Consider the following 72,089-nt stretch of genomic DNA (forward strand, 5'->3'; position numbering starts at 1 on the left):
GTAGCAGTACATGTGCAGACGCTCCGCCCCCGTAGCTTTTCCTTCATTGCCAAGAAATATTGTCCGCGAGTATACCAGACACCTAAGTCAAGGATTATGACCGCCTCCAGAATTCCTTCTTCAAGCATTCCACCGGAGAATGGAAAATTCATTTATGTGCCGCAGAAGATGGTTCGAACGTTGATTGTGCTCAAAATGAGAAATAAGAATAGAGAGAGAGAGAGAGAGAGAGAGAGAGAGAGAGAGAGAGAGAGAGAGAGAGAGAAGGAATATAGGAAAGGTAGAGAGGTTAACTAGACTATACGTCCAGTTTGCTACCCTACACATGGGGAGGGCAATACGGGAGTAACAGAGAGAGAGAGAGAGATTTCACATCACAAACACAGTGTCGAGTTTCACAGGCGGTCGCTCAACGATGTTGCTTGCAAGTACTGCAGGAGGGCTCGTGTGGCTTTCTGGGCCGATGTGCTGTGCGACCAGGCTCCCAAGATATTTCCTTCATTAAAGGGCCGATGATCGAGTCTACTCAAGGCACACTGAAGAGTCCGGCGATCTTCATCAAATTGGGGACAGTGGCAAATAAGAATAAACACCGCTTACATATACAGGGACAGCTATAGCTTCATCGTCTTTGTGTGTCTTGCTCCAAGGCACGAACTGCAGGAACGAACTGTCCACTCCGGCAGACAACCTTGCGAAAAGGCCAGCTCAACCCTGCTCCCTTCCACGACCACGGAAGCTTCCGATAGTTTGGATGCTTCGTTGTTTGTCAGCGGATTTGGCCGGCGTCCTAAACCGGAGCTGTCTGACGAGGCTCCCACTCGCATGACGCTTCTTCGAACAGCCTCTGCTGACGTCTGTCTTCGTTCTTGCGCTGTTGCGTTCTTTGTGCTTCTATCTTTGTCGTGTTGTTTGCGCAGCCCAGGCGTTGATGTTTATTGAGGAGCCGCACATAACTCTTTCAGGAGCGGTGCTGTATTCCCCGTCGACTGTCTTTTTTTTTTCATTCTAAAGTACACCATCTTGCTCGATCCTTATTATTCCTCTTTTCTTTTTTTTCGCGTTCGTCAAAGCTTAGCGGAAGAGATCCTTCTTCGAGCTGCTACCAATTTTACGTAAGGGACAGAGGTATAGGACATATACGTATATATATTTTAACCGTAATAAGGCGTCTTCGTTAGGGGTGACGTGAGAAACTGTCGACTGTCCATTTCTCCAACCTCTGTAGTTTAGCAAGCGGCTTAAGCGTTGTTATCTTGAAATCGAAACTGCGGATCCGATGTCCTTGACGCTGTTGTACGGAAGTTCAATACAAATATTCTTTTGTGCCGAGTTATCAGTTGACATTTGAGCACCACAGATTTCTCATATCCTAGATAATATATTATTAGCCCTCCATTACAATTCACCGCCGTTTGCCATTGTTTTTCTTGTACTAGGATGCTCACGTGCCGTAGATAACAAGTGCACAGTGACCTTCGTTTGCACGATAACGTAAGCAAAACATTTATGAACGGGTTGAAGCACATGATAAGCAAAAAAAAAATATATACAGCTCAATCTACTCTCGTAAACGCAAGGTGCTGTGCTTCAATGCCTAATTAACCTTGAAACGTCAAATTTCTTTTCTTCAGACATAACTCACGATGAAAGGTCGCCTCTCACAGCAAGCATTATGCATCCTGCACCAAGCCCCTCACTCACCAGAAAACCAAATCACGCTCGTCTGTATTCCAGCACATGCCGGCGACGTTCATCCGCAAGCTCACCAACCTCAACGAGGTCGCAGACTCCGTGGCACGAGGCCTAGTCAACCATGCTGGAGACAGCGCAGGTGTACCCGCGGAACGCGATCGCCTCACCAGCTACAACGACGTCACGAAAACATTTTATCTCGAAAGAAGAACCTTTCCCACCCCCCATCACACGCTAAACAGCGCACAGGCATCCGCCCTCAGTTTGTTACAAACAAGCACGTACCCGTCACTGTATCGATACCACAAAATATACCCAGACACTTATCCTAACCCCAGTTGTAAGATTTGTAAGACCCAAGTAACTTCGTTCCCGGATATGCTGTGGGAATGTATACCCCAATACCCGTTCATTAACACCGAGACCCTCTCGTCGAGATCGCAGGCCGCCCTGCGCAGCTCCCACCTCGACGACCAACTTTGTGCTAACCAGCAAGCCCACGAGGCGGTGAAGAGGCAAGGCCTCGACGTCCCCACGTGGGAGGCCTAGGCCCAGCCAACTAGACTGCTGGTTTTAATAAATGTTTATTCCTCCTCCTCCTCAGACATAACTGCTACGCAGGCGTTAACTTTCTGTGTTGTGTTGTTAATTGTAATCGCCCTAACGACAGAATCAATCAATCAATCAATCAATCAATCAATCAATCATTCAATCAATCAATCAATCAATCAATCAATCAATCAATCAATCAATCAATCAATCAATCAATCAATCAATCAATCAATCAATCAATCAATCAATCAGGTAACTCATTAATGCCTTGCAAATTAATGCAGCAATAATCTATTCAGTAGCAGCTGGACCAGTATTCTTCAGGGGTGGTCCCTGCAGAGACACTGGCTCATAAGTGTACCGCCATATATAAGTTTATACATAGAAACAGAAAATAGACATCACTGTCACATATCTTTTGTTTCCAGTGAAGTTGCTTGTCTCTGTTTGATTACCTTATCAACGTTATCACGTTTTCATTTTCACTTCGACGTCATTCTTGTAGCTTCCTTGAGCGATGACATCCGCATCGTTATCATGTCATGCATGACTGAATCGTATCGTTGCGCGATCCGTTATTGATATAGAAGACACGACGGTCTCCAACGTATAGGAGCTGATTATGAAACTCGTAACCGTACAAAGCGACGGCCATCTACCGCGCTTGCTACTTTCACTTTTACTGACTTGGTGGTCGCGGCGCTAGACGTTTGTTATGGTAACCTGATACCCAAATATAAACATTGTCCGTTTACCCGATGATATGCAGAGTGGTGTACAACCACAATCTTTGGGAGACCTTCGGGTAATGAGCAGAAGCAAGGCTGAATAACGTGAGAGATGTGACAGTCGCGGAACACCGGGAGGATTACTCTCTCTTCGTTTACGGTTCTTCCAAGGCGGACTCGACTAACAAGGCCACTGGCGAAATAACTAACGAAAAGCAGTGTGGCTGCCCGTGATTAAGTTAGTTCGCTCCTGGCTGATGTATGCAGAACGCAGTGACACGAACCCACTAACCTACGAAAGCAACAAGAGTTCAAAGACACCTTCCCTGTGCTGTCCAATGTGGTTTACCCAGAACTAACCCACTTTCCCAAGTGCACATGCGCTCTCTAAAACAGCCACGCATACAGGAAGATTTATTATTTACTCACAAACCACTTCAGCCTGAGGCAAATTTTTATACAACCTTCACCACGAAAAATATGATAGACCGGTTGTTACGAGACGTACCTGAATAATCAGCGAAATCTTTCCTATATATACTTTAAGAGGGGCATTATTCATGTTACATTAAGAGCATTATTTCTGCATCCCACATTGTATGAGAAGATAGATAGATAGATAGATAGATAGATAGATAGATAGATAGATAGATAGATAGATAGATAGATAGATAGATAGATAGATAGATAGATAGATAGATAGATAGATAGATAGATAGATAGATAGATAGATAGATAGATAGATAGATAGATAGATAGATAGATAGATAGATAGATAGATAGATAGATAGATAGATAGATAGATAGATAGATAGATAGATAGATAGATCATGACGAGGTTAGATAAATGAATACCAGTGTTGAAAGACGTAAAGCCTGCGCTGTCGTTCAAGTAAGGCACTTTATTCTCTAGGGCGCAGCGGCCGCATTCCATGGCACATGCGACGCCACCTCTGGATTCGCACGGAGAAAGCTCACAGAGCCGCGTGGCGCATGTCTCCGGTGAACGTGATCACCAGATCCTCCAGAAGGGCTTGCGGGTAGGCTGGGCCCGCACGCACTTGGGCAGCTCTGTCTTGCCCAGCGGCAGACTGATGAGCGTCACGTCTTCGCTCAGATGGAGCGGCTCGTCGCTTTTAGGCGCCAGCTTGCTTGCCAGCACGGCGAATTGAGTCGCTGCACAAGGAACACAGATACATAAGAAATGAATCATAGATAAAGAAGCGCTCGTGTATGTAGCTAAAACTTGGATTATAACGAAGAAAGTCGCAGTTTCGCTCTGAAGTCGAAGCACTGACAGGGATAGAAATGCATCTGACAGCATTGAAAGGTTAGTAGTTTTTATCGGTCCTGCATATACCATTAAAAATCAGCAAACCCTTCATATCGCGGACACTTCGAGGTCATAGGAGGCTCAAATTATTAAGGTGGTACGGGGATATCGCACCTGAAACACCTATAGGAGGCACTGTCACCCAGCCAACTCAACTGCGCCTCCAGATAATCAGAGGTTAGTGCGTTCGAATCCGGCAGATGATTAAGAGATTGCCGCTGGAGGGTCCTGACTTGTATCTCATCACCGCACACTTATTATTTATTTTTATCGAAAAGGTCCGAAAGGAGGATAAACAGGAACCTGCCGTGCGATGTGTCTTGTATGAAGAAATAAACAGAAAATTACGAGCTGCGCAAAGCGAGTAACAGCCGCTGTAATTGTTAGAGTGCCATTATAAGTTCGAATGGAAGAGAACCGCACGAAAGCAATACGACATTGCTGTTTAGAGAAATTGAAATGAAAATGACAGCATGCGTGGACCTTGGAAGAGATGTCGCTAAGCTTGTATGATCTTTGCTGACATCCTTTTCATACGCATGATGACAACCGTAACGTCGGAAAAAATAACCGGCATCGTCAACATGCACAGACGTCATTTTCATATATACAGCTGAGAACAACAAACGAGGGTAGGTATATTCTATACTTACGCTGTTCCAGGAAGGCACACTTGCAGGAACTCATGATGGTGAACTTGACGGCGTCCGTGGGCTCTCCCTCGTGATCAGACGTGATCTGTTGCTTCACGTGCAGCTTGCCCGAGCGACACTGGCGCTTCTCGTCTGCAACGAGCGCAGCTCGGAAAAGTTAGGCGACAACCATTCTTCAGTGATTCATTCACCTTCACCAATGCACCAACATGCACGGTCATTTGATTTTATCCGCATTCATACTCACATCCGCACTCAGTCACTATAGCAACACTAACTCAGCTAACAGCAAGGAGTCATGTTTTGAGACATGTGCCATGTAGAAATTGGTCAGAAGAAATTAGGAAGTGGCTTTGTATAAGTCAGCTTAAGTTAAATGTAAAATATTAGGATATTTGAACATCTCGATGATGAACGCACAACCGTCACTGCTCCGACCGATACCTTGCGCATGTCATGGGTTTTTGAAGCAGCTGTATTTTTCGCTGCGCATTCAAACCTGAGCTGCCGGGTGTTGGTAAGCGCGGAAAAACCGCAGTAGAAACAGATTTAGAAATACTGACGGCGTTGCAATGGCGCGCTGTTCGGCTGTGCTTCATTCTTCGAAGAAATGCACTGGTTCTTCGATATTACTGATGCCCCCCAACATTCTCAAAATTGAAAGCACTTACAAAATCAATACAACCATACATGTATTTACCGAGGGGTTTCGTACCTTCTATAAATACTCAAAACGCTACCTGGGCAAAAACAAAATATACAGCTTTTGTAGCACTTCAAAAGTAACAGGAAAACTTGGGAGAAACTACTGTGTATGACATTATACGCTCATCTAACATGTGCCGTGAAGCAAATAGCTGAAAGCAAATTCGCGGAACAATTCACTGGTTCAGAGGTAAAATACAAAACATGCTTTCATTTCAGTCAGGGGTGTTTTACAAAGACACAGTAAAGTGGTCGAACTTTTCAGAGCGCTCGAAGAAGAACAAGCTTCCCGCATCCTCACCTGCATGACCAACGGTTCGGTCTGTTTGAGGGAATTGGTACCGTGCCTTGGCTGTAAGAAGCAAGAAAAAGCAACTGCATTATGTAACCAGCAGAAAAAAAGAAAGAAAAGAAAGTGATTGTTTCTATCTAATGTCTTCGAGCTGACGCAAGAAACGCCGACACAAGACACGTGTGAACAGATCTGTAAGCGACGTGCATGTGATAAGTAATTTACGTTGCACATGGTGTGCAATCTATAACAAGGCCAACAGTGGAATTAAATCTAGAAATTGGGCAGAACAGCGCGTTGTTCGCGGTCAGTTTTTACATGCATCGACATAGTGAGCTGCTGATTACACATATCATAAACGTTCTCACGCACTTTTTAAATTGTTTGTCAATTCAGGTGATACCAGAGAGCACTCAGTGTCCGTAATTTCCTTTTCCATCATTGGTACGTTCGTTGATTGATCGTTGAAGACGCAGCACTAGTGATAAGCGGACGGCCGAGGTATCAACATGTACGGCTTTTTGAGTGAAGAGTTGCCGTTTTAGCTGAAACCCTGTAGTGCGCCAGAACAGACCCTTCAAATGAATGTGCAAGTAGGGCGCGCCGCTGTGAGTCAGCCCACCGGCGGCGAGTTATCTGACCTTAGAAGTGTTGTCGCGTTGCACTCAGAGTGGACAGCACCCAAGTCCCGTCTATGTATATCAGATAAAGATATATGCCTCAAGTGCTGCCGGTTTTCCGCAGCTCATGACGACAAAGCAAATCGGTTCTTTTTTTCTTTTTACTTTTGCAGCATTTTCGCGCTACTTTGGTAAACACATGCACATCGACAAAAAATGCAGCGTCATCAAGACTGCGGGGAAACGGCGCCGGAACTGGGGGAACGAACGAATTGTGGCTAGCCGGGTAAACACTACTGGCTAGCCAGGTAAACAATACAGGGTAAACACTGGTAGACACTGGTGAACACCGGCTCGACAAGTTTCCGGTGCGTCTTCGGAACATTCTGTCAGTCTTCACGTCGGGGTAATAAGTCTTCCCTTTTCTTTACTTGTATTTTTGCTTATCCTAAGGCTGACCAGCTGGCTAGAACGCGTGAATACAAGTAAACTTCACTGACAATATATATATATATATATATATATATATATATATATATATATATATATATATATATATATATATATATATATATATATATTATATATATATATATATATATATATATATATATATATATATCTTCTTCTGGTTGACAGGTGCACGACTTGGTGGAGCTGCACTTAATCATAACGAAGACACAGTACCAAAAGTGCGGATAGTTAGGTTTGTTGGTTGTACTTCAATGAAGAGCGCAAGCGTGCGTCTTCTGTATGTCCTGTCGTTTCTTACGCTGTTCCTTGAAGAAGACACTGTAGCTTGATGTATCCAAAGCTAAATATCTACATCATAAGCTTCTGCGAGTGTGGGTACAAGGCCTCCAGGAACACACTGTTGCCACCATCTTGACAGCATCACAAATGTGTTAAGTGCAGCGTAGGTGACAAAGCACTTCAGTGTTTATGACCAGCCGTACAGCAGACGAGCAGGACTGTGACTCCACAGTGGTAACATACACACAATTCCGATGGCCGTGCATTGTATTTCGGCAGTTGCTAGTTGTGTAGATTTCATTTTTAAGCTCATCGCGAATGCTCTGCAACAGAAAATGTGGCAGAGATCACGGCGGTGATGGATCAATCATGAACGAAACTATTTCTTTCGTAGGCTGCAGAAGATGAGGCACATTCTGCGACCTGTGGACCGCTCACTGTAGTTTTTCTTGGCTATTGCGAGTGTTGCACTATGTACCGAATTCCTGTGTTCAAAAGTCCGCGAAAATAGAGCCAGAAGCAGGTGTTTCCAACTTGTACGCCAATTCGTCCTGAGTCTGAGTGAGTCCGACTGAATCGACTCATCAGCGGGTTTGCCGACCTGTGCTTGCAACTGTTGTAATCCAAGCAAGGCAGAGGTTCAGGGGCAGATGGAAGCTTAAAGAGATGAAGAATCCTTGAAGATGGGATGTCGCCGGAGCCAGAATTTTGACAAGTGCAACGTCTTCTTCAAGGCAGTTGCTGTCTTCAAAAAGGCAAGGCCACCTGTCGAAACGTTGGCCCACCCCGTGTTCAAGGATTGTTCATCTTTGCAACTGTTGTGTTGCACGGCAAGCCCGAGTCTTCAATAAATGCTAAGATCGTCAACGTGTCTTTATAGGAATCGCCACAGTAAGCGGAATCGGAACTCGCACAAACAGGTGTGCGACGCAACGGAGGTACCTATCATCATCATCATCATCATCATCATCATCATCATCATCATCATCATCATCATCATCATCATCATCATCATCATCATCATCATCATCATCATCATCATCATCATCAGCGGTGTTGTGCGTGCGGTCAGTCGAGAAGCGGAGCGAGCACCACGCCTACGCGTGGTGCCCATTCTGCCCCTATATACTCGTACTATTGTTTGTTTGCAACATTTATAACCACCGTAGAGAGCTCTTATCACTTAGACACGCAACCCATACGGAGATTCCTGCCCCTCCTTCTTCACCTTCGTCTTCTTTACTCGCCGGCACTCGTTGCGACAGACGGGTGTAGCTTATCAGCACTCCTTATCCGGCGGTGTCTCATGAAGCCAACGCCCGAGTTTCTTGCTTGCGCTTCACAGCCTAGGCACACACCTGGTGTTAACTACAGACGCTGTCTCGACTCGTGACATTCGAAGCGTCGTGCATGGCTATCACAGTTAACTATAATTTTCGGTGGTGATGGTGGTGGTGGTGTTGCTACAGGCGGTTTTAGCAGGGCCGACCTGACCGGCAATTGCTCTGCCCGTGCTTCTCTTTCCAGTATTTTGTTTACCAAGTGTCATTTAGGCCAGTATCTCACAGATAATTGAAAAGAATAACCGTCACTTCCTTGCGAACCATCCGCGCACCTTCTGGAATCGCTATCTGTTCAGCGCGGCTCTTTCGCCTCGTTTAAGAACAGTCTTTACTTCCTTGGCACTTTATCGCTCCTAATTCAGGGCAGCTCTATTGCTCCGACCTGGCGTGAGCTTTTCTCTTCTTTTTCCTATTTTTGCGAGGTAGACAGGGACTTAGGAGACTTGCGTGCACCCGAATGACGAAGTAGAGCAGAAAAAATTTCGGCACAATTTGCACCACACGATGAATGTTGACGCTAATGCGATTAGGCGATGTGGCGTTGTGCCGCAGTGCCACTGCGGAAACGCGCCATGTATAAAACGTGAAATGCAGCCGCGCTCCTTTTTTCGCGCTTCATCCTAAGGATACGCTGCGCCATCTATAAGCGCCGCGACATGGCAGTGCTGTATTTCTTCGGAACATCACAGGCCGGAGCCACGTGCAGTGACAGGTGACTGACAGATTCAAGAGCAGCATTGGTACTCACTATGGCTGAGTTGCCATTCTTATAGCTCGAGTGACCGCTTAGCAATACAAACAGGGCTACTACAGATGCCACGACCATCCGGCACGACCATCCGGCAACGCAGCTTGGAACAGTGTTACTTTCTATGAAAGCGCTTGTGATGAACAGCTATGTGTTGCTATATACGGAATGATGTGTCAGTTCGTATACTGTGGGCAGAACTAGAAATGTGTGCGTGTGGACGCTTTCTTGCAATGTGAACTCCGGCAAGCGAACTGTACATTACCATGTTATGTTTTTTATCTTACTTCAGTTAGCTATATGTTTTTTTCCTTTAGTTGCTCATTTTTTATTTTGGGTAACCGCATCTTTTTTTCTTTTTTCGCTGCAGTACTTCTAGAAATGGAGTAGCCGAGGTAATATAAACGTTAACCTCTCCACAGCAAGCCAGTTAAAACAGAACAGAACAGAACAACTCAAACTGGAGCTTGCAAAGCAAACACCGTTTCTAGACTTCATTTTCTTCTCATCGTCGCTGCTTGAATTATCCTGCAGGCACACGAGAACGCTAGATAATGTTTGGTTGCCGACAAAAAAAGCACACGAAGGAGAATTGAAAGAACTTACGTTTCACGTCCACGTTAACCTGAGCACTGGATCCATGAGAAACGGCTGTAATTAAAGAAAGAAAAAAGACAGCATTGTAAAAGTTTAGTTTTTTGGGGCATTATTGGTTCAAATTAAAGAAAAAAAATACAGAAAGAAAACTTACTTGAAAGGCTCAGTTTGGGTGCCCACCAAGGCTGTATTGCTGTGAACAGAAAAGTTGGTGCAAGGAAAGCTGTTTTAGTCATTAAAGCTTGACGGAGGTTTGAAGAAAAATATTCCATTTTTTCCCTGAACGATGTGAATTATGTGTTTCTCAAGAATTTCCCGAAACTCGGTTTTCGATATATCGTGATAAGTCAGAGTCTTCACGAAACCGATATGACAGCAATAAGTTTCGAAGTGTTGCGTGCTTAACGTATTTGAACGCTTCATAAATAAATTCGAGGTAGTTATGTGTTTTTAAGATGAGTTGATAGAGCTGATTGACGTTAGCTGAATACTTTTACTGAGGCGTAATAAATTCCTCCGTTCTCAGGTATCCCCTACTAAAAAAAATATCGTATGAAATTCAGCGCTCGCACTCTTATGAATAAGCTGGCACTCTCTACGTTGGCCCTACGACAGCTTCAGCAATTTTTGTTGTTGTTGTTTTAATATTATTTTTTTGCTACGTGGGTCACAAGTTCTCGGTGATCAAACGATCATACGAAAACTTTAAAACATAGAGCGGGTAGAAAAATTCGACTCATGTGTACTCACGAGCACAAATAACAATATTCGTAGAAAAAAAAAGAAAAACGCTCTGAGCCTTTCCAAATTATTATTCCACTTAGAAACCACCGCTTTACAAAGCTGAATAACGCTTACTGCAAACTCACTCTAAAAACGAACAATCAATATGTAGGCACAAGCGTGCCTTCTTCAACTAGTTACGCTAAATGGAGAACCGAGCACAAATACAGTGTTTTTATGTATTATATAAGTGCCTTAAATAAATTAGCGTTAGAGTTATTAGATCACAATATGCAACGAATTATTTAGGAATGCAACAACTAGAACAACACAAAAAAATGATGTACTTACACGCTATAATGCTTTCACTTATTCAATTGCATTAGAAGTTTCAAGCGTTCGATCGAGGAAAACGTTGGAACTACGGACCAAGCCACCCCAAAAAAGCTGCGGGCGTCCATATGATATTTTTGTTGTCCAATATACAGCTACATGCATATGCATACGCACAAGTCCGCATAATATGCGCAAGAAAAACCGGCGTTATCATTCATGCCCCACCCTTTCTACTTAAGGACCTAATATTCCTACTCCAAAAAAGGTAGTAAAAGAGTGTATGCCGTTTAACGTGACCTCTATCTATTTGCACAGTCTGTAAGCAGGCACGGATGAGTTGTTCTTACGCACGCGTTCTTACACATGCCTGCAAGCTTTCTTTAAACTCTGAGTAGTACGGTCTTTATTTATACTAAACGAATTTTAACAGAACTGAGAGTTATTAGATAGCTATTGGTACGAGCGACATATATTGTAATTGTCATTAAATTAAAGTATCATCAGATCAAATTTTGACAAATATTTATAATCTGCTGCGTGTTGAAACCAGCGTTCTTGATTTGGTGCGAGTACATCTCGGGGAAAGCGCAACCACTCACCGGAGTCGTCGGTGCTGGCGGTGAAGGCGTCGTCCGGAATGCTCACGACGGCAGCTGCCGGAGAGAGCGGGAGACAAAATGAAGCGCGCACTTCAAAAAAGCGTGTCTTTCTCGAAGGCACGTTTCACGTCTTAACACGTGCTCGTAACTTCACGGGCTTTAATTGCTACGATAATTGTTTGGTCTCAAGATGCTCACACTGACGTGACACTCCGATGCCTAATGGCTAACCGCACATTCATACCGTGACCGACCACGTATTCACACGTTCGATTTGATTTGATATGTAGGGAAGGGTAAGACAAAGCTCAATTTTTAATCACGATCATCATAAGGCCAACAGACAATGAGAACCAACGAAAGCATGGAAAAATTGCCTAATGCTTCTTTAATAGAATTATGGCATGTTCAAAAAAAAAAGGAGAAAAAAAAAGAAAAGGAAGTGACAGTAGTTTTTTTCTCACGCTTTCATTTTCTTTCTTAATGAGTTGGTTACTTCGATTAAGCAAAATTAGGTAATCCGTTCCATGCCTTCTTTCATTTTTACAGTCTGTTAGGTTCATAACTCATTATGATTGCAGTGTGAATATATGTCACAGCCAATATAGCCCGCCAGAGAGGCATTTTTGCCACGCAAAATTATTGTTTTGCATCGCACTACGGGACTTTCCTGGGTGAGCACCTTGGCGCTTAGTTTCCTCCGCGGTTTACAACTAGAATATCTTCTTGTGAGGCTGACAACGCGCTTACGTGAAGTTTATTGCAGTGTTTATCGCGGTCGACTGACCCGAGGAAATTAGCTGCGCGTTTAAACACGTGTATATTTCATTATTTTCTACTATGAACACAAATAAATGAAAGTGTGAGAGAGAAGGCGCTCCATAGCGATGAAGGTTGCAGTCATACTGACCGTATTCTGACTTGCAGTACTGCGTAGCGATAGCAGCCGGCTCTTCGGAGGCGTTGATGCACACTGGACAAGTGGTCTGGACGTTCTCCGGGCAGGGTTCCGCGTCAGCTGCACACGTGATTAAAAAAAAAAGATTGGCCGCGTATATGCGTGCTTCGCTGCAAATGTCGTCGAAAGACGATAGTCAGAGAGTCTTCTGCCGGCCGTACTACGTGAGTCCTCCTCCTCTATGTTGAATCGCCGCATCTCGCTCATATCGTCGCATTTTCAACGCAGCCTATGAAACACTAGGGTCTTTAGAATGACGTATCTATGTATTTTCTAGTAAAGTAACACACCACCTAATACTTACGTATTGATGTTGCTCCTCAGATATGCATGATATTTGCTTTTTGATCGACAGTGTTCACAAGTATGAAGGCGGCTACCAGTTCAAGATGGCTGGGTGTTCAGCAAGTGCTTAAACTTTGACCGGGTGGCTGAATCGTGAATCGCGTGACAGACAGACAGACAGACAGACAGACAGACAGACAGACAGACAGACAGACAGACAGACAGACAGACAGACAGACAGACAGACAGACAGACAGACAGACAGACAGACCAAAATTTCTGCATTCAAGTATCCCAAGAAAGACTATCGTCCTCAAAAAAAAAAAAAATTGAGCCAACCCTGAGCCTTCACTTAGGTGCGTGATAGCGACATTCGCACCTCGGCCTTCGTGTGCCCTTGTGTATTCCTTGGGTTAATTGCATTTTGTCGCACTGCCGAAGCAGATCTCAGAGGTCACGTTGAAAGAAGTGTGTGGTTGAGATCCGCTCTGCCAGGTGCCGCAACGATCCCAGTCGCTCACAAGAAAACCGTCTGCTTGTTCAATGGACTCAGTCAATTAACTTTCGTTAATTATTCTGGCACTTAATTGGCCGTTATCTTAAGCAAACTTATGCTACGATATTATATGTATCCATTATAACTGTTAACTTGAACCAGAAACATGGATTTCGTACCAGTAACATTCTTTAAAAACACCCTTTCTCAATATTCGGCAAACCGGAAGTACGTGCTCGACCGGAAGTGATTGGAAGAGAAACAAGAGTGCCACTAAGAAGATTATTATAAAATGCACGATATCACCACTGTATTTCCCACCACTTACTGAAAAATTATTATGAAGCTTTTGTTTTAGCAATCGCACTTCATAAAACGCTGCCAGTTTAAAATTCAAGCAAGCGTTTTATTATAGCAGAGAATACGCTCGGGCTCGCAATGCACAATCTCTATATACGTTAGAATAACGTGTATCAAGTTTAGACGTGTAACGCCTTTTTTTCCTCACGAGGCAATGCAATGTCAAGTCGTTTGTCCCTGCACAAGCAACGCAACTGCTTCACCTCAACTATGGTATTAATGCGGTGAAGCCAGATTGACAGGCATAACAGTACTGAAGCTGGTACTGAAGCTGCCAATTTCTACTGCGTTCTAAATAGGAGTCTGTTGATGTTACATAGTCTAGGTAAAGCCCTTTCATTACACCTACTTCCTAGCGGCAGTACACGCACGCACGCACGCACGCACACACACACACACACGCACACACGCACGCACACACGCACACACGCACACACACACACACACACACACACACACACACACACACACACACACACACACACACACACACACACACACACACACACACACACACACACACACACGGGGAAATAAAGTCTTTTAATAAATAAAGTCTTTTAAGTGAAAAACTAAAATCTCTGATTGATCTCCTAGAAATGATTGCTTTCACTTAGGCATGCTATCTCAACTGTCTCGTTGTCTCGTTCGTCCGACGTATTTCGGATCTGCAGTATGCTGCATAGGCATAAGGCTATTCTTAGATACTGGGCTGCGCGGATTCGATACAGGACATAGAGGAGGAGGAAAAGAAAAACGGAAGGACAGGGAAGTTAGCCAGTTCTCAGACCCGCTCAGCACATAGAAAGAACACTGATGCACAGGACAAGCGCTTGTCGCGTGCACCAGTGTTCTCTCTATGTCCTGCGTCGAATCCGCACTATCCAGTATTTAAGGTTATGAACCAAGTAGCCCAGCAACGAATTTTGTTACAAGGCTATTCCGTTACATAGGCAATACGCTTCCATTATTTCTGCATGATTTGTTCATTGTAGAATTGAGCAATTAAAAGTTATATTAATGTACCACTTACTTTCACCGTCCTCCACTGATATCTCGAGTTCCGGCAGCGGCAGTTTGGTCTCCGGGCCAGGATCGCTTCTTGGATTTATGGCGTCGCCTTCGGCAGAGCATGGTGGCAGTACGTGCGTGCCGTAGGGAAGCGGATGCAGCTTGGCTCCTGATCCGAGCTGCAGAACTCCGTCCGAGAGCTTCGACTGCTTGTCGACTACGAGCAGCGCGTAACCAGGCAACTCTGCGGAAGGGCAGAATGAACGGTAGCACCATATAGTCAAAAAGAAACTGGTACCGTGCATCATCGTCAGCTATTTGGATGTGAAGGCTGATGAAGCGGAAGACGACAAAAGGATGACGTTTAGAACTGGCAGCGGTGGTGCGCGAGCGCATCGCCATTTTCTTTTCGCCTTATAGTACTCTACCAAATTGGAGCTTTGACACGTAAAACTCCAACTTAATTTAAACTGTAATTTCCTCGACGTTATCACGTATGATTTCTTTATCTTTCCATGTTTCAAGCCTCCAATATTTTTCATCGCTTCTAAAAAAGCAAAATTTTTCAATTTCACAACTACATTAAAAAAAGTGCTTGTTAATTGTCTTTGAATATCTATTGTGCTCTTTATGCCCCCTTTGGAGTTTTGATCCTCGTGGGAACCAAATATTTCTTCATTACAGCTGATATCGTGGCGGCTGTCGCGTTTTCGGTTTAGTTATAAAAAGAATAAATGCCACTGAAATGAAGCTTGACCAACCGAAGTACGTATTTAGTTCGCTATAACCGATAGTTCCCTATACCAGGGTTTAATATAACGAGGTTCAGCTGCACTACAGTAGTACTACAATGTTGCCTGGTGGAGCCCAACCGTCTGTAATCTTTATCGCGCATACACTTCAATCCTGCAACGTTCTCTACTGAAACTGCTCGATATATAAAGGCGCTCAAACCCTCTTCTACTACCAATACCTTGACTGGGTGGTTCGAGACAACCAACCAGGGATTGGAAGGTAGAGGGCTTCAACCACGGCAACATGTTGGCACACTGGTGGGCCTGTATTCTAGACAGGTTGTCCCTGGTTGTCGTTCCGAGGAACTGGACCGGTATATCGGTGGGACTTGTGAGCATTAGGCCATGGCAGTGAAATGTACAAGTGATATCACTTCCAGGAGGCCACACAGTGGCTACCGCACCATCATACGGCCGTAACCCGGTAACTGTCCGGTCGACGTTTACTGGGAAAGCGGGAGTGGAAGTGGTGGATTTGTAGTCCTACGTTCATGACTGTCATTTCTTTTTTTTTCCTCTCACGATTCCGGAAATCGGGAAGAAACGTCCATGTTTATGCATTGCGCAGGTTATGACATAACACGTTCGCTAACTCATTAGCGAGAAGCGTGTATGCTTAAACCTCACGGGCTGATAGTCTGAGGTGTTTCGCTTAATTAAGTCGGACGTCCACTGCTACAGTTTAGGCAAGGGAGTTCGTGCAAAGCTATCTATTATTGGAAATGTATACCCCTGCTACAATGATGCCCGGCGCATATTTTTAAAGCTTACTGGGAACCAGCATCCGCTAATAGGAGTTTAACATCTTTGTATCGAACATACGCCAGAAATCGTTAAGTTAGTAGATGTGAATGCGTGTGAACTTTGGAGACATCACGTGAAAGAGCAGCTGTGGAGTAAGAGCGAGATGGAGGAAGAGAGGGAGGAAGATACGCACGGCTCTTGAGTTGCTGGCATGGGCACTGCTTGTTCAGGAAGAGCTGCAGGTCGTACGAGTCCGCGACGGGGTCCGAGCCGTGGCTCACGTTGTACAGTGCCTTGACTGTGTACGTCAGGCACGAGTCCGTCAGGCTGTCGGCCTCTGCGTACATTTCGTGAGGTTGTGAAGCACCGCGTTGCACGTCTGTGATCACGGTAAAAAAACATCGTATAGGGGGCCGTTCTATAGCATTTCCCAGGCTATTTGTGGCATTATATATATATATATAGTGTGTGTGTGTGTGTGTGTGTGTGTGTGTGTGTGTGTGTGTGTGTGTGTGTGTGTGTGTGTGTGTGTGTGTGTGTGTGTGTGTGTGTGTGTGTGTGTGTGTGTGTGGTGTGTGTGTGTGTGTGTGTGTGTGTGTGTGTGTGTGTGTGTGTGTGTGTGTGTGTGTGTGTGTGTGTGTGTGTGTGTGTGTGTGTGTGTGTGTGTGTGTGTGTGTGTGTGTGTGTGTGTGTGTGTGTGTGTGTGTGTGTGTGTGTGTGTGTGTGTGTGATGTACCAATATGACCTTTCAAGCCAGCAGGTGAATGAAGGGTTCGTACGTTCTTCTGATTCCTTATTCTTATGTTCTTGGAGCTAACTAGTTCTCTCAAGTTTGTTACGGTGACGACTAATAAGTGCATTCTTTTCATAAAATAACTGCCTCGCGTAAAGCAGTGTGCTAATTTGTATGGAGGAAAGGCTTGTTTTAAATTTTAAAAGTGACCCGTCTGTATTGATTGCTGCATTACGGATGTGACGTAGATTTAGTGATAGACGTTCGCTGATGTGAAATTATTTGTTAATTCTGTGAAAACTGTTACAAAAGCTCAAGCTCTTCTTTCTTACACGTTTTTGTTGGGATGAAAAGCTTTACAAAAGAGGCCTTCTATTAAAGTAACTTTTGCTTACAGATTGATGAAGATCCAAGTAATATTATTTATACACAGACCAAGACAGTTTAGGCAATGCGCGCTATAATTTTCCTAATTTGATTACTTACCTGGTTTGGCTAGCGCGGTTTCGGGGGGCGTTGCATTAACTGTTGGGAGAGACAATCAATATGAGTTATCAGGCGGCGTAAATGGCATTAAACATTCGTGTTTCTTTGCAACACCATAGCATTCAGTATTAAGACCTACCGCGATGCGAGCCGTAGGCTTAAGCGAGTCCGCCAGCTGTCCTATCAGTGCAGGCAGAAACGTACCGAGTCCGTCCATTTGCACGATTACGCTCAGAAGTCGTACATTCGCGCTTGCGTCGTGTTACCTTTCTCCGTCCCGTCCGTTTGCACGCTGTTTTTTTTCCCATAATGCATCACCAACTCGTCCAACTTTCATTCTCGCGTCGTATATTTGGCAAAATTTACTGAACTAAAACAAAAGAGCTTACTAAAGAAAAGAAAAAAAAAAGCCATAAAGGACAGTAGTCAAGAACGCACCTTTGATGACAACACTTAGGTTGGTACTGAAGGCAGTTTCTTCTGAAATATAGCATGGAATGTAAGGTTACGAGGTTTGCGTCTTCGGCGCATTCCGCTCTAATTCATCGTCGCTGACGAACAGTTCGACAAAGATGCACGTGCTCACCGTTCACTTGAATGTCGGGGAGATAAGCTTGTTTCCATGTGAACCGCCCTGTGGGAAAGGAAGGGAGTTAAAAGCACTGTATAAAAAGAAGATAAGAAAAAACGGGAGTAGTTAAAAATAATCAGTGCGGCTTTCGAAAAATACTGAGACATTTCTGCTGGAGTAGCATGTCACTGTCTCTCCCTATATATATTTTTTTCTGTTCAGAACTAACATGAAGAAGGCTACAGTAAGACTGGTAATTTAATTAATTAAATATGCTGATCATCGTATACATGCGTATTTGAAACAATTTACTGTTTTCTCGTGTCATTTCTGTCTTCCTATATGAAAAACAACTGTTACGGAAAAACTTCTCCAGCATTTACAAGGTTATCAAGTAAATAAATATTCTCTTGTAAATCAAGTTCCAAATTTTTAGCTGGGGCAATTGTTTCGCAAGGTGAACCCTTTTAGTTTTGTCGTATCTGTCGGGTCAAGCATTGCTTAACAATTAATACTAATTTCTCTTGATAAGCTTCTAAATCACGCCTGAATTGGTCGCGACGACTATGAAGACAAGCTAGAAGCAAGTAATTAGGCAAGTCTGTAGAGAATAAACGCTCGGCTTCTGTGTTATCCAGCGCAGACACTGCAAATGGAATTGTTACCGTTCTTATAGACAGCCATCTTCTTGTAGTCGAGTCCAATTGCGACGACCGAGGCTGTAAAGAGACGTTAAAAAATGCAGTGACGGTCGTTCAATGACATACTGTCACGCCCGATAAAAGGCCGAAAACACGTTGAAATGTCGTTTGCTCTGGGCTTGTTTTATTGAAATAAAGGCGACGAAAGCGATTTAATCACCGTGTAATTATGCCTGCGACTAGTCTTCACATAATAGTACGAATAGTTATGAGAATTATGACTGTAAGAAGAAGCGATAGAGATTCACCAGATTTAGAACTAATTAGCGAGGGTTAAAGTCCGCAGATTAGCCTAAGGCACGCTGGGACATACAGATACAAAAGAACAGGACATGTTGCTTCATATAGTGAGTCCCGACGTATTGGCTTGCAATTATAAGTTCCGAACACGAACGTGTGACCGTGGTGCAATCTCAGATGGACGGTCACTTAGATGACGAAAATGCACCTTTGAAAAAGTGACGCCGAGAGAGCGCATTAAAATGAAGGTTTCATCGTACAAAATCTTCCCTGCTTGCCTCCATCAGCTAGACGAACGTGAAACGTATGTATGTTACACAGCATACAGCATGGATGATGATTTATTCTTGGAAAGGCAATGAGGATGCTTTTTTAATGCTTTTTTATTGCTAACGTGCACGATGCATCGTGGTTAAGAACGCGAAAGATTAGCAAGCTTAGCATTTCAAACAGAAGGAGAGGTGCATGTAACCATAGAAGACTAACACCAGCCGTGCGCTGGCTCTGGTTTTTTAGGGGCGAAGCTCCTAAAGTCGTGGGTCTGTCCTTCCTCTGTGACCGGTTTGTAACCACCTAGTTGGGGCCCCCTCTAGCTCGTGAGAAGCGCGCGTTCTGGTATGCAGGAGAAGAAGGAGACGACGTTGACGAGTGAGACTCTCGTGCGTGTTGACGTCACTCGTCAACGTCGTCTTCTTCTTCTACTGCATACCAGAACGCGCGCTTCTCACGAGCTAGAGGTGGCCCCGACTAGGTGGTTACAAACCGGTCACAGAGGAAGGACCTCTCTCGCTTCATTTCACGGACCATAAAGCCTTCATAATGAAGGGACCTCGCAATCCAGCTACAATGACAACGAAGAAATGAAAAGAACAAAACGAAGAAACAAAACAACAAAACGAACAAGAACAAAATAAAAGTTGATTTGTATAATATACGCACAGTCTTACGTCTTTTTTAATGATGCAATGGGCTAACTTTCACGGGAGAGCTACGGTTTACCGATGATCTCCCCCTCTCGAGCTGCGCCCACTTATCATCATTCATTCCGTGGATATGGCGTGATTTTTTTTTTTTTCATCTCAAATAACACATCCGCAACATATGTGTACAAAACGTTGAACCTCTATATCTTCTCAAATTCTGCCCCCCCCCCCCCCCCCCCCTTCCCTTTCTCCTTTCTCTATCTTCCAGAGGAGTCCATGTTTCCGCGCGTATCACGTTCTTGGGAATTCGCAAAGACCTTTCTTCGTTAAAAAAAAAAGAAACAACACAATTTTCTGATTCTTCGGCGGCCTCCGCTCTTGTGTTGTGTTCGCTGTCTCTAGTGGACGGTTTTTGTTCTTTCGAACTTTACTCGAAGAGGAACGTTTCGTATATATTATATACACAGGCCCTTTCTTCTTTTTCTTTTTTTCATAAACCCAAACGTGACTGTTCTTTCGCGTAAGCGGGGCGTCTCTCGCAGAATATTGGTATGAGCTAGATGGTAGTAGTTCACAACAGAATAAACTTTCCGGCTCAAAGTGAACGAGGACGAATAACGCACAAAACAACAGGACGGGCGTCAACTTCCAACTAATTTTATGTCACACTTATAACGTGAAATAAAATTAATTGTAAATGGACGCCCGACTAATTTTATTTTTCAAAGTGTGAAATAAAATTATTTAAAAGTTGACGCCCGTCGTGTTTTTCTTTTTGTGTTCTTTGTCCTCGTTCAGTTACGAATCTCTCGCAGTTTGTCCCCGCATCGCACTTACCGTATTCGGACGTGCACAAGTCTGTGGCGAGACTATCTTCACTGACGGCGCTGGCACACTGGGGACACGACTCGTCGAAAGGGTCCGGGCAGCCTGCAGGCCCAGCGTAAGCGGCGTCCGCGTACGCCTGCGGTCCCGGATACCGGTGTCCTCTATTGCACTGCTTAAGGGCCTCCGTGATCGCCTTCAGGGTAGCCTTGCTGGAAGGCAGCAGGACGGTCTTGTCGTCCAGCATCAGCTCCCCGTAGGAACCTCCGTGGGAGTGCCAGCTGTGTCGTTTGCTGAACACGATCACCTTCGCGTACTCTGGTGGGGGATGCCACGTAACGCCAGTCAAGGGAGGGATTGGTGTCACGTGTCGCGATTACAAGATAATAAATACAATAGCAGTAGTGGATTAGGAGTAAACGCGAGAAAGAGGCGTTGTTTAGTATTTACCTTAACTACAACTACCGTCACTTACCTTGAAGGTCCACACTAAACAACAGTGCTGGAATTACACGAGTAAATACGGTATGAAGACCACGCGCAAACGCCACGCTTCGCAAAGACTCACACTCCATTTTTTTTTACTCTAGTTTCTCGTCCTTAGTGACGAGTCATTAAAATACCATGCAGAATCAGTACCACGTGTTCGAATCAACGTTAAGCGAAACTTTGTTGAAGTTACAGGTGCATCCTGTTGTGCGGCTCGAAAACGGCGAGAGGCCCCCGTTTGATCCTAAATGCTCACCTGGATGCATTATTTTCATCCGGAGCAACGATCTCTTAATTTATAATCTTGACTGTTAACGCCTTTCAGTTTCACAGGGAAAGTCGTGGCATCCCACGTTCACATCCTTCCTTTCTTTCCTGCCCTCCTCTTCCTAGGGCCCTTATGTCCTCAATCCCCTTCTCTTATATACAGAGAAGTATGTAGGCGCCTTCATATACACCAGCAGAATTCCCTGTTCTTAATTAAAGAACTTTCTCTCTCTCTGCTTTCCAAAGGCACCACGGAAGCAAGTAGCTTTTTCGACATGCTCACATATGCCGAGATTGAGCGTCAACTTACAGCTTTAACGAGCTTGCGCACGCTGCAGTGCCCTTTTTTCTGTTTTTTTACTCGATATGAGCACTACGTTTCGTGGCACGGCACCACAACTAACGCCAACTCAGACGGAACTGTCAGCTCAGTGTTCTCGCTTGTGCCCGTAATGAAAACCAGCAGATAACGAAGCCAAGGAAGCTATAGGAGTCCCTAATTCTACTGGTTTAAGTGTACTGTGGCAATTACGATACAAATGCGAAGAAAGAAAAGTGGACGAAAAGACAAGTTGCCGCCGGCAGGGACTGAACCTACATTCGGGTCCGAAGGTTGCAGGTTCAGTTACACTTATATAGTAATTACTACAGTACACTTAAACCAGTGCAATTAACGACCCCTATAGCTTCCTTGGCTTCATTATCTGCTGGTTTACATTAAGGTTGCGTCAAACAAAGAAACGAGCCCCCGAAAATTCCCTTCTCTCCTTCGCTTGTTCTAGTGTGTTTCAGCCGACGCAAAAGGCCGCACCATTTTCTTTTTATCGAGTGGCCGTGGTGAAGCAATTAATTCAATGTTACACACGAAAGCCTGACGCCTATGCAATGGTGCTCATTACAGAGCTAAATCACTTCTGCCCTACCTACCGACATTTCGCAGATGCCGGGAAAGAACACGAGGATTCAGCAGGGCTCAGTTGGGGAAGCGGTCGCAGCCGATGCTCTGGCCAGGCGTTCCTCGGCTCTATAAGTCGCTTGTATACGCGTTTGCTTCACTCAGTCGGGCTTGAAGTTCCTCGTCCGCTTCATCATCGCGCCTGTCTCGCTTGGAAGGCGTTCTTCGAGATTCCAACCGCGTCTGGCGTTGTCCTCGACTGTCGGATGTGATTTCGCACACTACTCTAGCCACCATAACACTACCATTGTAGTATAACGTTGCCGGGTGGAACCAAATCATGTTAGTTTTCTGTGCGGGCACGTCAATTTTCGGCCAATAGCTCATGCGACGTTCTCTGGTAAAACTGCTCGATATATAAAGGCGCTGAAACCCTCTCCTCATACCAATACCGTGACTGGGAAGTTTGAGACACCCAAGCAGGGATTGGAAAATAGAAGAGGTTTCGACCTCGGCAACATGTTGGCACACCGGTGGGCCTCTATTCTAGACGCATGCTCCTGGTCGTCGCTGCGAGAAACTGGGCTGGTATACTGGTGGGACTTGTAAGCATTCGGCCATGCCGGTGAAGTGTAGAAGTGATGTCACTTTCATGAGGTCCCAACCTGGCTACAGCGCCGTCGTGCGGCTGTAACCCGGTAACTGTCCGGTCGACGTTTACTGGGAAAGCGGGAGTGGAAGTGGTGGATTCGAAGTCCCGCGTTCATGTCTTTTTTTATCTCATGAACAGGGAAATATTTGCAACGTCTATGTTTATGTATTGCGCCAGTCATGAACTTAATCTCCACGTTTGTGCCTGCATTCAACACCGTTCGCGCTTCTGCTGAAATTCAAGCACAAAGAAAGGTGAATGCAAGCAAAAGAAAAAAAAAGAGCACGTTGCAATTGAAAATAAACAATAAATGGGCGGATCCAATACAGACGGTTCGAAAATATGTGGAAGAAGTAGTGAGCTAAATTATATTAATTTATTACTACGCCGTGTTTTGTGGCTGTGCGATTACTTGCCCGCTGTCAAAAATGTCAGCGCTGCAAGTTTAGTTGCGCTGTGAAACCGCATGATAATAAATTACACTTTTTTTGATGTCCTTCTTTGTATTACATAACCTTCAGGACTCGCCCCGTTTGCTGTAGTAGAGCCTCATAGAACTGATCATTCACGCTACTATCCCACAAGGCCTGGTTAATTTGAATTCAGCCTTTCTCTACTGGGCACTATGGATTCAGCTTATGAGCTCGTATACACAAAACTCCTCATTAATGATGTTTGCTGTGACCGGCCCGCCTAGCTAATAATTTGTCTGGCGTCAGGACTGGTTGAAATGTTCCCTTATGGACAGTACTGTCTGAAGAGCTTTTCGCGAACACTTGCCTGTATGTGATGGACACTCTGACCACTACCGAAATGCGAACAGTAATATAATTGTGATAGTACCGTTCCTCTATACCAGCCTTGCTACTCAGTCTATAGAAGCTAGGCTACGAAGTCAATTCGATTCTCGTCCGAAAACAGAAGAACAAAAAGAAAAAAGAACTTACCCTTAGACGCGGCATCGCAGGAACAGTACTTGTTGATCGAGAAGCGAATCTTATCCATAACGGAGGCTGTTCCGTGTAGCACTTCACCGACGCACATCTCCGAGCAGAGGCCTCCATATGCTACATAGACAGTGTGACAATGTTTACTGATGCAGTACATTCAAATTGCACTCATGCCTAAATGTCACGCGTGGGGAGCTACTATAACTTGGCCTAATCGGCTACTATTGTACTTACATTTTCCTGCTTGGGGTGGATAGCTCACTTCGGTTTCAGCAACTACAGAGAAGAAGAAGGAAAAGAAAAAGGGGTAGAAAAAGAACGTTAAGTTAGAGTGTACTCTAGTTAAGTGGATCTTGCATTTAGGAAACCTTTATCTATGCTTTCTCACACGATGCAGCAGTAGCAGTTTCTAAATCGTGGGCCGAAAGAAAGGGAAAATCTTTTAGCGAGGGCCGCGCCGTCGTCGCCACTTTATTGGAGCCGCTATAAGCCTTATCGTTGAAGTCCCGCTTGACAGTGACTGCAGCTACGAAAACTAATACGTCCAAAAGACGAGTAACTGGCAGTTGGTCGTGCTTACTGTTCTAGCGTAATAACGTTTATTGTTTTTTTTAAAAGAGCCGTTTGGGACCAGAGTTTTCGGGTTTTATAAGTTGTTCGTTCCTTTGGAGTGTCAAAACATCCCGGAGCTTGTCGCATTTACTAAAAAATATATTTGCTAGCATTGCAGACTGGCAGGTGTTATTAGGCATTACTCGGGCTTCCAAACCTCGCGAATGCAAGCTACCGATATATAGAGCGGTGTAAGATGAGCGTAAGATCCTCCTTTATGAACTGGATTTCAAAAATAAGAAAGCCTATAATTTCGTACAATGATTTTTAAAATTTATGAAATGAATCGCATTATAAGCGAAGAGAGAGAGAGAGAAGGAATGTAGGAAAGGCAGGGAGGTTAATAAGCGAAAATTTTGCAATTGTTTCCGAGCTGAATTAAACAAGCTTTTCGTTTGAAATCCATGCTTATCCTTGGTGGGTTACCTCCACTCAATGTTCCATTAACTATAGTATATAGATAACTGGAACATTCTTTCCATACACTCCGGTATACTGGTTCCACTGCAGGGCTACACCGGTTCGAAAGTTCATGAAAATTTGGCATTTGCAGCATTGAAAAACAACTCTTCTTTTTGAAGAGAAAACTATTTTGTCCAATGAGCGACGTCGCGTAGGAAAGTGCCGCCAAAGGCGCTCAGTCAATGTTAGCTAACGCGAATTTCTGCTGTCCGTAAAGTGTGCACACCTAGCATCACTAATTCTTAATGAACCGATACGCATGGACTTCACAATGAGAAACGATCTATGACGTAATTCACAAAGATTGTCGTTACTCTTTTAACAGCGAATCTGTTCAGCAAATCGTTTCTTGTGAGTCGATCGCAGAAAACTACCATAATCTTAGAGTATGTTCGACTGTGCAGCCTACCAGGAAACTATCATTATCATAAGCGGGTATGTACCACAGAATTTAGGTAAATCTTCCTACTCACCACTGGTCCACTAAAAATAAACAAAGCAACAGCTATAGCCCAACAAACGGCTGCGAAACGACGGTGGCGAGGCGAAGACCCCGAGTGAGAACAACGAGAGAATACTAGGGAAGGGAAAGGCAACGGCGGCTGCGTGAAGACCTCGAAGCGATAGAAGGCCTACGCTAACGACGACGTCACGGTTAGTCACGTGTCACCACGTAACATGAAGTCACAGCTAAAAGTCACGTGACATGTTCCCACAGAAAAAAAAAAAACGCATGACACGTTTCCGACAGAAAGTGGCGCCACTGGTCATGTGACACATTCCCGCCAAAATTGGCGTTACTGGTCATGTCACACGTTCCAGCCAAAATAATTGCGAGGTATACCGTGCTATATAGGCGGAGTACAAGCAGGTATACACCTGCTTGTACTCCGTTTCCAATCACGCCATCTACCGCGGTAGTCATTCTGAGAGCGTCTTGCCACCTACTTACAACCACACAACAATGGCCGTGAAACCCGCCACTGTCAGGTGATGCTTTTGCGGTTATAAAAGCTAGTGTAAAGCTCGCGCCTAACCATGCGCAGCCATGGGTCGTCCGAAGCTAAATCGCACTTCTGAGGAAGAAGCCGCGATCCGAGAAGCGAGGCTTGCCGCTGCGCGAGAACGAAATCGACGGCGCCGAGCAGATCCGCAAAACGTGGCCAAGGAATCTTCACGACACGACACCCGTGTCGTGGCTAACCTATAGCTAAAGCCTCGAAACCTAGAAGCAACCAGATTAGACTTCAGAATCGTCCAGTTTCGCTGTATCAAGCCTTGCGCGACTTAGTGCAAGCTTCGCCAATTTGTTTTCTTGCCATTAACTAGATACTTTATTTAGGAGCATCTCTAGGATCAGAAATGACTAAAGTATTTTCTTACGAAGGATTCTTGTGTAAGTTATTTTCGTGAACGCGGGACCCAGGTGACCATTGCTTAAAGCACGACGCGCAATACGCTTGTAAAACGGTGAAAACTACGTCTATCCATGAAGCGATCACGACACTACGGTAAATTCGAAATTATAGAAAAAAAGACGTTCTGCCGGCAGTGGCCATTAATGACAAAGTTGTAGGGCAGGGCGAATATACGTTACAACATTCGTGCGTTGTTAATGAAGAAGAAATGCGCCCACACGGACATGCATTACTCGTGAAATTTGTTTCTTCGTTACCATTACCTTGTCGCCTTTAGTGAATCCCGTCTTCCACATGAGCATTTCTTCCACTCTGAGACAAATCTGTTCGAACGCCGCATTAAACAGTAACAAATTGTGCCTTCTTGGACTGAACACCAGCAGTTATTGTGATTAGCTCAGTGCTTTAGAAATCCTGGAACACATTCTGTTCGAATGGCCAAGGTATACGGAGAGATGAAATGATATGTTATATTATTGTGGTCGGCTTCCAAATTGTCAACTGAGGGAACCTCCCCCTCCTTCTCGTATAAGCCCTATGCCTCCACCATAAAAGTAAAGAGATGTTCGAAATGTGAAATGTTGGCTTATTTTTATCCTTCTTCTTTTGCTGAATTGAACCTGTTTCCATCAATGTGATTACCTTTGTCTCACCTGTTATCCCGCGATCATATATTTTCCAGCATTCTTATACTCTTCCTCGCACTCCTCTTCGTAGGCTCTCTGTGTCCCCGATGTTCTTAACTCTATAGGGCAACATTTAGAACCTTTCTCGTGAAACAATGATCTGGATTTAGTTCAACAGCTTTTTCTCTCCCAGTCGCCGTGATTTCTCGTTGATCACAGTACATTCGACAAAAGGGATTCGTCAAAGAAAGCTGCAAGCTTAATTATTACCACAAGAGAACCCGTCACTCACCGAGGTCATAGTTGCAGATGTTCTTGAGCAGCTCCTTGTGCAGAACCGGTGGGCAAATGGGACACGTGTGCGAGGCCTGAGGACATCTGGGCTTGTACGGTGGCACGTCTGGCGAGCCCATCGCGAATGCCTCGCTGTATGTCGGCTCAATCGTCTTCGCAGGGGCGTAATGCGTCAAGGCTTCAGGGTGGACTGATCTGCCGTAGGCGGGTTGCACCAAAGGAGGAGGCGGGTAGTCGGCAGCGAGAGGAGCCGCTCGGTAGGCAGGTGCTGGCTGGGCTGCAGGAGCATGAGTGACTGCAACGTAGACACCGGCTGAGTAGGGTGAAGGCATCTGAGTGGCTGCTACGTAGCCAGCAGGGGCGTCGGTGGCACCCGCGTACGCAGCCGCACGATAACTTGGATCGGCGTGCAGAGGCGCCGAGTAAGGGGCTGGAGGATGGCTTGCTGCGGAGTAGCCGGGTGGCGCGTAGGTAGCCGGTGGATGACCGGCAGCAGTAGGGACGATGTAGCCCGGAGGAGCGTGGCTGGCCTCACCGTACGAAGGAGCCGAGTACGCGGGTGGCGAGTAACTCGGGGAATTATAGCCCTGAGGCGCGTGGGTAGCTGCTGAGTAGCTCATAGTAGTGTAATCGGGTGGAGCGGAGTAGCTGGCAGGTGAATAATAGCTTGGCGGAGAGTTGCCGGGAGCCGCAGAAACTGTGGGTGGATAGGTGGCAGCGTACGATGTGGGCCCACTGTTAACCGAAGACCAGTAGTCATGGTCCGCGTGGCCAGAGTACGCCGGTGACATCGTAGTAGCCGGCGCATATGCCGTCGGCGTCCCGTGAGTCGTGTAAGACTGCTGATAGTAGTTCGTAGAGTGCGTTGTGTGAGTCGATGGGGAGTAACTGTAAGTTGTGTAACTCGGCTGACTCGCGGGCGCAGTGTAGGTTGTGTACGAAGATGAGTAGCTGCTTGGCGTGGCGTCCGTTGTATATTGTGACTGAGCAGGTGGGGAATAGGTGGTGTACGCGGACTCGTAGGCTGGTGCGGAAGCGGTGTACGACACGGTGGTGTACGCTCCGTTTTGTGATGCCCCTTGTCCGTATGAGCCGTCATTTCCACCGCCACTCTCGTACGAAGAAGCGCCATTGCCACCGTTAGCACCTAGTGGGATTTCGGAATAGTAAGATGATGGAGCTAAATAAGAAGCCGGTGCTGATGTCGCGTGCGCATTTGCCCCTGAGCCATACGCAGATGGTTGCCCATAAGAATTAGCTCCTTGAGGAGCAGCGGGTGCGTATGTGGCGCTGTGGACAGGCGTTTGCAGAGGCGCGGGACCATAGTTAGGTTTGGTTGGCCCGTAAGCATTTGAAGGGGCACCATAAGCAGGCTTGCCATACGACGGGGAATAGTAAGGCGGAAGCGGTTGTGCTGGCAAAGTGTAAGACAGCGTCGCTACTTGCTGTGGGTAGCGCGGATACGAGGGCTTGCCGTACGCGGCATTTTGGCCAGCGTTGGCGCTGTAGGCCGGTGCTGGAGGATGTCCAGCAGGATAATTGTTGGGACCAGCCGCTACATTTCCGTAGCCGCCGTATGAAGCAACGTGCTGGGCTGTGACCATGTGCGCAGCCGAGTTCTGGTGCGCAGGCTGGCCGTACGCAGGCCCAGCGGAAACTGGCGCCTTGTAAGTCATCGGCGCGTTGGGGACGCCGTACGATGGCTGTGTATGCGCTGGTTTTGAATAGGATGGTGCCAGATATGCCGGCGGTGCGTGAGACACACTGTAAACCCCTTTGCCATAAGCCGGCTGTGGGTACTGGGGTGCGGCGTACGCTGGTGGCGCGTAGGAAACCAAATTGGCGGGCATGTTATACGAAGGATGAACGTAAGAAGGGGCCGAGTAAGCTGGTGGCGCGTACGAAGCCTCGTAAGATGGTGCAATGTATGCCGGTGGGGCATAGGTTGCGCCACCATATTGTGGCTGGTTGTATGAAGGATGAGTATATTGTGGGCCGGGTTGAGGATACGGCTGGTCTGCGTAAGCGGGAATGGGATACGCTGCAGCTGCGTATGTAGGCTGGGCGTTGGGTGGGTAGACAGGCGCAGAGTAGGCAGGGGGAGTGTACGAAGGCGGATCGTATGGACCAGGAACGTATGTCATCGGAGGGTAAGTAACAGTCATGTAAGCTGGAGCAGGGTGCAGTGGATTTTGCAGGGCGGTCCCGTAGGCAGGCATAGATGCGTAGGCTGGGGCAGAGTAGGCGGGAGGAGCATAAGAAGGCGTGTATGATGGATGGTTGTACGTAGGTGGAACGGCAGCGGCGGCATGGTACGCGGGTGCGGCGTAAGCGGGTGGAGCGTAAGTAACAGCGTACGACGGTTGGGCGTAGCTGGGGGCAACGTAAGCAGGCGGCGCGTATGAAGCTACAGGATACACCGCTGGAGACATGGTAGCGCTGTAGAGTTTTACGCCACTGTACGCCGCTGGTGGCGCCGACGGCGAACTGACATAGGACGGCATCGCCGCGCTAGCTGCGCCATACGAAGGATTGTACGCTTGGCTAGCGGACGAAGGCGCGGTGTTGGAAGCTGCGTACGATGGGGCTGAATAAGATGGTGGTGCGCTCGACGCACTGTAGCTCGGATTGCTGTACGAAGGTGCACTGTAAGGCGGAGGAGCGTAAGTCGCTCCCGAATATTCTGCAGGTGCCGCAGCTTCAGTTTTTGTCGGCGCGTAATTCGACTGCTGGGAATAAGCTGGCGCATTGTGCGCTGGGGGAGCGTAAGTTGCGCTGTAGGAAGCAGCATTAGATCCCTGCGTTGTGTATGAAACAGATCCGTAAGAAGACGTCGTATAAGCTTGTGACGAAGAAGAACTGTCATACGAGGATGGCTGCGCGTCATCTGTGCCATAGGATGGAGCGGCATAAGAGGGGCTTGGTTCACCATTGTAAGAAGGGTTGCGGCCTTTCAACTGTTCGTGAGCGTTACCTGGTGACCGGTAGGAGGGAGCCATGCCATATGATGCATCGTGTCCAACGGGACCTGAGTATCTCGCCGTTGTAACATATGCAGTTGGATTATAGGAGTTGCCGCTACTAGAAGCTGGCGCGCTTGCATACTGCGGCTTAGGGGCGGTGTAGGTGGGCGCAGACGCAGTGGCTGTGTAACTGCTGCTTCCATAACTTGCAGTGACGTAGGCCATTCCCTGTCCTGCTGCGGCCGCGCCATACGATGGAGCAGAATAAGGCGGAGGGCCGTAAGTGGCAGCAGACACTGGCACGTTCATGTAACTTGGCTTACTGCCAGAAGGTTTATGCGCCGCCTGACCGTACGGCTGCGGTGCCGCATAGACGGGTGCAGCTGGCGCTTCTGTGTACGATGTAGCAGATGAAACAGGCGGTTTGTAAGGAGAGGGGTACATTGGACCTGGGGAAGCGGGTGTCGGGTTGGATGCCGGTGGATACTTCGGCGGGAAATAAGGTGAGGAGTCAGAACTGGCGGAGTTGTACGGGGCACCAGAAGCGCCTGCGCTATACGCGTTAGCATTATAGCTTCCGCCGGCAGTGCCATGAGAAACTGGTGCATAAGGTAACGCTGCGGCACTACCTCCGTGGGACGGCTGGGCATAGGCAAGCGCTGCAGCGTACGAGGGTGGAGAGTACGAAACAGCCGGTGCGGCGTGCGACGCGGAACTGTGTGATTGGCTCGCAGCTGCGCCACCGTAGGCAGGCACTTTGCTACCGGCGGAAGGATAGCTTGGCGAAGCATAAGCTGGGGCTGCCGGAGGTGGGCTGTACATTGGAGATTTAGCGGAACCATGTGGTGCTGAAGAATAAGCAGGACTCGAAGGAACTTCCTTGGAGGCTTGTGCACTGTTTCCAGAAGTAGCGGGTGCATAGGTACCGTACGGCGAGTCGTATCCAGGATTAGCTCTGTAGGACGAAGGAGCAACTGTGTACGCTGGAGGAGCGTAAGTAGCTCCTCCGTAAGCCGGAGCAGCGTACGGCGGGGGAGAATAAGTCGCACTGTTCGAACCATATCCTGCATTACCGTGCGACTCCTGATTGCCACCATAGTAATCGTGTTCAGAAGGATACGTCGGAACGTAAGATATTACCGTGGCATGGTCTTCATCTGTCGGGTACAGTGACTGGTAAGCTGATGGCGGATACTCGGCCATTCCGTGTGGAGGAACATAAGTCACATCTCTGTAGCCGTCGTATGCGCTGGCTTCGTAAGCTGCATCTGTTCCAGCAGTGTAAGGAGGTGGTTCATAGGTTGGCGAAGAAGCTTGAACATTTTCTGCTGCTGGAGGCCTGTACCCTGATCCATATGCTCCAAGTGAATGCGAAGCACCATTACTGTAAGCAGCAGCAGGTGGTTTGTAGCCGGCGTTAGGAGCTGGAGCGTAAGTAGGAGCATTTTTGTTGCCTGAAGAAGGCGCGGACCCGTAACTGGCAGCCATACCCGAACCATAGTTTCCAGAAGGCGGAGACCCGTAACCTGTAGCTGGACTGCCATACGACGGAGCTTTCTGCTGAACAGCATTGTAGCTTGATGGTCCATAGCTAGATGCTGCGGAAGGATGTGCACTATGACTTGCTGCCGGTGGTGACACATAGCTTGAGGAGCTAGGAGCACCCAAACCATAACTAGGTACCCCAGAGCCGTAACCAGCACCTCCTTGGTTGTACACCGAGGCCGACGCTCCTCCATGTCCTGCGGTGCCGTAGCTTGCACTCGGAGCCGGTGCCGCGTAGTTGGGAGCCTGCGTTGCGCCCGCAGCACCGTAGTTTGCTGCGCTTGCAGAACCATAACTTCCGTCAGCTGTCGCGCCATAAGAGGGAGCAAGAGCAGGGCTGTAGCCCGGTGGTTTCGCGGCCCCTTTATTAGCAGTGTTGTACGAGGGCCCCTGGGAATACGAAGATGAAGAGCCGTATGTCGGGGCCGATCCACTGTAGTAAGTTGGTTGAGGGGCGGGACCGTAGTTTGAAGGCTTAGCTTGCACACCGTGTCCTGAAGCAGGAGCACCACTATACGCAGGAGCAGGAAGAGGTCCGTAGCTTGGCGCTGCGGGCATGTAAGCGACTGGAGCGCCACCGCCATAGCTTGGAGACGGGGCGGGATAACTAGCGGTAACTGCGGAATCTCCGTAAGTCGCAGTAGCGGCATTGTATTTCGAAGGCGCTTGCGCGTAGCCATAGCTTGGCGACGAGGTTACACCATAAGCTGGAGGTGGCGGCTGAGGCCCATAAGTGGCGGTCGCTGTCGGAACGGCGTAGCCGGGTGCAGATGCTGGAGCGTACGCAGGCCCATTGCCGGAAGTCGCTGAGTGGGCAGCGCCGACATAGCTCGCAGAAGACGGAGCTGCTCCGTAGCTCGAGGCTCCGTAATTCGCAGGCGCTGACCTTCCAGCGTCGTATGTGCCGTATCCGGCGGAGAGTTTTGGTTCGACATGATGAGTTGCACCGGCGCCTGAACCATAGAGAGGACCAGAGGCGCCTCCGTAGCTACCGGCGTACTCAGCCTGGTCAGCCACTGCGTAGGTGTCCATTCGCTTCTGTATCGAGCCAAGCGACGCACTCGAAGTGCTTGGACAGGCGGACAGGGCGTCATGCAGAAGTCGTGCGTTCTTGTAGCTGTAGGCCAGGATGTGCATCTGATCCGTGAACGGCACGTGCGTCGGTTTTCCAGCGGCACTGGCAAGCTGTCCCGTGAAGACGAAGTATTGCCTGGACGCTGTAAGGGACCATCGACACCACTATAAAAAATCTGCTGTATTTTTTTTTATTTTAAGTAAACAATAGACTGATAAATGAAGAAAAGAAAGGGCGATCGGTGAGAAGAGTTATAACAGGACCTATGCATAGCCAGAGCTGGGCCGCTGAAGCACTCTCTATTCTTGTTCTCTGCCAAACACTGACTGATAAACTGCCTATGAAAGGAAACGGTTGCATTACTGTATAACGTAGTACAGGTAAAAGAATATCATGTAACGAAAATAGATTGAAACAAAAAGTGAAGTAAAGTGAGACTGCTACAAAATCTCAGCCATTGCTTTGTGATGCCGCGGTCGGCAGGGTTCGTGTGAACAGTAAATCGAGTGACTCTTCGTACACGCCTTGCTATAACACCGGCTTTGCTTGGCGTCTTTAATTAACTGAAGTCCACTTTGAACTATAATATCTTGTCATAGCGTATGCAGTAGAGAAACGAGAAATTAAGCTTTCTAAACTGGTTATCAATTCTTGCAAATCGTGTGCAGACCGTGTGCAGCGCACCACATCGCTCGTTTAATATTTACAGAGTCATGTGCACGTAGTGTGATAACACATTTCTCGACTATACTTACGTTTGGTCACATAGTCACATTTGCAGTTTTCTGGCAAGGTATAGATCAGCGTATTTCCGATCTTGTCCTGCGCTCCTCTCACGGGCTGGACGATTCTTGTTTTCCCAATGTACAAGCCGGATGGACCTGTACTCAGAATAAATCAGAAAATAACGAAAAAAGACAGTCAGCAAGAACCTATATTGAAAGCGTCAAATAGTTTAATGCCCTAAGCCTTTTTGCAGCGTCAGTTCAACTTTCAAAGTACTTTCGATTATGAAATATATTTTTTTAATAACTCTTACAGGCGGTTTACTTAATACAGATTTCTTCGCGTATCTCGATAATTCTGAGGACATGTTTGTTCTACCAGTTTAATTACAAGTTCAATTAACACAAATTTGTTAATTATGTACAATAAAACATGAATGACATTTTGTATAGGGGCTGCCAATCTGGAAACTGTAATGAAGACAATAACGACGCAATGATTTACCTTGCCTTAATTTGAAAAAAAAAAAACTTGTTGGACAAACAAAATCACTATATAAAAACTGAGTCGCGAATGCGGCTCCAAAATTTTATGCCTACGTTGTCAATTAAAAAAAAAGCAAGAAAACGAATAAGTGTAGTTTTTGTATTGTCCTCTTTCGAGTTGAATTGATAGACGACACGGCAGTACCTACTTCCATGACCAGGCTTTGTCTGTTTTTTTTCTTTCGCGCATAAACTTTGTCGAGCGCAGTTGTGTAGCTTGGCGTGACGCAGGAACAGGGGCGTGTGTCGCAGCATATCGTGGCCGCCACAGTTTTGCCCGCACGTTAACAAAATATGGCGGCACCCACCGCTGCTCCTGAAAGGTCATGATTAATTGCCCTCTCTGGGCAGAATAAATGACCCTCGCTTGACGCCAAGCGCTATTACACCGCTGAGACGACGACCTTTGATATATATACCTTTAGCTTTGCAATGAAAGGGAAAATGAATGTTACAAAAGTCTGAACGACGGCGTAACGATGTCCTCGCTTAAAATTTTTTGTCTTGGCACAAATTCGTCAGGGGCGAAGAATAAAAATAATAAGGCTTTGGCGGGGGGGGGGGGGGGGGGGGGGGGGGGGAGAGCGTCCGCCATAGAAGGAATTAACCGAACATTAGTGAGCGGTAACGCGTATGCGTCTTTTTTTATGTGTGTGAAACGTGGAACTTGCGATGAATGAACGTACCTCTGGCCGCAGGATTCAGGGACAGCATTCGGACAACTGCAAAGTAAAAATTTTAAAAAAATCAGGAAACAGTTAGGAAGGGAAGATTTTTTGTGGAGAATTCTACGTGGAAAACAAGCTGATAGTGTCTATAGCGAGCTTCAAACTTTAATAGAGTGATTATTTACTTACGATTTCAGAGAAGACTTGAAACTGGGTCAATTTAAGTTATCATTCAGCATTTATCTATATGAGGTCTAGCTTCCCGTTCGAACGCAGTCCGTCAAGCTGCTTTCGACATGTTGTCGCTGAAGAAGTTTTCAATTGAGCTGAGTACAAGGACACAAAAAAATTCAATTCTTTGATAAGCACTACTCATGCGAACATGATGTATGTGTGGTTATATGAACAATAAACTTTATAAAGTATGTGCCTTAGTTAAGAAATTGTCAGTTTGTACTGGCACACACGCACGCACATCTCTCTCTCTCTCTCTTTATATATATATATATATATATATATATATATATATATATATATATATATATATATATATATATATATATATGTGTATATATATACACAGTACAACCCCCCCCCCCCCTTTCTTTATTGTGTCATTGTCTTTCCTGGCTTTGGCTGTTAGAACCAGACCGATCGTTGTTGATCATTGAATCACATGCGAATCTTAGAAAAGGAGATATTGCGCCCCGCCACGGTGGTCTAGTGGTTATGGCACTCGACTGCTGACCCGAAGGTCGCGGGATCGAATCCCGGCAGCGGCGGCTGCATTTTCGATGGAGGCGAAAATGTTTGAGGCCCGTGTACTTAGATTTAGGTGCACGTTAAAGAACCCCAGGCGGTCGAAATTTCCGGAGCCCTCCACTACGGCGTCTCTCATAATCATATGGTGGTTTTGGGACGTTAAACCCCAGATATTATTATTATTAAAAGGAGATATTGCGTTATGTCACTAGTTTGCCAGCATAATGCACACGCTTTGAACTTGTCTACGAGGTTCTGAAACATTGAAAATAGAGATCCTTCATAAGTACTAGCTGTTCACAAATTTTTAATCCGAAGTTATAATTAGAACCGCCAGCACGTACGTTATACAGCGTATTTTGCACGAAATCCGATATTTCGTTTAACAAACCACAATGAACGTTCCACGACTCCATACGAACGACAGTTTAATTTAATAATACATGAGGTTTTACGTGCCAAAACCACCATATCATTATGAGGCACGCCGTCGTGGAGGACTCCGTAAATTTCGACCATCTGGTGTTCTTTACTTACACCGACATCGCACAGTTACACGGGCCTCTACCATTTCGCCTCCACCGAAATGCGACCGCCGCGGCCGGGATCGAACCCGCGACCTTCGGGTCAGCAGCCGAGCACCATAACCACTCATTCACCGCGGCGGTCTACGAGCTACAGCTTCCGACTGCGGCAATATACAATGTGAAGTGTACTAGTGAGGGTGTGTGTATTTTTTTAATTGACGAACAGAACTTCATGCGCTGCTTAAGAAAGTTTATATAATATGCTATGTTGTATATATTCTGCACTGAATTTCTTGCATGTTGTAGATGCATGGTCGCTTGCGTTGTCCATTTGTGAGCTTTGAAGTTGTTTCTCTTCCTTCTGTGCTTAATGACTATTTCCTCAAAGACGTACTTGTGAGCTCCTGTACGGTTCTTCGTTGCTTGCTGCCTTTGCATTTTCGTACGTGTTGTTGGGCGAGTCAAACTGTCATTATGGAGCTTCTTTTTTCACCGTTATGTTTGCTGATCGCGTACAGTATTAGAAGACACCAGCATCCTTTACGACACTGGTGCAATGTGAAATTCTCCTCTTGCGTTGGGAATTAGCGAAGTCTACTCTCTAAGCAAAAAAAAAAAAAAAGAAAGAAAGAGTATCCGTTGGTCTTTTCGGTGAGTCCTGAGTCGTCACGTATATGACTAACTTTAGAGAGACACGTTAACTCTCCGTTGGGTCTCACGACTCTCCGACGAGAGAATAGTGATCTTGATAGAGATTTCACGCATCTCTTTAAAGGGAGCCATATACGTGGCCAGTCTGGACTCACGAAAAAGAGTCAAAGGACTCTTTTTCTTACAGTATAGCACAACGCACGGCCTTCGAAACCTGTCTACGCAACGGTGAAAAAGGTGTACATCTCTGAGTCCACACTGAAATAACCACCAGGAGGTTGGAGGTCACACACGCAACAAGTATGTACTGCACCGTTCTGTGGACCGCGAAAAAAACTAGATAAAAAAAATCAACATCCCGCTTAAGAAGCATTATAGTGGGGGGGGGGGGGGGGGGGGGGGGGCTTATTCTAAGGAACAACCCACCTTATCGGAGCTGCATGATTGGTGGGTTTCCAGGGAAGGGAATACGGAAGCAGCTGCTACGGAGCACGAGTTTGAATTGTAAACGACTACGAATATTGCTATTCAGGGCGTTTTACTAGACAATACCCTTAGGCGAGTGGATGCCACGTCCTTCTTCTGAATGGGCGACGTTGTTTGCACAAGCATGTCCTTTGCATCTATCCGCTTAGGCCCCAGCTGCGCTGAAATTGGCCGGAGAAGGGCGGAGGCGTTTGTCCGGAAATCAATGCGTCGGCGTTGCGTGGCCGCGCATTAAATCAGGAGGGACGCGTCAATGCAGTGTCCTAGCTGGCGTAACGATGGCTGCCGAAGAAATCGTATGGCTGATATTGTTAGAAAGCCCTGTGCTTTGGTGCTTCGCTTTGTAGCGTTTTTGTACGAGCCTATATAGCTTTGACACAACGAGCTGGAATGAAGGCGCACGGGCATTCAAAAACGAGCAGTATGGAGTGTTACGTTCTTTGTTTCGCACGGCGTGCGAAAAACATAGAAAACGGTGCCCTAGTAACGGTCAACAAATGCTAAAACAAAGCAAATGAGGACAATCAAGTAAAGGAATATACGCGAAGATAGCGCTGCATACTTTACCGTATATTGATTGGACATTATGTATGAGCCTTCGACTTGATGTTTTTTTCTTTTTGCGTTCCCATTTTTAAACTTGCTGGTCTTCCTTGCGACGCGGGTCGTTAACTGCACATAACTTCGGAGTAGCTTACTTTGACGTGATTTGTTTACTTGTGAGATATTTAGCAAGTCTAAGCAGCGGTATACATCATCATATTCATCATGAATATGATGAATATCATTGCATATGCAGGCCGCAGCATGTATGCGCCTGCATATGCGATCCTGTTCAGTAAAACTTTGTTGCTGGATGAGTTTCTTTTAAGGGTTATGGCAGGCAAGAAAACAAAGACGTTAGAAACAAGGAGTGGGTATAAACATAGCGAAACGAATTTCTTATTTTTAAGCTACTTACGAAGCACGCGCGCAAGAGAATCTTTAATGTCTCCGCTCTTCACGTTTTCTTTATCATTTCGTAAGAAGTTTTAAACTTTGTTTTTTGACACGGTAATGCCAGCGACAAACTTCAGGAGCCTTCCAAATAGGAAGTGACAGTGTGTAAGCGCCCGTTTTTGACGTAGAAGATTAATCGATTATGGCTTGAGCGAGGAGCAGTAGGGGTAATGCCTAAGACAAAAGGAGACATTAGCCGAGATTCGCGGTGTTTTTGACAGCACCGATATTCTTTAAGATGTTGGTGCGTTAGGCGGACGCGAGGCAGCGTTTAGCGTGGCCGAGAATTTTGTTCGACTAAATTACGTTTTGCTGCCAGAGAAAAATTCATACCCGATATTTACCATTACCAGGAAGGCCCACCGCACTAGAAGTGAAACTGATCAGAACGTCTTGACTGGCTAATTGGGTCATTATAGCAGTAATTATAACACCTTATCATCGTCTCCGTCTCCCGCTTCTGTTCCCGCGAGTTATGTAACACCGTCTGCTTCCATATTTCAGCTTTTGCTAAAGTGTACTAAAGCAGCGAGAATAGATGGCGATGGTAGAATGCTTTGCCAGTGTCGAAGGCAAGATAGAGTGCAAAGCTGCAACGGAACAGTAGCCACCTTGCGTATGTTAAGCTTTTGGTAAACTTAACCGAAGTTTCGGAGCTATGGCTACACTCTTAATTAGGTCCCGCTTAAGGTGCTAGATATAGCCATGAAACGGGACATTTTGCGTCTGGTTTCCTGGATATAGCCAGCATTTAACCAGGACCTGATTAAGAGTGTAGTTGCTGATTTGTTTGACAAGAACCCCACCCCCCCCGGGCTTCTAAGGGGTAGTATTGTAAGATATTTAAATGTACTGGCCACTTACGTTCTTTGCGGCACACCACTGAAATGTCACCAGAATGTTCCAGACGGTTTCTAGTATGTTTAATCGTCAATGAGATAACTAGCGTTTTTGATCATACATAATTTTTTCCCTGTTTCTATATGGACCTTTTCAGCTATGGTAGCTTTTCAGTTTTCAGTTATGGTAGCTATGGAGCTTTTCAGCTATGGTAGCGCCTCCTTTCAGGGCTGTTGCACGGGGGTACAATGTCTGACTTCACTGCCTCGGCATTGCATTTTTAGGCGGTAACGCGTATTTGCAACAGCCCAGAAAAGATTATGGCGGCGTCCAAGAATCACTTGTTAAAGGGGTACATACAGTTACAGAGGGGGCGGGCGGTCGCCGCCGAAAGATTGCGCGAGGCCTCGAAATTCTGAGATCTGTCTCGAAATCCCGGCGATGTCAGTGGGAGCTCAGCTAAAATGCTTTACCGGTTGAGGCTCCACAGATTGGGTTGTAGAGGTCGGCTTCGAGCTCGCTGTGACACACGGGACAACTGTGAGCAAGCGGCGGTGCTGGCGCCACGAGCGGTGGACGCTGGCCATTTGTCATCGGCTGATCTCCCAGCATTACGTCGGTCTCGTCCGACGCACCGGAGGAGCACGACGTCAGGTTGGTGACGCCGGCCGGCAGCGAGACGAGCGTGAAGTTTCCGTCAAGATGCACAGTCCTGCCCGTCCTGGGAATGGGCTTGTCGCTGAGCAACATGGCATACCCGGCGTCTGCATTGTGCGCGGAGGTATAATACAATACAATACAGTATAATACACTACAATACGATACAATACAATACAATACAATACAATACAATACAATACAATACAATACAATACAATACAATACAATACAATACAATACAATACAACACAATACAATACAATACAATACAATACAATACAGATTTATTTGCAGAAATACAGATAGAGAGAATGACAAGAGAAAGACACAGAGGTTAACCAAGGGAACTCTCCGGTTTGCTACCCTGTACTTGAAAGGGGAAAGGGATGTAAAAGATGAAAGAGAAGAAGAATCTGTGACGCCACTAGGCGGCAAAACAAACAAAACAATGTCATGACTATAGTCCAAGTACTACACACTGTAGCGAAGAGGAAGGAACGCTATAGGGGGCCACCCTCTCCAGTTAACATCTAGTATCTACCGCGCATGGCTCGTGGACGCCCGCTCGCTCTCGGGGCCCGTGAATTTAAGCCGTTGATCAAGCTAATGGTCGACTCGTACGCGAGTCGTAATTTGTCATTCAGTCCGGTTTCAATCATTTGGTTTCTTCGAGAATCCAGAAATACAAGTGTTCCGGGGGATACCATTGGCTAAAAGCTGTTGGAAAAAATTAGGTCAGCTAGTGGTGCAAAGCCTGACAGAAGTGCGGAACTGGGCGACCTTCTTTGTTTCTCTTTAATTTTCTCTTTCTTTCTTTCTTCCTGTCCTCCTTTCCTTTTCTCAATTTTTCTGTTTTATCTGTGTCTGTTTATTAATATTTTTTTCTTTCTCTCTCAATATAGTTCTTTCTATTTTTCGCTCTTTCTATATTTCTTTCTGTTTCTTCCCTTTGTCTCTTCTCTCTCTTTCTCGCTTCCTCTTTCTTTCTATCTTTTTCTTCCCTTTCTCTCTTTTTCTCTATGTCAGGCTTCCTCTTCCTTTCTATCTCTTTCTATTGCTGTCTATATATTTCTCTCTCTGGTTTCTTTCTCTTTCTGTTTCTCTTCCCTTTCTTTCTCTCTATTTCCCTCTTTGTTTCTATGCTGTACTCTCTACCCTCCTTCTTTCCCTCCTCCTCACCCTCACTTCCCTTTCCCACCCCTTTGGTATACTATACTGTACAAGGCTATGCTACGCTCCGCTAGCGTGCCTGGATAGCCGAGTGGTTAGGATGCTCGCCTTCGGATCGGGGGAGCTCGTGTTCGAAGCCCGCCTCTTCAAAAAATTTTCTTCGCCAAGAATTTCTCTGTTTCTCTTCCTTTCTATCTCTTTCTTCCTCTCTCTCTCTCTTTCTTTCTTCTCACCCATCGGAGTTATTCCATCACACGCCGGACAAATAGGCGCACGTGTTCTGAGAGTGAAGCAAAATATGAAAGACAGGACGAAGAAGACGAAGATAACGCGTGCTGGTTCATGACGATGATAGTTATCTGTTCATGGATTACAACCGACGGCTGGCATAAACAGCTCCGGTCTTAAAACAGCTCGACTGGGCCGTGGACCATTACAAGGCATACATGGCGGTTGCGTGAAAAATTTGTAAAATTCTTAGGCTCTAAAAACAAATTAATTATTGACATAAATGCACAGAACAAGACTGAAATATTGTAAACGCTAAGAGTAAATATATTCGATACATCAGATACATCAGACATATCGGCAAGCACCTCCATACGACGCAGCGAACAGTGTTTGGGGAGCCATTATTTGTGGCATATTTTTATAGGGAGTGCCAAATATTTGAAGGTACACTAAAGAGAATTATCTATAATCAGTTATGATTCGTAGAATGTTAATTCAGAAATTTAGTTTACGTGAGTGGGCGTTGATGTGAGTACGGAGTAAATGTATAAATAAACGTATGTAAGCAGTATTAAAGGCGAAGAGTATCGAGAAAATCGCAGCATTCTGACGTACAAAAGGAAGAGACGAACTTTGTAAATGATTAATGCTGAAGGGATCCGATGCAAAAAAAGCATTTAAAGAGAGGATTTTGCAAAAAAAATCACAATTCATGGCCCAGCTACCACGCCAGGTCACAATTTCATTGTAGTCGGTGCTAGTGTTACGAAAAAAATTACACCATCTCTCACTAAAGGGAACCATGTGGGGATGCGAAGCAGCGCATGGGTCAACTTAAAGTTCCGTTCATCACGGGCACCTTGCCCGATGTTAAAGAGGTCATGAAGCACCCCTTGGGCTTGTTGAAAAAACGCATCCTGCGGAAAGCTGACACGGCTATGAACTGCTCTGCAAAATATTACAGCGGAGCGCGAAGTTGCCGTTTCCTCAGGCGCCCTCTTTTCAAACAGAGGCCGGTTCTCACTCTCGTCGGTGGGCGAGGCGTCTGCACGTTGACGTTGCGGATCTGCCAGTTTACGTCGCAAGAGATATAGCATGCTTATTGGCCGATAGCCGGATGAGATGCGCTTCTTGCCACGGGGTGCCGCTACTTGCCCGCGCCGCACTCCTCAGTCTGCTAAATTTACACGGTAGCCGCACTCGCGCACGCGAATCACAGCGGGAGAGCGATCGCGTTTCATGACGCGCGCTGACGTAACTTCTTACCCCCGTGCCATTCCTCCCTGTCTAGCTTCCAGTGCGCTCGTCGGCACGAGAAAAGAGAGAAAGCGCTGAGAGCGTGCGCCAAACCCCCGTAACTCCGCTCATTCTTGACAGATTCGAGAAATTTTTGCGGCAATCGATTCGGGAGGCAGTAAACTCCGATACTGAGGTGATTAGATCATTACTTGGAAAAGTGGTTCATGACCCCTTTAACGCATCCTTGCAAGTGGAGCACACCATGAATTCACTGTAGTTGCTGTTGCTGTTACTCGTCCCGAACTCTTGTTGGAGCACGCCACGCGGGTTCATCGCGCGTCTGCAGAATCTCGTTCCCCGACGCCATCACGTGATTGCTGAGAGAGTGTAAGGGGGAGAGGCCACAGCGTCTTACCCAGCCCCTTACACAGGCCCGAACGCGCTATCGCGTACCAGCACATATGGTTGCCGAGCGGACGGTCGCCAATGGAAGGACGGCACAGCCCCGAGCAAAAGCTGCTTCGCATCTAAAAATAGAATAGCACATCCAACCCCAATATAGACACCACGCACTGTGAGAACTCACGAGATTCCAAATAATTGTCTGGTATTCTTGTTTTACAAGGAATTTCTGCAAATACTAGTCCTTCCAGTGTATTTGTGGTGTCTTTAGCATGCAGGGAAATGCATTTAACAATCTGGAATATGTAGGTTAAGCTTTTCATCTTGAATTTCGCGCGCAAGCAAGGACGCCAGTGTGATGTTACAAATTTCGAAGCACTATTTCGCGTATCGATCATTTAGCGCAGAAGTCTCCAAATGTTTTGAGGTTTTTGTATTTTGCGCACTCCGAAATGCAGTGTTATCGTCCTCTGTAATAGACACTAACGCTTCTGGCTGACCACGTGAATATGCCTACTTGGTCACGGGTAACTAATGGACGTTAAACTCACCTTTGCGCAGAAAGTCGCAGTCGCAGTGGGACCGCATGATGAAGTTGATATGATTGGCCGCAGTATCGATCCCCCCAGGGCTGACGTCATCCAAAATTGAGAGGCTTCCCGTGACACACGTCGCCGAACCTGTTAAATTGCGACACGGGAAGACAAATCGCAGATCGTTACCGAACTCCTTGCACGAAGCACACAGGGTTGCGGCGACTTCGAAAATGTGTCTAAAGAAAATTGATACTCCGCCTCAAGTTATCCTTCCTCGAATATGGTGACGCGGAAATTGCGACAAATTTCTCTGCGCGAGCGCAGGAAACATTGAAGCGACAGTAATTTCCCATGATGAGAAATAGTTGAACAGGGAAGGAAAACAGCACAGAGAGAGAAAAGGCAGGGATGTTAACCAGCTTAGAAAGAGGTTCTTGACGGAAAATTGAAAGGTGGGGGAGTGACGCAGTAACTGTCTCTCAGTCGAATAACCGGTATGCTATTCTGGACAGGGGAAAGGGACGGGGGAGATTGAAAGAATAGGAGAGAGGAGGAGCACACACACAACGTCACAGTCTGGAAGTCTTGTGCGGTATACGGCATCATTATCAGTCTACATCCGCTAGTGCAAGGCCGCTGCCCTAAAAATTTTAACAAGCGGCCTTTGTTGCCTTCGTTCTCGATGGTTTTTCAAAATTACACTCGAGGATAGTTGCTAGCGACATCGCTCTCCGATAACGCACTTTGTGACGACTGTGGTATCGAGGAGACTTTGCAGCAAACCTTCTGCGACTGTCCTCGCGATACTGTGCGGAGACGATCACTTGCAGTCGCTCTAGCTGAACAGGGAATGGAACCGACGTTCAGACAAGAGTCTTCGTCAGTGCAGCTGCCGCCTATAGTAAGACAAGAATTCGTTTCTCTCCATCGACATCCCCTGTTCAACAATATTTCGTAACTTCAGTTCTCCATCTTCCCCTGAACTTCTGTCTCGTTAGGATAATTTCCCATGAATTTCAAGCTTGGTGGCATTTCGAACCGGGAAATCACTGTACAACCTTATCACGTGTCGTCCGCCTCGATTTGTCTTCTTGAGCTGTTACCACAACCGACCGGATTTTAGGCAAATGCCTATCTTGTTTCTTGCCCTCCTATCGCCCCACTTTGATATATGAGCTTGAACTAGAACTTAAGAAAGACTTTTATGGTGTTTTCATAATGCCTATAAATGCCTATTTTGGCGTTTGGGCCTAAATACCTATAAATGCCTATAAATGCCTATTTTCAATGTCGGCGCCTATATGAACAACGTTTAGCCTCAAGTTTCGCTTTCGGGTGCAGTTTGAGACCTGTTACCGGGCAACATTTTCCGGAAATCTATGATTAAAAAACTGGGCTACAGTTGCAGGGACAATAGAAGTTAGGGAAGACACACGTTAGGAAGTAGACACGACAAGCACAACCGTGTCTACTTCGTTACTAGATGGGCTTGTCGTGCCTACTTGGTAACGTGTGTCCTCCCTAACTTCTTTTGTCCCTGTAACTGTAGCGCGGTTTTTAATCATGCAAAACCGTCTAGCCCAATACCTCACTTTGCCCGGAAATCCATGGGGTTCAACCTCGTCCTCTAGTTGAACCAACTTCCGAAAAACAACCGCTAGCAGCCGAGAAGTGGGACGCGCCGCCGCCGCGCAGACATGCCGCGGGCGGTTGGCGAACGCGAAACCGCGGAGTGCCGCCAGGGGAAACCAGAGTGAAGAGCAAAAGAAGGAAGAAAAACGTGACGGGCAAAAGGCTTTCGTTTTGTTTGCAATTTCCTTTTTAAGCTGTTCACCGCCAGGGCAGAAATGGGGATTGGCTCTACGGGATTCGACCCGGCCAACAGAAGGCATCCTTCCTTTCTCGTCTTTTAGCGGTCTGGCTATCTGCTCCTGCTCTGCCCTTCTCAGCCATGCTGAAAAGGAAGACACCCAAGAGTGTGTTGATTGGTGAGTGGACAGTTGGCTCACCATGCTACAGAATAAGCGGAGAGACCGTGTTCCGCGGACTGTGCGGGAATAAGGACTATTGCACGGCTATGTTCAATTGTTGGCGTCCTTGTGCCATTATAAACGACTTTTTTTTTTGTTCGCCTGTCGTAGATACGGGTGGCGCACGTCATCGTTTGAAATCATTTACATTTACGTAAAAAATTATTGCGCCTATATTTACGATGTTGGATGCCTAGAACGTTGTTTTGCGTGGCTATTCTTGGCGCCTAATATGCGCTTTTTTTTCATGCCTAAAAACCCGGCCTCTAGAAATCACTGTGAAATTACCTACCGTTGCCAAATCGCCAAAGCACTTATTTCGTAAGAGCCCTTCGCTACTGGCCAGCTGTCTTCGCCAAGAATATGTGTAATGTAAGAATCGACTGAAACTTCACCTTAGAAAACAATTACAGCATCAGACGCTTTTGTTACAGCAATGAGCCTGCATGTTCCTGCTGTCAAAGTGTGCTTCGATGGACGGAGCGTACGCGAAAGTACATCCCTACGATGATTTCCTGTTAGGTACTTACTTGCGCACCACCTGAAACGTCTCGCAAGCACGTCTATACGCGTAAACTTCGAAAACGTAACGAATGGTTAAATCCGTTCTAATTACTAATTTTCTGTGCGTCATTTCTGGCCTTGCTCCGCTAATCACCACATCAGACCACCGCTAATTCATTAGCGTTGTGCTCATAAATGTGTAAGAGGGTATGCACTATGTGCTCCCACGGAGTGTTTTTTTTTACATTGTTGATATTCCTGCACATAGCAAGTTAAGCTTCCAGAACAAAGTTGACGTTCTCGGCTGTCGCCCGTCGCTCTCCCATCCCCGATTTCGACAGCGTAAGGCGATTAGCACCCTCTTCCCAACAGAGAAAGAGTACCCTTCCACCGTTTGACGACGTCGCGAACAAAAGTGCTCTTGAGAGCTCGCCTCGAAGCCTTACCGGATTCGTTGCCTCCTAGTGGTCTCCTCTCTGCAAGAGAAGACAATGAGGGCGAATTAGTTTACAGATTCCACACTGTGGCATGTGTCAAGTCAAGAAACATTGCAAACATTTATTTTTCTCTCAGATAATGACCACTTGGTTTTTTCGCTAAGTTTTTCAAGCACACCAGTTCGTTACTATAACAAAGCGAACAATTACCGCAAAACATGGGTAGTAAGCGAGGTCCAGAAATTCCATACCACACCCACCCCCCCAAAAAAAATAATAAAAAAAGAAATGGGAAACCCCTCGCACAGGCGTCAGATCAGAGTCACAAGCTTACTGATGCCTTAAGATGGAAACTGGAAGCATTAATAACAACAAAAACTCGGGAGAAACAACGAAAATGGCCGCTAAACAACGCACATGAAGTTTTTTGTTCAGAAAGCAAAGTCAACTAGTATTTATGAGCACGTTTCTTTCTGTACTGTGTGACTTAGAACATGTAGTAAAGTCGCAACAATGTAGCATGTCGAATGAATGAAGGAATGAATGAATGAATGAATGAACGAATGAATCAATCAATCAATCAATCAATCAATCAATCAATCAATCAATCAATCAATCAATCAATCAATCAATCAATCAATCAATCAATCTTTTCTTGCTTAAGAAAATGATGTATTTACAGTATTACAGAAGTGATATCAAAACTTTGCATAACGGTTTTGAATTCTCATATAAATTTGGCACTAAACTACTGTAATTTATTACCACAGTGGGCAGGAGTGATAGACTTACGTCGAACCCGAATGTTGATTTCTCTGACAGTCCGCAGTGGCGCGACTTCTAAAACGCAAAGAAAAAAAAAAGCTTTCTGTTATCATCAGGAGCAGGTGTTTTAACGATCGCGTTGTGTACTTACGCGAGATTTCGAGCTTCGGCAGAAACCACGGTTTCCTACGGTCGTGCACTGTACGACAGAATTAGAAAATGGTAATAATGATTAGCGCCATTTTCTTAGGACAGCGCTTCACTCACCTGTCAGTCGCTCCGCATTTCTTCGCACCACGAATGCTGTAGGAAGAAAAAAAAAACGAAGTGTTTCACGTCTACGGCACTATCCGCACAAGTTGGCACGCAGCAATGCCTCGCTCTCTGTCTATGGATCCGGGATTTGGTGCACGCATTCGAAGTCTATACGGCCATTAAGGGACGATACGTCGAGTTCAATTGCGATGTCTCGTTTAGTATTGGATCCCCAAGTTTGCCAGCAGGAAGCGTAAATGGGTTTCTTTGAGCTCCTTCATTCGGCAGTGAAGCTGACTTTCACTATGATAGGCTTAGCGGAACACTACGTCAAAATCAGAACCCGAATTCACAAGGCTTCTGTCTAAGTGCTCTCTGCCATTGGAATAACTGCGTAAGAGGATCTATGAGGAGATCAATGTGTAATGTGCAATATGAATACGCGTTGTAATGCGTAACTGTTACTTATCATAAATGAGAACTAACACACAATCAAGCCAAGGAAAGTATATGCCTTCAGGTAGTATGCGAGGGTCAGCTGCCAGCTCTTTAGAGGATCACGTGCTAGGTGACGTCAGCAGGCAGGAAAGGATCCCCTATACATCCCCTATACTTTCCTTGCCTTGATTTTCCGTTAGATCTCATTCATGTTGAGTCTAACAAAGAAAAACGAGCCCTTCAAGTTCCCCTTCTTTCGTTCAATTACTTATCATGGCGTAATATATTATGTACAGGGGGGATGGAAAGAAACTCGAACAGCGCGGCACGCTGTTTTCATCACGCTCTGACTTTGGTGACAATAAAAAGATGCCGGATAGTTCTCAATTTTATCATGGATGACTCTAATGGCTTTCTAACACCATCCAGGCCACAAGCGCTTGAAAATAAATGCGAAACGGCAGAGAATGTTCGCGCTGTTCGCGCTTCTTCCATCTCCACTGTACATGTGTTCTTTTAATGAAATCTTCCTTGCCGAATATAACCAGGGCCGCGGAGCCCTTGTCAAACTGCTAGAAAGCGGCTTTTCGCTCCGGTCCTGGCCTTTTGTCTTCCCCGTAAGGACCAAATGCCAAGTAAGCTATGTCAATGTCTGTGTCTTTGTCTATGGATACATGTTAGCGTAAACAAACAAAGACTCGAGGTTGCAGCCTTGAAGAAGACAAACCCATTTGTCGAAACGTCGGCTCCAGTGACACTTCATGTTCACGAATTTTTCATCTCTTCAAGCTTCCATCTGCTTTGTACTTCTTGGTTTTTTTTTTTTTTTTTTTTTTGAAAGACTCGACAAAGAAACACTAGGAAGCAGAAAGGCCGGGCCCCCAGCCTTTTTGCCTTCTACTCTTTCTTTCTTTGTTTGCGCTAACATGTATCCCTCTGACGTCACTCTACTCGCCCAGCAACAAGCCTGTCTACGTCTGTGTCTATATATGTGTCTATAGGACTCCGCCAGACCCGTCTCTTCCTATACAACTGTGCACCAAAGCAGTAAACTTCGCTCTAACCCGTAGGAGCCGTGCATGCGCGTCGTTTCAGTTCGTCACCCACGTGCAGTGGGCAGACGGGGCATCCCAGGTCAATGTGCTGACGTCCAATCTGACATGGTACCGCCGCGTCGGACTCCGTATCGGAGACCAGGACCGCGTTTTCGGGAGGTGTACGGCCGGGCCTCCTCTGGGCGTCGAAGCAGGCTGGCATCGTTATGTTGACGTTGTTGGGCAGCCGGTATGCCGAGGTGCCGTCTCCCAGCGAGAGGACGTCAGCCTCGGCCACATTTCCCAGAGACCTCTCTGACACAATAAGCACGTGACCAGGTTCTGAAAGTGTGTACGTATGAAGAAATAAAAATCATGGTTATTCGCTGAGAAGATAATAAGAATGTCTGTAAGTTCACTGCTTGTGAACACTAAACAGAAAATATTACTTAGTGATGTTAGCAAGTTACCCTTTCATAAAGCCGAGCAACACATCTTTTTCTGCGGTAAGATGCTTCATAAGTCGGAAAAGGGGCAGAATAGTAAATATAAATAAAAACACAGTAGTGGCCTCGCCATTGAAGTTCTCGCATCAACTCGACATGACGTCATAGATTATAAGGACGTCTGCTAGGGCCTATATGTTTATTTATCGCTAAAACATGAATTAGAATGAGTTATAAGTGAACTACAGACTTAATATGGCATGCTTGAGAACGTTAATAAAAGCAACGGGGCAAATATCGAAAAAGAAAATAATTGTGAGATCACACTGACGCACCGACCGCAGGGAGTGAGCGCGAAATTTAAGAAATCTAATTTAGACCTTCATTTTCTATTCCAATAACGAACCTAGGATTGCAGTCACATAAAACATCGCTCTCAAAGAATAATTGTGGTGTCTAAGCTCATTTGACGTTGCATTTTAGAGTACCTTCGAGATAAGCGGCCGATAACTCAGGATAAACGCTTTCGTTGGTTGTTATAGGCCACACGAGAACATTACCAATATACACAAATATGGTCTACTCACGCGCAAACACTCCATGCGTGTCACATTCGTTGGATACGAGCAAGTCCGCGAGTCCAGCCAGGGGCTTGGCCTCGGCATTTGGTGACAGTTCAAAAACCTTCTTGACCTTGAAACGCTTGCACGAGTCTGTGTCCGATGTCACTGCTGCTTAAGTAGATAAAAGAAATCTTTTTGTCAATAACCATTGCATATCCTTCTACAATTGATAGGCAACACTTTCGTTCATAAATTTAGTACAACAGCATTTTGAGATATCGTTTGAGTTACCCTGTAAGAACAGAAAAAAAATTAATATAACTACGAATCTGTTGGCTAGTTGGCTAGGCATCCTTGGGCTCCGAGCAGAGGCGGAGCGCAAGACCGCAAAAACAGAACTCAAGGGCAATCCTCTCTGCGTTCTGCTGCGTCGTTTATTTTGCTCAACACCTTCCTCCACTCCCCTCCTCAATTAAAAGAAAAAAAGAAGTAAAAGGGCTATGATATGTTCATTACTGGGGAGAAAGAGACTACAACACATCTTTATTGCTTTACAGTAAAGTAAGGGGTAACTTCGAAAAAGTGTATAGAGGAGAAGGAGCCAACAAATGAAAATACCAGACTCTTATATAATTCATGGTGCTATTTTTTCAGCTGTCAGGTATCAATGAAGAAATGAAAAAGGAAAGGCATTCTGTTCTTTCAGTTCAAGAAAGTGACGTCCGTTGCGAGGTTTTCACTAAATCCGTGGTGATAAGGATCCTCGTGGCTCGTAGTATCTGAGAATGGAAATTCAAGGCTTTATTAGACGTACACCATCCAGCAAAAGGTTTCGGGACGCGTAATGTTCGAGAAAGTTACATTCTCGCTTTGTCTGGAAACACAGCCTCCAATAGAGTCTTCCGCCTTGTAGGAGCCTAGCGACCTATGCCGTTACCCGTTAGATTAAAGGCGTCCTGCAATAACAGAGCAGAAATTCGCATTTGCAGTGGTGCTCACGTCTCGTAAACTTTTGCTACCGGGTGTACGCGAGCGGAATGAACGAACAATTCCGTAATTAAAAAATATATATAACAGGAAGACAGGAGGCAGAGAGGGAGGGGATATACCGAAAACGGATATCTATCTATCTATCTATCTATCTATCTATCTATCTATCTATCTATCTATCTATCTATCTATCTATCTATCTATCTATCTATCTATCTATCTATCTATCTATCTATCTATCTATCTATCTATCTATCTATCTATCTATCTATCTATCTATCTATCTATCTATCTATCTATCTATCTATCTATCTATCTATCTATCTATCTATCTATCTCATGGATTGCGATAAGAGAAAGCAAGTGTCGATAACAATGCACCAGTACATTGGGCACCTACCTCCCTCTCCGTGTGATCTGTTGGAAACTGAAAGAGACACGAAAGAGAACAATAAATTCCGAGTCTTGCCATTTCCGACGCAATGCTGCTTTTTCTTTCTTTTCCTTTTCTCTTTTTTTTTCTCTCATGGTAAGTTAGGCCGGAGCAACGATAATTTTTTTTTTCGGTTCCATTGTAGCTCTCATTTCTGTATTCTTTTTGCGCTCGTCAACGCTTGCGCTATATTTGTAACCTTAGTTTTTTTTTTCTATGCCGCGGCTTCTTTACGCATATCATCAGTGCACTGCAGAATACATTTGGAGCTTTTGTTTCGAAGGTGTCACCGCTGAAGACCTTATCTTTTTGTGAAAATTACATGGCGGGAGTCGTCAGCGTGTTCGACATCAAGTTTATCAAAACCGGGCGTGTTCTTGTGTGTTGAATGCGCAGCGCGCATGGTTCCATACGTAAATTGTTGCGTGTATATTTCGTACGATGGCGTAGTTCCATTGCATCGAATCAAAGACATCTTTCAGTGAGCCAACGGTGGAGCGCAATAATTACTCCGCGCTGCCTGAATAAAATCAGGGCTTTTCAGTATAACCAAGGCCCGCATTATTACCTCCAGTGATAAATCAATAAATAAACATTTATAAACATTATAATGATATCTATGAGTACTTATGTAAATTAATTACTGACCTCGAACTGCCATGCTGCCGTCGGCCATGTTTCCTGGACCACGGAGAAGAGTCGGAAGAGGAGGAGATGTTCATAGAAGAGAGAGAGAGACAAGTGAGCGGGAAAATTTCCGCCTAAATCAACAGCGCAACCAGAGCAGGCGAGTCTCCCTTAATTGCTCGCGTAGACACGGGAGTATCGCCTAATTAAGATGTCTTCCTGCCATCTAGAGCAGCGTGCGCTGCTAGGAGGCGGCGGAAGCTCGAAATACAAGACGAGCACAGAGGGGAAAGGAAGCGAGGGTAAAAGAGGCGCTTTGCTTACGGTCGACTTGGACGGCGAGAAGCCGCTGCGGTGACAGCCAGCTTGGTGCTGAAACAAACAGACGAGAATCAGGGAGGGGTTACTGTCGCGGCTCTCACAAAGTTCTCGTTTTCTTTGTCTTTTTTCCGTTACTCTTACTAGACGGCTTAATTGCATCTGAGATCAAGAACGCGAGAACATCCGAGATATGAGGCCCACTGCGTATATACAGAAGCGGGCACTCTCCACGGCTTGATTCGTGAAGTCCCCAAAACTATTAGCGATAGTTAATTTGGACGACACAAACACGAGTTGTACACGTCGCATTGAGGACGGAAGTAGTAGCAGCGAGAAAGAGAAAAGAGCAGTTTGATTCAGGCTGCACGTTTGGTGACTTTGAGGCTGGCCAATACCGCGCCGATTAATATGTTCGGAAAACGCGGCCCCAGCGAGACGGATGACAGGTGGAGCTTTAATTAAGAGGATGGTATCAGTTGCGTCGTTGGGAACTGACTAATTCCGCAGTCACGACTCTGCGAAGAAGATCCGCAGGCACACTCGTGGCTGTTTACGATATCGACGTATTCGTAATGAATTGGAGTGCCAGCTCATTGGTTTACTCAGATTTAGGTACTGTCATTCGTACGTTACCGGGGTCCACGATGAAGCCGGTGCTCGTGCAGGGATCGAAAAAACGTCCTCAACGCTGAACATGAAAATAAATTAATATAAGGAAACTCGTGTCTATGTTTCTAACTTTATGCTATTTGTATAGCAATCTTAATTTAATTTCCTCGATCGACTTGAACGTAGAGTATGATAGAGGAGCTAGATAGTGTGTGGATTGCACGATGTCAGTGCAGGGAGGAGCAAAATGGCGGTCAAGGTAGGCGAAGAGTCAGTTGGCTGTGTGTCTATAGCAGTGTGCCCGGCCTACACTGCAAGGCAACCAGCCAACTGAAATGCACGTACACACCAGCGCCACATTACCGTTTTTCACGACAAAAACACAAGCTTAAAGTCGAATGCTGGGTCTGGAAATTAATGCATTCCTCATCCGTGAAATACGATCATATTCTGAAGACTTCAGTAAAGCTGATAATAGGAAGACGTCATCTACATGAGCACAATATAAAAAAGTTGTTGCTTGGGTACGGCGCTGCATTTTCCAACCTAAGTGCATGAAAAACGATTATAACCTTGCGAACTTTGCGTACTGTGCATATTTTGCCTTGAAATACATCGAGAAGAAGAAAGCTTGCACGCAGTAGGCATAAAAAAAACATCACAAGGCTGGTGTTATAGTTTCTAGTTTTGTTCCCAAGAATTTTATTTATATTGAGACGGCAGCGCTCGTTTCGGCTACAGAAGCTGACGTCTCATAATTCCTGCTGCACTCTGTCAATCTTCGTCACGATGGTCCGCGTGTTACGATTATAGACGGGGGACGGCAGTTCACAGCGGATGTTGTTGAGGGACTATTACGCCTTTGTGGGTCTGACTATCGGCACTCGTCACCTTAACACCCTCAAACAGACGGCCTGACTGAGGTCACCGATCACACCTTGACCAACATGCTTGCCATGTATGTGTCCAATGACCACAAAAATTTGGACTCCATTTTCCCATTTGTTACGTACGCGTACAACACGGCGAATCACGAAGTCACCGCGTATGCACCTTTCTTCTTGCTCTACGCTCGCCATCCCCAAAGCTTTATCGACACGATACTTCCGTGGTCTCTCCACGAAGACTTCTCAATAGCCCGGACTTTATGTCGCGTTGAGGAAGCTCGTCGATTGGCTCGCCTCAGGACTATTTCTTCGCAAGATCATACCAAAATTCGTTATGACGCTCGAGACATGTCTGTCACCTTTGCCTCTAAGAACTTGGTTTTGCTTTGGACTCCTGTGCGGAAAAATGGAGTATACACGAAGTGTTTGTCCAGGTATACCGGTCCATACGCCATATTAAGGCGTTTGAGTGACGTCACGTTCGCTTTCCTATCTGAGAAATCTGTATAGATTTCCTGGTGGCTGTCAGCTATACTTTTCAGAATTTATGCTCTGTAATCGGTTTCGCGGGACGTGAGCTTGGGCTTGCCATACCTCTGATTGGGTTATGCAGGAAAGATGGCTTTACTGCCACGTTGTCGTTGGTGCCGAATGCAATTTGGAGAATTACTTCTGACTAATGAAATGTGCACAGCGTTAAGATTGAGCACATATCGTGAGGTCGGAACGTTAACTACTGCTAAAAATGGGTCGTTGCATATCGGAAGTTGGTGACTCCCTATATCTTAAAGAACAGTTGATGTAACTATTAGTGTGAGGAGTGTCAACGGGTGCCGCCAGAGGGAGCTGGCTGTATACGGTACCTTCAAGGCGAGGGTTGTCCGCCAGACCCACCGTAACAAGGAGCACTGGAAAATAAGAGAGCAGAGTACAGTAGTCGTTCGTCGGCTCTTACACAAGAACGATTACATAACGCAACATTTGAAATATAAATTTATTTCTCATGCTGCGATGATACTTTTCGCTGGCTCGGTGGTTTGTACGTATTCTTAATGCGAATGAATTTTGGAAGATGTAAATTCTCGCATCGTGTCTACTTCCCATACTGCCTTGTATGTCATTCTTGCTTAGTTCACATAATTGAACATTTCAGCGGTTCAAACGACTGATTGTTCACATGTGTGACTAACATGTCGAACGTAAAAAGCTGTTCATCAGTGACTTCACGCAAAACGTGATGCTTTTTTTTTCGATTGCGCTCCGGTTCTGTGCACCCAGATAATTCCTACATTCTTCTTTTCATATCATAATTCCAATTTTTTTCTAATGTTCTATATTGACGTTATTTCTCACTTATACTTACTTCAATTTAGATTGCTAGAATCTTAACGACAACAGTTACTCGTCTAACTAAGACAAGTTTTTTTTTTCTCATTTTCTTTATGCAGTCTTCACAATCGCATCTTTGGGGGTGCAGGAAATTGGAAGTTAAAAAAAAACATGCACGTACCGCTCTTGGACCCGCCGCAAAGGATCGACCTTAGGCTCACAGGAAGAGTTCCAAATTTTGGACATGCGCCGGATGCAACGGGGCAAACTTGGTTACTGCACCAGAAATGAAAATTGCGATTGCAGGGCGTCGTTCCATTATATTCACTTATGTGTCTAGCTTTAACTAAATACACTCAACTTTCTTACAGCGGCCTTATAACTGCAGCGCCTCACGGGAAAACTCAAATGAATACCCCACAGGAGATTATTACTTCATTAGAGACTTTTAGTATAGCGGAAAGCATCAAACGGAAAAATTTAGCGTTAGCGTTGCGCGCTCCACACTGCGCAAGTGTCGAATGCAAACGCACGCGGGCTCTTTCTTACGTGCGTACGCTGTTTTCGCAATAGCCCACATGTTTGCGTCAGCGTTAGCGTTTGACTTCCTTCATGCTATACTAAAACTAATTTGTTCCACGCAGTGCGCGCTGTCTGGGCGTTAACGTTGAGACGTACGCTAACGCTAACGTAAGCGTTTTACGCTACACGTATAACTATCTATGTTACGCTCACTTACTCACAGCATTTTCGCTGAACGAAGGCATGCGAGTGAGGAACGGAGTGAGGTACGTATCGTTTGCGTCGATCTTTCAACTTGCTTTTACGGTACGGATAACCTTATTGAAAGCTTCCTGAGACGCGCCACCCCTTAGGGCAACACCGAGGGGCTCCCACGTGAAGGCAGTTAGTCCTAGCCTAACCGCCGCATCTCAGGCTTGTTGAAAAAAAATGAGGTTTAACGTCCCGAATAGCTGGTTATAAGAGATGCACTGAATGAAAGAAAGAAGAAACGAACGAACGAACGAACGAACGAACGAACGAACGAACGAACGAACGAACGAACGAATGAATGAATGAATGAATGAATGAATGAATGAATGAAAATTGAGTCAACAACGTTACTCTGCCGATTGGTTATGGCCTAAAATTTTTCCTTCGTGCGAGAGCAGCGTCTCGTGTCTTTCAAACAGCATGGCCATTGAGCGTGTTGCAATGCAGGATGGAATGGTAACGGGGTGCTTGGAACAGCCTGAAGAATAAATAGATAAATAAATAAATAAGTAAATAAATAAATAAGTAAATAGACGTGATATGAAACGAACATTACTTTCACTGCAGTCAGCTCTCGCGCTTCACGGAATCGGAAGCTTTTTATATGAGGAGCAATATACTGAAAAGGCAAAAAAAAAAGAAAAAAAAGAAAGTAGGAGGCGGGTTGTAGAAAGGAAAACGGCGGTTCGGGACCGGACACAACTGTTGGGCCCATTCCATTTCTTCACCCTTTTCTTCGTTCAGCGAAACTTGGAGTCCCTAGTCTAGATGGCGCCGGCGCGTGTCCCCCGTGGCCAGAGGCAACGGCCACGGGTCGGGCCAGAGCGGCGTGCCGGGCAGCCGGTTGAATTTCGCCGACGCAAGTGAGGCGACGCTGCCGTTGCTTGCTGATAAAAATGGTTGGCGCTGGACCGCACGGTGCGGTCGCTTTCGTTCACCGCGGATTTGCGTTGGGTGGTTGCGAAGGGCGGTTTGTTTGCCGAGTTGATATTGCATTCCCGGTGAGACCAGCGCGAACGTTGTGTCCGTCTTCTTTGCGTCGTAATACAGAATTCTTTTTTTTTCCTTTTCGCTGGGCACGTCTATGGTTGTCAAGTCTCTGAAAATCGTTTGTAATACAGATGCATGTGTGGAGTGAGTGAGTGAGTGAGTGAGTGAGTGAGTGAGTGAGTGAGTGAGTGAGTGAGTGAGTGAGTGAGTGAGTGAGTGAGTGAGTGAGTGAGTGAGTGAGTGAGTGAGTGAGTGAGTGAGTGAGTGAGTGAGTGAGTGAGTGAGTGAGAGTACCGTTGGACGCAGTTACGTTCACAATTACTTAGTGATCCCGGACGAGCAACAATAATTGCAGTGAAGTAATATTTTTATTAGTACGCGTATGCTGTTTAATACTGTAAGGACAATATTATGGAGTGCCTCGCGTTAATCGTTAAGGTTTCATTACCCCCCCCCCCCTCTCCCTCTTGTTCGTTTGAGCGTTCGCGTGCGTTCTTGTACACATGTATGCATAAAGTGGCATAAGCATCCATCTCTTCTCACTTTCCTTTAGCTATAGACAATGTGACCTAACCCTACCCCTTGTATCTCTTTTCAGTTGTCCGCTGTTTGATTTCTGGGATATCACAGTGGAAATATGTGGGCGGTGTCGTCGACATTTGTCGACTGTCGCAATTTCGCGGGCGACCGTTTTATGGGGCCGTAATACGGCGCACGTGTCGGAATACAGATCACGTCGACTTACAGGAGCTTTCGAGCGGACAGAGAAAATGCGGCGGACACTTTTGTGCGCGGTTGTCATCCGATCGGCACTTGACCGGAAACCGCGGTGCTTGCGTAGATTCAGTCGTTTTTCTTTTTGCATCGACCGGCGCCAGCACGACGGATCGTTTTACACTGCCACGGCGATGCCGGCCAACTCGTGCGCGTAGAGATAAACGGCTTTTCTAGAAAACAAAACGAAATAGAAAGTTCATTCGAGCGGAAAACAAGACGAGTCGCGAGTGACTTTTTCCGTGGCCCTGTAGCCGTAGGCGCGCGCTGGGTTCTCCAATAGGGGAGGAGGAGAGAGGGGGAGAGTTTCACAGCATTGCTCCCCTCCTCCCCCCTCCCCTCGATAGATAGGACGCGTCCGAAAGAAAACATGTTTTGCAATGGGTCCAAAAATTGAAATGAAGTGACGACGACGTGTTGCTCACAACAGCCTGTCTTTGGTACCCAGCTTTCTGGTGGTAAAGGTGGGCAGTGAAACAGTTCTTGGAATGCAACTTCGTGGGTCCGCGGTCAGCATTACCGTCAAGAAACTGCATGGCCATAATCCTGCACGTTAAAAAAAACGACGGAACAAGGTCTACTGCGACATGGCGTCTGTCAGAACACCTGTTTATTCTAGCTGTCCTCATCTTCCTCATCTTCATTTCTCCTATTCACCCGTGAACCGTCACACGTTTCCCCCTACCCCCGAGAGAAGTTCAACTTATTGGGACAATAGCAACGGCGTAGTTTGCTGCCGTGCGCAATGTCGGTAGTTCTGCGGTTCTGCTTAACGGTGCCACGCATCGAACCGATCTCATAGTTCAGTGGAGACTCTCTGCAAAAGGATCGTGTAAGGCCCTTCCATGACTGAGCTAAGCTTTCCTTTGTCTGGGTGCCAAGGTGTTTCGTAGAGCACCAGCTCAACGACTTGAAGATCTTGGGGCAGGAATTTTTTGTCGCAAATGATCTTGTTCTTCTCATGGTAGGCGAGCGTGTTCTTGACTGCATTCTTCCTTGCATCTTGTACACTTTCCTTTGTCGTGTATAAAAAGGTCTGGTAAGGAGGTATTTCGTGCATTAGGCATCATGGTGGATATCGAGTTACTTCATGCAGGGTTATGTTGTATTCTTCAACAACGTCCGAAAGGTGTTTGACCCAAGACTTCCGCGGCAGTTCGCTCATTTCGCACTTTAGTCGTGTCACAATGGTCTGATTCCCGCGTTCGTGCATGTCATTGCATTGAGGGTGTTGGGAGCAGGGTGTCGGAACGAAATGTTTTTCGTTTCGGTTTTAGTTTCGTTCCACCGCAAAAAGTTCCGTTCCGTTTCTGTTCCGGAACGAAAAAAAAAATGTTCCGTAACGGTTCGTAACGGTTTTTTTTATGGAAAAATTTGAAGTTAAGGTAATCATTACGAACATTGGATTTGTGATGTAGTTACTTGCCCTGCTCTTAGGAAAGTGGGACAAGGGTAAAATACGTTCTTCAGAGGAGCGGAAGTAACTGTACCACGAATTTCTACCAACTAGCACAAACCAGTATTAATTACAAAGTCATAGTATTTATTTTCTCAAAAGACAAATACGAATTTTTCAGTGGGCTCAATGCTTTGTGTCAAGGGAGTGAGCACGATCTCAGAAGCAGCACGTCACTGAGTGTACTCTCTGATGTGCGAGACCGCTGTTCTGATAAAGAGATCGCCAGGCCTGCGCGACACACGCAGCACAGTCACAACGAAAGCTGGAAGAGCGGACTTTGTAGAGCCCGCTGGAGAGTCTCTTGGGGCAATAATACAAGTACACATGCAAGGTACCCACTACGCCATAAGTCATCCCAATTGTTCTGAAGTAGAAAAGTTCCCACTATGCCATTTTTCGTCATTCTTCGGAGTCTCGTGGTACACACTACACATATGTAAGGCATTATGTGCACTTTGCGCTGTGACTGATGATGATAAAGAATTATGGCTGAGCACTTTGCAGTGGGTGGGAAGCAGTGTGGCGGAATGGGCGCCTCCATTCCATTTCAATTCCATTGCGGGGAATTAGAACTTGCCGCAATTCCATTCCTTTCAATTCCTCGGAATGAAAGAACTTAGCGCATTCGGACTCTGGGAATGGCCGGGCAGTTCAATTCCATCAATGTAATTCCTCCACGTAAGAAAGGCATCTTGATAGTTTTATCGAGTTAAGAATGAACGCCCCATAAAGCTGATGTCATCAGATGCATTAAGAACTGCAAGAGTACGCAAAACAGGTTACCAAGATCGAGGGATAGTAGCTTGGTTACACATCTTGTGCAGTACAAACACCCTACTAATTCCCATAGGGGCAGTTCTCCCGCTACCTATAGTATTTGCATGGTCAGCATGTTTGAACGAATGGTGGTGTTTTAATATTGTTTGTGCTTAAATGTGTTAATGCTAAAATGACGACGTAGCCTATTTTTATGCTGACAAAAGTAGTATTCGAGAAAACTAAGCGGTTTTGCCACGCGTCTGGAGCGGTTGTGAATATGGAGAAAAATAAGATTTGGTTAATGAGGAATAAGACCCTCTAGATCTGCTGGTATTAGTTGGAACAATGCACCGCTCGGGCACCTTGTGCCTTTGTATTGAATACGGAACACTGAGCCGCACTGCTCGTCAGCACTCACGCTTGTCAAGCGCTTCTCGCAAGCATAGAAGCACTAACGTGGCACTGTTGTGGAAGACCCGACTGCCACGCAATGGGCGCGGGTTGAAATGCCATCCGATCCTAGAAATTTGTTTCTCATTTACTTTTTTTTTATATCACGCGTTAGCGGTCATGGACACCGGCGGCGGTGGACAACTATGGCGCCAAAATCAGCTGTTGTGATCTCATAACAGCTTTCGCTGTGACAAACTTCGGCGCCGACAATATCCTCTCTACGCTGGCCTGCTTGACAGGCGCGCAAAAATCCACTTGCGTTAATATAAAAATCTCTGGTTGCCACTGTTTTTGTTTTTCGCACAATTTCAACATATCTTTGCTTTGGAATTCCTGCCTGATGTACGCGCTAATACCGTACCCTAAGATATGCTCACATTGCACGAGCTCAATTGCTCCGGATCGCGAAGTTTCCTCGTGAACCGAAAAACGATTGAAAAAATTTCGTTTTCACTCCGGAACGAAATAATAGATAAAGTTTCGGTTACGTTTTCGTTCCGGTCCAAAATATCGTTTTTTTCGTTTTTCGTTTTCGGTTTTCGTTCCGTTCCGACACCCTGGTTGGGAGGACGTGAATAACTGGTGGACATTGTTGCGCTTTAGGAACTGCTTGAGCTTGCCTGCAGTGAACGGTGGTCCACGATCAGAAAGGAACTTCTATGGCTTCCCTGCAGCGAAGATGGTGGTGAGGCACGAAATGCACGCGTCACATGTATACTATATGCATATCCATGCAGACGAGGTAGTGGTGGTCGCAGTGTCACGGAAACTGCTTATCCTTCATGGCAGGAGGAAAAGAAAAGAAACTCCGTGAAATGCGAGGTAGTCAGGCATGCAAGACACAGACTTTACATTATGCTGCCCGTTAACGCGTAAAACGAGACGGTGTGCTGACAAGGCAAAGAACAGAAAAAGTAATATTAAACAGCGAGTATGGCGTATTCGGGGTCTCAGCGGCGCTCTCTCGCCGGCAAACGCTTTGCAGCTGAGCTGAAAAACTGAAATTACTTAGGCGCATAAGCTGGTTCAAGCGTATAAGGCCGACGGGGCCTGTAGCCTCCCTTCACGCGAGAAAGAATCAACGCTGGTATAAGACGGGAGAAAATGAATTCTCCTGACCAAGAGAGAAAGAGTGAAGGGCGATGGGATGAACGCCTGGGAATTTCTGTCAAATTGAAGAAGGCGGGCGTGCAGTTACTGCAGTAGTGCCGAGCCATGTTTACATGCAGGGAACCCACCCTCTTCGCGCTAAGCCTAAGCTGGTTTAGTGAGGCAAATCGCCTTAGCGCGAGAGCCTTCGTCTCGCGGTCGCCATCACCCCAGCGCTGCCTGTATGCCGTCAAACTTTCCGTAGCTTTAAATGTTGCGAAACACGAGGGTGAGAGAAAGAAAGAAAGAGAGAGAGAGAGAGAGAGAAGGAGAAGGAGAGGTATGAAGGTCTCAGGCAAAAGGAAAAAAAAACAGTGCCTTATTAATTTTTCCTCTTTTCTTTCTTAAATAAATGAACGAGATAAAAGCGTTGTGTCACACTTTGCAGGCTTGAAAGCCTGCGTTTTAAGACAGTACCGGAGCAAGCAAGTCTTAGAGATTGAGGGCCGATTGAGCAGTCAGTTAACATCAGGCCCGTCGCACGCCGCATTAACAAGAGCCACGTAATGGAGGCGAACGTGCAACTTCTTGAGAAGGAAAAAAAAAAAGAAACAGCAGCGTAATGAAAACGAAAACGAGACGAGATCACAAGGGCTGGCGCTAACTTCCAACCGTTGCTTATTTAAGGAAATACGCAATTCATACGTGTACGTCACTGGAGCCAGCATCGGGCATGACCTTAACGAGCCTCTCCTAAACAACATATAATAAAAAAAATGCACAGGTAAAGCGAAGAGAGAATCACCGGAATCCCTGAAATAACACTATCAAAACCACGCTCCTTTGCAAAACAATACGCATGTATGTGGCACCGGCAAACAATCTATAGTCGGTTACAAACTAAGTGTAAATATAAGCTCCGCCCGCAGTCACTGTCCCAACCAGAGAGAATTTGCATGAGTACCCCATCCAATTGCAACTGCTTATTTAGGTGACGTCAATCACCTCAAGCGTATTTCAGGTAGCTGACCTTCTAATACGGGCACATGTTCGGGTCGCTAGCTTTCGGTCGAAAACTTGAACCTCCTGGCGAATTTCAACAAAAATTCAGACATCATTGCTCGTCCAAACGTAACGCTTTAACAAGGGACGATGAACTTTTGATTCACAATATGCGTAGTATTTACATCAACAGTGAAAAAGTACTTATGGTTAGAACGGAAACCGCCAAGCACGACTGTCTCGCTCAGATGACAGGCGCCGCAGTTCTGGGGAAGAGCTGATATTTATTCTTTGGTTGTGACCAAGTATACATGAAACATTGCATGCCGGAGGATGCAACGCGTGGACAGTGATACACCAGCTTGCCAGACCAGGCACTATTGCTTTTTGGAAACGCGTGGCGGAATCAACCATTAGAAGATGCAGAGTTCATCTTAAGACGACCAGCTCTGGGCTGTCAGAAGGGCCCTCGAAGCGACGGAAGGCCTTCGCCTTCCCGTCCCGACGTGGGAGTGGCCCGCTTTGGTCTAATTTATCAGACTGTACCCTTTGGACCAAATAAAATTTATCATAATTTACGATACCAGCCGTCAGCACCATTTGTGCAAAAACCCGTGAAAACAGTATAGGTACACCTAATGGAATCTTCTATCTATAGGTTTTCAACACGGGTCTCGTGTTTGGGAACAGGACACCGATGTTGAAAATAGACAGAAGTTTGACAGAAAGGAGACAGAAGTTGGGCAATCAGCACTCGGTGGCCTCGTCAGCGTCGCAGCGTTGGCTCCCCATCGATCGGTGACGCGCAGTAGCGTCGTCACGATGGGCATGGCCAAACACGCACCCTGGCACCCGGTTTCGTTTTCAAGTGATCTGAGACCCGGAATCTCGTCGTGCCTCTCTTCTGCGGGTTGCCGTTTCTTTTTTTCTGAGAGCTGATATGGGTTTTGCCGAGAGCTGGCAATATTTCGTATCGTACAGGTACAAGACGCGTTCTTTAATATTCACTGCAAAAATTTTGAATTTTCGCACGTAATATTTCATAAAGTACCTTAGTAAAAAGTATTGTTCCCACGGTTCAGTACGCGCACCGAAGTAAATAAATTAAGGCAAAAGCCTTATATGCCTCATGAGCAAAGAAATTTTCGACATTTGGCGAGACCTGACGACACATTGTGAGACCTTGGCAGCGGCGGCGGCGTCAGCACGAATGATGCGAAAGAAAAGCTACATAATAAATCTCGATCAAAAGTCACGTGATACTCAAGTGAATGTATGTGTGCCGTCTGCGTATACCTAAAGTCACACGACCTCAATGTCACATGATGTCTTCAATGGGGTCAGCGATCGCCATAACTTGTGACGCCATAATGACGCCATAATGACGCCATCTCGACGGCTTGACATTAACTCACATGATGACACCTTCAAACGACAGGTCAAAGTTGGGCCGATCCCGGAGGCAGTGCAAAACCTCGTGACGTGCAGAGAGCTTGCAATGCCTCTGATCTCGGAGGCTGTACAAAACCCCGTTGATTGCAGAAAACTTCCTGGTGAGGGAGGGGGGAGGGTAGAGAAGGATTAATACAATCGTCTGAGAAGAAAAAGAAGGAGAAGTTGGCTTTCACCTTCGAGTCATCTTAGGCGAATGAATAAGGGACCTTTGAGATTTTTAAAATTCTTAATGCTTGAAAAACTACGTAAATATGCATGCCCTCATGTGGCTTAGAAAGCAAGAAAAAAATTTCAAGAAATATTGCCAACTTTCCATCATTATGTCCAACTCGGGGGTCTACCGCAAGTGGCACACTGCTGCCCCATCGAATGGGCCACGACCGTTCCCGTGCAACACGCACGCTGAAGAGCCGGAGCACGTTCACGGCATGCAAACATTCGAAGTTAACGATTCTCTTTCGTCGCTAAGGGTACCCTTTTCAAGGTATTTGTGCACATTCTGAAGCCACACTTGACGAAAGTTGATCAAGCATACGGCATCATTGACGCAATTTGCGCGATAGACGCAGATAGACGCAAGTTGCGCGAAGCGCTATGTAATAATATTGCGGCGACAACGTGTACCAAGCATAGATTTTTTCACGATGCATGACCGCGAACGTTTGTTGCACAAATTATGAACCTATTCAAGTCACACTTTCACAAGTATTGGGGTGGGAAGCACTCTTCACACTGGCAAGTAGCTACACCAAAGAAAAAAAAAGTGAACTGGTGATCAACTTTCGCGGCAGTGGAGCGTTAGCGTTTTGTATTGGGTTGGTTGGTACACACTGAATTTGAAGGATGGAACAGTGGAGCGCTACTGTTAACGATCTTTTGTGCTGTGCTTTTGTAAAACTGCGATGCCTTGTTACACGCACATTTAACGGGTGAGAGGTATATTTTCTCATCACCCGGTTAGATGGTCGACATATTACTATTAAGCACTAATTTCAATGTGCTACCAGTCACGACAAGGCAGCTACCACAGACAGCATATATGCAGAAGAGCCAGCCTTTTATTTCGATATGGCTGCTATTAAGGCATTAAAATTGCTTAACTATTACTTAAATTCTTGAAATATTACTTAAGTTTAAATATTACGTAAAGTCATCGTGGAACCTTGCTCACAAGTAACGCACATTTGCTGTGTGAACATTTCGTTTTTATGAACATTCATTTTGTGTGGACTCCCTCTGTGCGTGAGCGCTTATACCGCAATACATAGACTAACTACGTGAATGCGCGTTCGCGTGCTCCTTTATCAAAAGTTGCGTTTGTTAGGTGTCTGCCTTAGTATTAGGCAATAGCCAATCTGTTTTTTTTTATTGCAGTTGCCTTATTTTCTTTCTTTATTGTCGTCAATGGATGTTCTTAACATTCGTTAATAGGGTGCATATCGACTAGCGTTCGCCTTCAGAAAGTCCGGGTAACGCTTAATTGGGCGATCTTTTTGACTTTTTAAACATTGTTAGTCGAATGTTCGCAAATATTATAGACAAGGTACGTCACTTGGCAAAGCAGTGTACAACTCTCAGAATAGCATTACGATTGGCAAGGCCAGAAATTGGTTTTCGGCAACTGCATTGGAGCCCTTAGAGGCGGTATAATTGTGTGAACCTTTCAAACACAAACTAGACCGAAAATAGAAGAGAAGGGTTGAGCATAGCGGGTTTCTTTTTCTATTCATGATGAAAAACAACGCATGAAGATGAGATACTCGTTAAAAAAAAACGGGACGACCGCTGGCTCGCAAATACGTTTAATCACATAGGAAACGGAAAAGTATACAGTGACACAAAAAAAACAACAACAGAAAAAAAAAGGAATGTGTTACATAAAACACGTGGTTACATTGCTCTCGTCATCTCAACTGCCCTTTTTTCTCTTTCTCAACTGGCTTTGAAAGACTCTCTATATGCAGGTCTGTATATATTTCCCACTTTGTATGCGATTAAACTTAGTTTCTAGTCAGCGCCCGCGCTGTTCATTTCAAGTCTGTCGTCTTTATGCGCTGTTTTCATCATGAATATGTACCAACCTACCCAACTATCCACTTTAACTGTTTTTTTTTCTATTCTTGGTGATTAATGGACGAATGCACGGAACCAAAGAAAGAGAAGTTCTGCGGGCAGGTTACGTTAGGAAACTCGGGATTACCTTGGGTCACCCAGCTGCAACGTGTTCAGAATGTTTGGTAGATTAGGAAGGATAGATGAATAGGTGGGCTGAATTGTTTTGGAAATGTGAGTTAAGGGGTTCTAACGGAAACACGAGAGCGGAAGCTGTGACATGAATGCTGAAGTAGGGCAACAGTATGCATTGCCAATGGGGGTGTAGATAGGAACGCATGCGCTGAATGCATGAGCATGCCTACAGGGAAAGGAATCGTACTGTGCAGAATAGATTATGCAAACGTCGGTGCTCTGGAGACGGCCAAAGTATTATGGTTTAGTACTGCACGAAACTTAGAAAGTCCCGATAGTAAAAAAATAACGATCAATAATGGGTTACAGCAACATTAAGCTCACAAGCAACAATGACTGAAGTTCACCAGTGGAACAGCAAAATAAGAAAAAAAGCTACAACTACACGATGAGCACTTTTCGGAAAGGTTGCCGCATTTCAAAAGTATTACGAGTTTGTGACACTCACCAGTTATGTAACCAAGGTAGCGCCCTACGTTAGCGTTAGCTACGAAGGCCTAACGAATAAGGAGCTTATGTGTCGGAACTTTCACACTATTCGCCGGTGTATTTTACCGCAATAAAAGAAATAATACTGTTAAACCAATCATAGTATACTAATCGTATGACATTCTACATCAGATATAACAGCAGATGTAGGTAATAGTAACCTATTTTTCTGGCCCTCCTTGCAAACACTTTAGGCGAAAATGCAGCTGCCGACTAGTTTTGAGTTTCGTGCAAAGGAACCGTCGTTTCAGCTATTTCACAATGGAATTGCCAAAATTGAAGCTCGCGGCAAGCTCTTTTTATTTGGAGTTAATCTCACATAAAGAAACTAGGTTCCTTTGGCAGCCTGTTGTAACCGTAGTCCACCTCCTCGCAGAAGCCGCAACAAATTGGGCCTGTAGTTGCAAAAGCGTCTTGCGCTAAAGTTTTCGTGAAGGAAATTTTCAGCCAATCCTCGACATAGCATTGGCGAATCTGGATGGCCGATGGAAAAGAGCACTTGCGTAAGAAAAGCTTCTTAAATATGGATCCTGATCTGAACTTAATGCAGCGAAGTCTAACATGGACTACCTAAGACTGCGTACAAAACAATGCACAGATGTACCGAAAATCACAAAGGCCTCTTAAGTTAAGAAGCTTTTTTCTTAGTAGCAACTTTCAGCCAATCGTTATGTTGGACGTATTCTTAACAGAGTCGGCTCGACAATGGCGAAAGGCCCTTACGAACTAAATGCTTCGTGAATTGGGCCCGTGGCTTTCAAATTGCACATTGACATTTTAAAGGCTGTTGCCGCAGGGCACAAGGTTTCAGAAATTATCAGAAGTAAACGAGCTTGAGTCTTTCGACGTTGTAAGATTGTCGTTCATTTGGAAACATCGAAAGCGTGAAATCGAAAGCGACAGGGAGGAAAGCGGAAGGGCAGGGAGGTTGACTAAACGGAAAGATCAGGTGTATTATCCTGCAGTGGGAAAGGGCTAAGTTGAAAGATATGAAACTAAAGAAAGAGAGAGGATGAGAAGTGATGTAACATGTGCATACGACGCCGAGTCAACACGAACTGCCTGTCTACTGAACTATACCTTTAGATCATAAACCGCACGTCACGGGCAAGTCACACCATTTCCAAGTGAACAAACATAAAAGGGACGACGCAGTCTCAAACTGCTCAGTTTGCGCTTTACGCGTTGAGACCAGCGGCAGTCCCGCAATGTGAGGTGCCTGACTGCGGCCATCAGCAAAAGCAATGTCGCTGCTGGAAAAACTGTATTGACAGTCAATGTTCGAAAAAGCAACAACAACAACAACAACAACAACGTTAAGCCGGCATACAGGAGCCGGTTTATGCGAATGATGAATACCACGTTGTGTAAAGGAAGGAACACGACACACGAAATAAAGATTCGCGAATAGGCTTGCGATGCACTCAAACACCATGCGACGAAAAGCGTACGACACCTACGCGTCCCAGGTATTCTTTCTATTTAAGATGCCATCTTCGTTCTCAATCGGTTTACAATTGTGCCGCGTTCCTTCAAGACAAAAAAACAAGAAAACAAAAAAATGAAAAAGAAATCGGCGTTTTCTGCTGCTGTATAGGTTAACACATAGGCTGCGCACTTCAGAACGACCTTACGATTCTATATACGAAGTTGGAATGACATGATGATGCAAGTGTGTGTCGACAGCAACACAAAGTGTATTAAAAAATTTGACAGAACATTGGAGACGTGCGCAACATTTCGTAATAATTTATTCCGCTACAAAAATAAAAAAGAAAGAAAGAGAAAGGAAGAAAGCATCGACGACTACAAAGCTATAGCTGCTCTTGGTATGACGATTCGAAGGAACGTTTCTAAAATGGGCTCTCAGAGGCCCACTACTTCAACTAAAAAAAAAGCAAAAAAAAATTAGCAAGCCATGCAGATCGGCCACGTGCCTCCATTTGGTTTACGCTGACCCCTTCGGGTTATTGACGGCGTACGTACCCTTGCAGCTGGCGCGCTGTGCCTCGGCCGATGATGCTGGCCGCGCTTCGCGCCAGAAGCGCCAGCAGCACGAGCGAGACGAGTCCAGGCCGTACGGGGCCCATTGCGCTCTCAGCCCAAACTGGCCGCTCGCAACGACACGGCGACCATCCGGCTGCAATCGCGCGTGCACGCTGACCAAGGGTCTTCTTGGGCGACGACGCCCGGTGTCGGGTGTCGCCCGAGACTATATTGCCTGCAGAGACGGCAGCTGCACGTGGGAGCTCTTTCTCTCGGACCCCAGACAGGGCGCGTGACGGTGATGATGGAAGTTGGGACGCGAAACCGTTTCGACGCTTCTGCTCGATCGTCGTGGAAACCATTCGCTCTTGGAGAATGTTGAGCGCGGCCCATGGATATTACCCCTGAGGTAAAAAACAAAGAACTAGCAAGATGATAAGAAATAAAGAAGAAAAGATTGAAGAAAGATCAGTAAACCAATGAGAGAATGAAACAGGAACCATTGTTTTCCCTAGCACAACGGACACCGCACGCGAATAAACGTAGTAGCTGCAGCAGGCCCGTAGCCGGGGGGGGGGGGGGGGGCAGAGTTTTTATGATACATGGCCTTTTACCAAAAATAAATAATGAAAATAGGCGTTTTTCTCTAATAGTCAAGGCTTTCAGCAAGTGCCCCCCCCCCCCCCCCCGAAAAAAATTCCTGTCTGAGCTGCAGTGTAGTAGCAGATGCGATCTCCGTGTGTAATTTTTGTACCTCCGTTACATTTCGACAGCAAGCGGTTCCTTTCGAGTTTCAGTGAGAGGGACATCAAGCAAGAGTAGAAATTCAAAAGGAGAGGGCTAGTTGGTAGTGTATACCGTATTTACTCGAATCTAGGCCGGCCCTGATTCTAAGCCGACCCCCGAAATTCGCAAGGCCAGAAAAGTAAAAAAACCTATTCATTGTACTCGAATCTAAGCCGACCCCCCCACTTTCGCACATCGTTTTTTTGAAAAAACATCGGCTTAGATTCGAGTAAATACGGTACATTATCGCGAAGAATCGCATGGACGGCAAAATAGCGAGACGGGACAAAGCTATGTGTCCCGTGATAGCGCTGTGTCCCAGTCTTGCTCTTTCGCCGTCCATGTCATTCTTTGCGCTACTGCGTGAAGCAGTAAAAAGATGTAGTTTAGAATGTAGTCTAAGTCAGCTAATGTGCAATTACATAATTTAATCGCTGAAAGAAAGCAGGATTTCGTGTCGACCACAAACCTGTTATCATAGCGTGAAATGCAGCAGCCATGTGTGTCTTGAGCAATCTCGGCTTAAGAGCCGAGGTTGCGCCGTATATAGAGCCGTATGGTACCGCACTGTACCGAATGGTGCTGGATTATTTACGATAACCGTGTGTTGTTTAAATGGCTCCTAAACTACCTCCCATTATTTTTCAACATTTCAAGTAAACGCGCGCACAGAGGTCAGAATGCCGTCACTTTGAACTATGCTAAACGCGGCAGCGCTACTAGCTGCGGTCGCGCCACAAATTCCAAGAAACAACCCTTTGTCCTCTCCGGGGCTTTCGGAAATCCCCAGCGTTGGCCGTGACGTCACCATTCGCGTCTGCTCATGTCATCTACCAAAAGAAGCTGTTTGTCTGCTCGAAGGAACGCGCGCTCGCCGCTCTCCCTCCTTGCACGGCGAGGAGGAGCATTCGGCCGGGAAGAGAGATGAACCGATGAACGGAGCTTAGCGAAGGTAACAGCGAAGCGAGCAGGAGCCGCTTTTGCATCATCAAACGCGCGTAGCTCCGCTATTACGGCACCGTTTCGAAAAATTAAGGCAGCTTCACGTTGGTGGTGCCAAGCCTGAAGGAAGTGTGGAGCTGGGTTTCTCTTTATTTTTATTGTTTTCCTCCTCTCTCTCTTTCTCTCTCATATCTTTGTTTTTTTTTCTACGTATTTTTGTCTCTGTTTGCTTCTACTTCTTTCCTTCTCTCTTTATGTACTTCTTTCTCTTTCTCGTTCTTTCTATCTTTCTTTCTCTTTCTTGCCTTTCTTACTCTCTCTCTATTTCTCGCTTCCTCTTTCTTTCTATTTCTGTCTTTCCTTCCTTTCTTTCTATCTATTTCTCTCTTTCTCTTTCTTTCTATGCAATGCTTTACTCTCTCCCCTCCTCCTTTCCCTCATACTCATCCTCACATCTCTCCTGCTCACCCTCACTTCTGTCTCCCGGCCCCTTGTTATACTATACTACGCAAGGCTATGCTATGTCCTGCCTGCGTGCCTGGATAGCCGAGTGGTTATACCACTCGCCTATGGATCGCGAGTACTCGGGTTCGAATCCCACCCCGCAGAGAAATTTTTTGGGTAAGGATTTCTCTCTCTCTCTCTTTCTCTCTCTCTCTCTGTACTCGTGCTCTCGCCCATCAGACTAATTGCCTCCCACGCCGGACAAATCGGAGCATGTGTTCTGGGAGCGAAGCAGATGATGAAGAAAATGACGGTTCATGATGATGATAGTTTTCTGTTCGCTCGGTACGGACTAACGGTCGGCTTAGACAGCTCCGCTGTAAAAAATTCTCGCGGCTGCGTGTTTGTTGAAGATTTGCGCACAACTTCAACACCACAACTAAATTTCGACCTGCGGTTGGTTCGGGGGACCTTTAATGTGCATTTATTCAAAAAGCTACGCCAATATTTGCCCATTCCACCTTTGTTGCGATGTGATACCTTTTGTTTCATACTCTTCGTGAAAGCATAGAAGCCTGTCTGCCAACGATAACGACCGTAGTGAAGCGTCGCTGCGTGGATTTTCCGCAGCAATGCATGGCGCTCAGTAGCTCGAGAGCGTAGCTGCCTGCACCAGAGGGGAAAAAAAGAAAAAGTAATCGCGTTTATCTTCTTTTTTTGTGACTCCGAGCCAAGTGTTCTCAAACGTGTGCAGGCTTTGTCATTATTTATCACGAATGTCGGCATTCTCCCGGCGCTTTACTGCGACAACGTCGCCTCTTCCTCAGCAGCGCTAGTGAACCACATATACGGGGAAGCTGCGATGCAGGCGTAGGCTTGTCGCCAAGCGGCTGGACATGTACTGGACATGGGGCAAGCGGAGCAAAGCCCGCTGTGATCGGTACAAGCGAGACGGGAAAAGATAGCTAGAGATCAGTGCGCATGGCCTCGCCAAAGTACTTTTCCAGCATTTAAAAAAGAAAACAAAACAGCTTGTGCACGTTGCAGCGACTGTCCTGCGAATATGGCTAAACGCTGCTGTAAAGCACTGCGATACGCCGGTGCACGTGTCGTGTATATAATTTGTTTCTCGGCATTGTTTCTCAGCAGCAGAGCATAGCATAGCCTTGTATGGTATAATATTACAAGGGGGTGGGAAAGGGTAGTGAGGGCGAGAAGGAGGGGCGGCCTATATTGCGTGTACAGTTTTCGCGTGGGCAAACTGCTTGACAGCACAGT

General features: G+C 45.9%; 1 protein-coding gene across 1 annotated transcript; it reads right to left on the bottom strand.

Moving 5' to 3' along the window:
- Window positions 1–3,857: 3,857 nt before the first annotated feature.
- LOC119387734 (mucin-12) lies at window positions 3,858–54,736 on the bottom strand. Its single transcript, XM_049413626.1, has 31 exons — window positions 54,697–54,736; window positions 52,341–52,388; window positions 52,038–52,070; window positions 51,357–51,383; window positions 49,991–50,134; window positions 48,988–49,299; window positions 47,498–47,533; window positions 47,382–47,429; window positions 47,258–47,305; window positions 46,475–46,504; window positions 43,510–43,638; window positions 39,730–40,020; window positions 35,010–35,045; window positions 33,808–33,933; window positions 27,468–33,194; window positions 24,292–24,333; window positions 24,055–24,174; window positions 20,817–21,122; window positions 18,781–18,834; window positions 18,131–18,178; window positions 17,983–18,024; window positions 17,545–17,583; window positions 16,519–16,662; window positions 14,810–15,031; window positions 12,588–12,695; window positions 11,678–11,731; window positions 10,174–10,212; window positions 10,029–10,073; window positions 5,968–6,018; window positions 4,962–5,093; window positions 3,858–4,151 (listed from the first exon to the last, which is right to left on the bottom strand). Exons 3-31 carry the CDS (start codon window positions 52,063–52,065, stop codon window positions 3,988–3,990), a joined length of 8,592 nt encoding a protein of 2,863 aa, XP_049269583.1. The 5' UTR covers window positions 52,066–52,070; window positions 52,341–52,388; window positions 54,697–54,736; the 3' UTR covers window positions 3,858–3,987.
- Window positions 54,737–72,089: the final 17,353 nt, after the last annotated feature.

Source organism: Rhipicephalus sanguineus, chromosome 3, assembly GCF_013339695.2.
Source record: "Rhipicephalus sanguineus isolate Rsan-2018 chromosome 3, BIME_Rsan_1.4, whole genome shotgun sequence".
NCBI classification, from domain to species: Eukaryota; Metazoa; Arthropoda; class Arachnida; order Ixodida; family Ixodidae; genus Rhipicephalus; species Rhipicephalus sanguineus.

Coding starts and splice junctions, on each gene's coding strand:
- LOC119387734 (XM_049413626.1), bottom strand. CDS start 52,065: ATGGCCGACGGCAGCATGGCAGTTCGAG. Junction 47,430..47,497: donor AAATGCGGAGCGACTGACAG/GTGAGTGAAGCG, acceptor TCTGTCGTACAG/TGCACGACCGTAGGAAACCG. Junction 47,306..47,381: donor GCCGAAGCTCGAAATCTCGC/GTAAGTACACAA, acceptor TTTGCGTTTTAG/AAGTCGCGCCACTGCGGACT.